The sequence below is a fragment of the Crotalus tigris genome, unplaced genomic scaffold (assembly GCF_016545835.1).
Source record: "Crotalus tigris isolate CLP2741 ecotype Arizona unplaced genomic scaffold, ASM1654583v1 scf7180000017576.4783729, whole genome shotgun sequence".
In the NCBI taxonomy this organism is placed as follows: domain Eukaryota; kingdom Metazoa; phylum Chordata; class Lepidosauria; order Squamata; family Viperidae; genus Crotalus; species Crotalus tigris.
The window spans coordinates 3274551-3335729 of NW_024096487.1; the positions used below are offsets into that span (position 1 = coordinate 3274551).

General features: G+C 37.7%; 1 protein-coding gene across 5 annotated transcripts; it reads right to left on the minus strand.

Annotated features, from left to right (window-relative positions):
- Window positions 1-2094: 2094 nt before the first annotated feature.
- On the minus strand, window positions 2095-60590 carry PRDM11 (PR/SET domain 11). 5 transcript variants are annotated; one of them, XM_039358921.1, is made up of 8 exons: window positions 58190-60450; window positions 45622-45719; window positions 44085-44188; window positions 40333-40595; window positions 39885-39952; window positions 23409-23596; window positions 13023-13673; window positions 2095-12333 (listed from the first exon to the last, which is right to left on the minus strand). In XM_039358921.1, exons 2-8 carry the CDS (start codon window positions 45714-45716, stop codon window positions 10172-10174), a joined length of 3531 nt encoding a protein of 1176 aa, XP_039214855.1. In that variant the 5' UTR covers window positions 45717-45719; window positions 58190-60450; the 3' UTR covers window positions 2095-10171. The 5 variants fall into 5 exon arrangements, with proteins under 5 accessions (XP_039214855.1, XP_039214865.1, XP_039214875.1 ...); XM_039358931.1 differs by lacking the exon at window positions 58190-60450 and adding an exon at window positions 57987-58170; XM_039358941.1 differs by lacking the exon at window positions 44085-44188 and having other exon boundaries at window positions 58190-60590.
- Window positions 60591-61179: the final 589 nt, after the last annotated feature.

The following is a 61179-nucleotide window of genomic DNA, read 5'->3' on the forward strand; positions in this document are numbered from 1 at the left end:
AGACTTTTCCTTTTATTTTCTTTAAGAAATATGTCTGCTAGAAATACACATGTAGTAGTGTATTTGTTTTTAAATCATAACTAAAACAATATCAAATTGGTTAAGTAAATCACACACTTTTGCACATGCATATAGGTATGAGCAGATAGACACACAAGGACAATGATTTTTCACAAGGACATAAGCATCTATTCCTTTTCTTCTGAAAAACAAAATCTTTGAAGAACATGTCTCCTATTCCTATATTTTGCAACAAAGACAGCCATGGTAATATGGCTGATGTTACCAACAGGAGGTTTTTCCTTAGGTCAAAAAAGGGAAAGGAGTCCTTGCAGATTTTACTTCGCTAGTCATTACTGATTATAGGGGGCAGTGGTCATTTCCATTTCAAGGCCATTGAGCCAGCACTGTCCAAAGACATTTCCATGGTCATCTGGCCAGCATGACATTATGGAGTGCTGTTACCGAGAGAGTGAGAGTTACCTATTTGATTAGATTCTAATTTTATTTTTGTGAATTGCTTGGCTATCTAGCCTTACTTACTTAATTAATTAACATTTGTAGTCAACCTAACTAATATAAATGGGGGGGCAACACATTATTAATGCTAAATGTTGTCATCCTCATGCCTGATTAATGTAATGTAATGTAATGACATTGAAAATTCATGCAAGTTTAGTATTTGTCAAGGTTAAACTGCTAGACTGCTAAAATCTGGTGAGGTTGAAATACTTCATCTGACTCTTGAGGAGAGGGAGTATATCTAGAAAAGCTCCATAGGCCAAAGCTTTCTCAGAAAATGGTCAATATAGTCTTAGTCACTTGTAACATTCTTAGTGAGTGGGTGGTCTCTAGCATTGTGGCACTCTTCTTCACTATCTGCAGATGGTCAAAGAGAACAGCTCTCTTCTTCACTGCCCGATACTCAGTCCACTATGGAAAGTTTGACCTAGTCTTCCAAATCTTAAATGATGTTTATGTTCAAAACAGGAGACAAAAATTACAAAGTGCAACAGCTTGAGAAAATATGTTTGACATTTGCCATGGCTATCAACTGACTAAAAATGGCTAGCTTGGAGAGCAGATGAGTAGAAGTGAGGTGCCTCTATTGCAAGGCTTTTCAACCAGTGGTATGGGTACCACCTGTGGTACATTGGCACCTGGCAGGTGGTACGCGACCATCCTAGAAAAGTGGTAGCAGGGGAGGGGAATGAGCTGAACCAGTGGCAGCACCGCACAAGCCTGAGCGAGAGATGGCTGGACTGCAGGGCTGTCAGGGCTCACCGGAAGCGCCAGGATCAGCGCTTCTTCGGGACTGTCAGGGCTCAGTGGAAACATCAGGATCAGCGCCAGGCTCCAGCTGGAGCTCAGCGCTGATCCTGGCACTTCTGCTGAGCCCAGAAGAAGCACCGATCAGCTGGAATGTTGCAGCATCTCCAGAGTCTTATGATTTACATTCAGATGCTTGGCAACTGATTCATATTTATGATGCTCACAGTGTCCGAGGGTCATGTGAAGTACCCAAAACCTGCTGCAACCACCCAGCAGATGGGGGGAATAAAAACCAAACAACCTCCACCCCAGCCCCACTGCCAATCCTCAACAGAAATGCTCACAACAATGAAAACGTCAGACAGGAGGAAGAGCGCCGCCGGGTGGGCAGGCAGGTGTCTTGCTCGGCTGTGGCTTGGGGGGCACTTTTTTCAGTGCCATTGTAACTTCGAACAGCCACTAAGCGAACTGTTGTAAGTCGAGGACTACCTGTACTTTATCATTTTTCCTTTTTTTGGGGGGGGTCATCAAGTTTTTGATACCTTGCTAGGTGACTGGTGGTACTTGGATGTTGCCATATCCTAAAAGTGGTACAATGGATGAAAAGGTTGAAAAGCCCTGCTCTATTGAAACCACAACTGAGAAGCAGTGATTTACAAGGGCAAATAACAGACAATCCCCATTGAAGCCATCTCTTTCCAATGCACGTTGTTTCCATTTTAATGGAGAGTTTATCAAACATGTTATAAAACAATGACTATTCTGACGCTTTAAAGACTAACAACAATTAATATGCAATAAGCTTCAGCCCATGTCTTCAGATAAAGATATACTGACTCACTTTAATAAACTGAAGTGTTTTTAATTAATCATATTACATTACAATTATAATGTATGACAAAACGAAAGTTCTCGTGTACATACTATTATATATCAACATAGCTCTAGTCGTATCCAGTGTCCTAGCCCCTCTCACACAGGTACTATAAAGCATAGTCTGCAAAGTAATGACATTTTTTAAAACATTGTCAGAAAAGGTGTGATATTAACATTTTTAATACATACGTAATAGATTTCTAGATTGTTTCTCCCCCTCCCATCATTTATACATGTGCATGATCAAGCAGTTTGGAATTGAGTCTGTGAGGGGAAGAGGGACAAAGGCAAATAGGAGGAGGTCTGAGGCACCCCCCCCCTTGTATCTGTAAAGTGAATTGTGTGAGAATGCCTGCAAGAGAGAGATCTGGCAGACCTCCTTGTTGCACTTCCATAACAGTCAATCGTTTGGGTGATGCACCTCTCTTGAGTCAGCTGGGAAGAGGTGCGGTGTAGAGAGATTTTGGTGTAGAGTGAGGGTGCTTTGTTGGCAGCACATGGGCTGGAAGAAAGTCCAGTAGCCATGAGAATATAACTATCCATGAGATTCAGTCCTGAGGAAAAGATTTTAGGTAGCCATTCCTGTAAGGGCTTACAGTTCTGAAACTTCAGGAGTTTCAGGTCAGCCAGGTTTGTAACTGAGGTGAGTTTCCAGAGTTGTGTGGCATAGTACAAGAAGGTAACAAAACTTTATCAGCAGATGTGTTCAGCACAAGCTCGCTCAACAACAAAGCTGCGTAACGCCAGTGCAAGCAGTCACATGGTGGAGAAAAAAACGATTCCCACATTCTCCCTTCCAGACCCTAGTAATAATAATACTAATAATGCTACTAATAAAACTTGCATAAGATAATATATAGTGCCAGTAACGATTGGAAGTCCAAATCTTAAATTCCCCCCATTCTTTCAATGTGGCAACTGAGTCTAGGAACATCACTAATGCTTAGGATACCTGCCTTATCAGCAGAAATGGATTTTCAGCTGCAAAAATCCAAATGGCTTTGTTCATGTTTGAGCAAAGAAAAGAGGATATGTAGCTCATAAAGCTCTGAGCATATATTTCACAAACATTAATGAAGAAAACTATGGCATACCTCTGCCAACATCCCCCCGCCCATATTTCCCATTCATACTAAAAAGAATATAGTCATATTAACATTATGTTACTGGAGTGGTTCAATCATAATGCCTTAAGCCAACATTACTAAATTAATACAGTGTTCAGGATACAGTATTCTCTGTCTGATGACCCATGCCTACTGACCATCCTGAAAACCATTTAAATGATCAACTGAGTTTGCTCAATAAACAGTGAGAAATTAGCTGCGCTTTGAAAAATAACCCAAAAGAATAGAAGTAGGTAGCTGAGGAACAGTAATGCAATCGCCTGTACTGGGAAGACCTTTAGCATGACTCCTCAGCTAAATATATTTGCTTATTTTATAGAGCCACGCAAAGCCCCAAAGAGGTACTTTGCTTCAAAGTTTAAATGAAACACTTTTACAAAGAGAAATGGTCCTCCACTTCTAAGTGCTACCATGCCACTTGGTTCAATGCGGAACACCTTCTGTGCCGGTGTACCCTATGTGCAGAAACTAATCTTTCTGAAGCAAAGTGGCTCTTCTTCAGTGCCTCATCAAGATAGTATGTGCCCATCTCACACACGCTCCCAATTCACCCTTCCATTCAAGAGCTTTATTTATCTATTTATTCCCTGCCTTTCTACTTAAGCTTTTGTTTCATGCTATATCCCTTCTCCATACAGTTCTTACCCTTCTCTTGTCCTTGGGTAACAAATGCTGTGTTCTTGTCCTAAGTTGCCTGAGCATGTACCACTGAAATCAATGTAATTTGGCTTGGCATGATAAATCCAAGGATCATATTTCAAATTTAATGAACAATCATGCTTTATCAACTAGGGAGCAATAACCTGCAGTTTGCACTCATTAAGTCAAGGTAAGCAGAGGGGAAAGTGCACAAATCAATCAAATATATATATTTGCCAAAGTGAGAACATAGGTACCGGTAAGTACACTCTATATAACAAGGAGAGGTAAGGTTCATTTTCATTCATTATAAGATGGTCCCAATACTGTTATATGAACTTTAGCATATTATCAACTATGCTAGTAAAAAAAAAAAAAAATCCCTTTCTTGGCCATAGCAATGTTTTCTAATCAATAGTTATCCCAAGAGAAACAGGCCCCCAAAATAAGACTATAAACAAATATAGATATGCTAAGACCGAGAACAGTGATAATCAGTGCTGTATTCCTCACATAAACTCAGGACCTCAGTTTATGATAGAGCAGTTGCTTCTCTCTCTTAAAATTTGTTTTTATGTACTTCCACAAACACACACAAACTCTTCTCATTGATATGCACGTGTGTGCATATGAATGAGAAAGAATATTTATATAGTGATATATAAGCATGTGAGTTTGTTTCTTACACTGATTGTTACAATGGATAAGCCTTATAGAGTATCGCCGTAATCTAGCTAAAGTTGAATTCTTTTATTTAATTGATTTCAGTGGGGGGGGGGAACCAAATAATTGTAAGACTTATTCTTAAAATTTCCACTGAGATCAATACAGTGTTAAAGTGCTTGACTATCCGGAGCATGGCCAATGAGTGCAATCTAGGAGGGAAAAGAGTGTGCTGAATTTCCACTCAGAAGAAGAGCATCTTCAAAGCTCAGGTCCCACCAATATAATATATTTAGATTGCACCTCACACAAATTGGAAGTGTAGACATATACCAAGTTTCATGCATATACATTTTACTTGCCTGCAAGGAGTGATAAGAATTGCATAGATTTTAGTGCAGTGAGATATGATGGCTATGGAACAGATTTCTAGTGCTTAAGAGGAATTTTATTAAATTGAGGAAGGATTCTAACTGAGCCTTTTCACTCTGCTATGCAAGTTTGGCAGTAACTTACTAGGAGAAACAGTAGTAGTAGAAATAGTAGTAGAAATACTGTATAACCTGAAATACTTTGTTATGGGCACATATGTGCTATGGTCTCAAGTGCAAGAAACAGGCACTTCAGTACAAAAGTCAGGATGGCAGAATCATCTCTCTTTAGAGTATAAGCTCACATCACCCATGCATGTATGTTCATTGTGCTTTTGCTAAAATTGGAAGAAAGTTTGTTGCCTGGATTCATTTTTATAATTAGTGCTGTGCCAGGCTTGATGGTTATAGAGATTTTATACGCTACCGGGTTGGATTTAGCGTCAAATCAATGTGTGTTTAATATGCTTGTGCCAAATGGAATCACACCTGTAAAAGCCTGAGTTGACTGATAATTGCAAAATCTGAAACCAGACCTTGTCAAGATAGTCACAGGCACTAAGTAGATTACAAATAGTTCATTACACACTGATCCTTTTCACCATGTAAAGATCACACCCTCACAAAAGTAGTTCCTTGCCTAAATGAAAGAGGTTATTAGTCTATTTAGATTTCAGAACTAGATCTTCTGAGCTTGACCCCTTTATCTCCTCATTACAGGGGAAAAAACTAAAAAAAAAAGTACTTTTAATAACACTAACTGTAGTTTTTGTAATCAATAGGTAAAGCAGTTGCAATAGACAAGGACCAATATATTAACTGTGGATGCCCTCTAGTGTCCTTTTTTCTCACTTCAATTTATTTCAGCTTGTATTTGAGAATATGACCATACACATTTTTATAATAGTATGGTTCACTTTTTAATGAAAAGATAATACTGAAAACCCCCTTGCTCCCACCTCCCCAATAATTCTAAATAGAGGGTTTTTTTATATCATCTAGGGTTAAAGATAAATTATTACTTCCTTATATCACGTTTCACCACACAAATCAATAATCCCTTATATTATCCTTCTCCACTAGAACATTTGCCAAATAATTATACTTTCAATTATAATATGACAAAAAAGGAATCCTTTATTTTGGTGCATCTACTAAATCTTATAGTAGATTTAGATAGAATTAATTGCAATTGAACCATTATTTTATTTTAGGAAATTTTTTATCAACTTAATTAGCCAAAATAATTAGCAATCATTCACCTGATATCAACAGGCGTATAGAAATTTAATAATGCTGTCATACTTATCGTTACATTTTGGAAGTAACACAACATCAGAAATGGAACACTGCATACAATTTCTCCAAACGCTAAGAACCTGGACTTTGAATATAAAAGAAACTGACAATTCCTGAGCCCAGCTATGGAAACCCTTTTTGTAACATAAAAAGTACCAGTATAACCCAAAAGAAAAATATAAGATAACCCCATTTTTGACCACGCATTATATTAACTAATTATATATGAACAGGAAGTAACTTTAAAATATTGCAATGTTAGAAAGCATCTGTAAGATGCAGCCAAAGTTAAGCATCATTTATTTTAATAAGTCTGAATTAAGTGCATGATAATCTTTTTACTAGAGCCGAGAAGAGATCATGTTAAAATGCTATTTGGATCATATTCTGATTTAGTTACAGCATAGCCTAAATTTTAAATTTAAATTTCTATGGTTTTTAGCAAGGAAGGTTTAAAAAAAAACCATGCACAAATGTTTTTTTTTTCTATTCTTAGCACTCTGATATAGTATTGCAAACTTTCATTTTACTGTCTATTTAGACACAGAACCATCTCTACATAGCCTAGAGATAATTGAATTTTGTGTCTCTTGCACAAAATCAGAACACAAGTATGAGTATCTTCACTTTCCTATTAATGAGGCAAGATAAGTAACAATTACTGTAAAGAAGGGAAATTATCCCAAAGAACACATGGGCATTACAAAAAGAGACTCGTGACTTTCATAGAGGAAATTTTAAAGGACCTTATTCTAAAAAAATGTTCTTGGTTCAGGATGACAGGAAGTTTAATCTTTAATGTTTAAAAAACTGTATTATACTTTCTGTGTTAAAAATTTCTGCATCTATGTAAATCATAGGTTGGATTCACTCTATTTAATATATTCATGCTATTATAACACAGGCACACAAAGGGAAGAAGTGCTGCAAAGCACAAATTCTCTTCTAAATCCTGGAAATTGTCAACATAGTTTCACTTGCTTGAAAGGTTCTCTTATATTAATTCTTTCCACAAATCAGCATCAAAAGATTTTTTTTAAACCAACTGCATGAGGTAAATGGGCCAGAGGTTAAAACTTTGACAACAGTAAAAGTAAAAATCATCCAACAAGAAGTATTTTGTTTCAATAAGTGGCAATAGTTCAATTGGAGTAAATATAACTGAAGATACCAGGGTGAATGTCTATGGAGATTCTCAATCATCCAGGTCATGGTTGTCCCAATACTTCTCATCCAAGAAGTGAAATGTTTTCAAGGAAAAAACTAAAAAAAGTCCAATTGGACTTTTGGAAAGCACCTTTCGGACAACCAGGGTGAATGGTTTTCTTAATGGTATGAACCATGGAATACAGGCTTTTCTCTTATTGCCTGTACATATAAGCACTTTTGGTCTTAGCAAAATGCTTTCTGAACCATGTGTTGTCCCAATGCTTAGAAAAATCATATATATATATATATATATATATATATATATATATATATATATATATATTATTGTAGCTCCATTGATATTACTAATGTTCATGAATACAATCAAGTGGTCAAAGCCCCGTGGCTTTGATATTTCATTATTTTATCAATTTCAGTATTTGTTATCACCCAATACATAACATTGGAGAAAGGGAACCACTGAAATCCAATATAAAATGTCACCTGCAAATTAACTAATGAACCAGGGACAAGTTTATGTTGCTTCACTGTTATGCAGAAAGAAAAGAGTGCATAGAATGAGAAGGCAGCGCATGAGCCTTTGGCAGGGGAAGTGACTAAAGGTGGATACCCATCTGTTGAACTCCATGGCCTTTCCTGTTTGTGACTGATTCAATTCGTCCTTCACTTCCTGTGTCTTTCTCCCAGACTGAGGTTGGTAACCATCTTAGCAAAGGGGTAACTTTTTTGAAGTTAGATTGGACAAAGGATTGTTCCATTCCAAATCCCAATTTCTACCTGCCATCCCCACTCCTTTATTTCCTTTTTTTTTTTTAAGTCTTATACTAATGTTGTGCATTTATTATAAAGACCTCAGATATTTTTCCCTCTTCTGCCTGGGGATGGCCTGGACAAGTTTTCCTGAAAACTACAGCTGATTTGCAAATCCTAGGAGGTATTATGCCCTCTTCTTTTATACCCTATGTCAACATTATTATTATTATTATTATTTAAAAAAAAACTTAAAGTCTGGCAAATAATGATAATGTACTTATAAAAATTAAGCCAGGATGATTACTGGAACAATGAATAACAAAAGACGAGTTAAAATTGAACAAACAAAAACGATACTGGAAAAGATGCGGGTGTAGATATGTCCTGAGAAAGACTGTTTTAACCACATGCTACATTATCACTGAAAACATACTGTTTAAAAATAATGCAATATACCATTAGATAAATGAAAAACTACCTACTAGCAGCAATGGTTCCAGAGAAATTTAGCACCAAGACTAACCGGAAGAAGATGGAGAAAATGGGAATGGAGGGAAGGAAAATGGATAGGTTCAGTGTAACTGACATTATTTTACTGTATTTAAAAAGAAAAAAAATGCAAACTGGCATGAGTTTAGTCCCTCTGGAAACATGCTACCCTAGTAAATTCTCCAGCCAAAATTATTTTTATTTATTCCTGTGAGCATCTAGTTCAGCCAAAACCTCCCAATACTGCTTTATGATACACCAGAAGGGTATGGCACAAACAAATGTGGAGGCTGGTTTAGGCTTGTTTAACCTAAACAATCCTTTTTTATTAAGCTAAAAAAAAATGTTCTTCAGAATGCACGGATCTCCCAATCTCATGGCCCACATATCTATTAGACTATGCACTCTTCGAAAGAAGTTCACAGATATATGCACAATATTCTGTTTTTCTTTTAGCCACTTATTGGAACTTTAAATGTTAATAAAAGAAGGATATGTGAACCAGGCAAAGGACCTTGAGATTTGTTAAGCCATAAAGATGGATTTTGCATTGATATATCCTGCCGCACAAAGACGGCAGGTATTTCTTTCACTTATTAAAAACAAACAAACAGAAAACACAATCAATTTCTGATTATAAAGACCAAGTATAAATAACATAAAATTAGCATATGTATATTTTTAAGCCCTGGAGTCTATATCCTCTTAAAGGATTTGACTCATTGGCTATCTAGCTTCCACAGCAGCCTGGGTTTTCAGTAAAGAATTGTAATTAATTTTCTTATCCCCACTATATAAAAATATAAATGCAAAAACATCCCCCATTTCCCTAATCTGAATTATGCTATTTTTCACAGGAACATGCTATCAATATTGTACGAAGATATATGAGCTTGTTAGTAGAGTTTTCACAGGACATTTTGCCTAACACCGGAACCGCCCATTGATGTGTCATGCTAAAAAAAAATTATTCTAGCTAATTGACAATAGCATGAAAATTAACCAGATTACCAGAAGGATCCAATCTAACCTAGATGACCTGGAGAAGCTAGAAACAAATTCCAAGATGTGTACGCAGGGCTCAGAAATCCCAATGATGATAAGCAAAGGGCTAAAATGGCTCAATAGCTGACTAACAAAAGGAAAATACCAGAGAGGTAAAAAAAAACCAGACATACACATAAAAGCATAAAGAGACGTAGATGACATTGGCTTGCCATGTCTAGCTTATAAATTGAGTCAGGTTGATAATGCAGACTATGGCCCAGTACATGTTTCTGAAAAATGAATGGTTGCCACCTACATTGCAGCTGCCACAGTTGAAGATGTCAGTACATATTAAATGTTGCTGTATTCCTCTTAGCTTCCATCAGATCCGCTTACATTTTCAGTGTGAGTTTACATCATACATGTGCATCTGTGTGTGCGTGGGTGTATGTGTAATATACCAAAGCTTAGAGTATCGATTTAAAAAAAAAAATCACCAGCTCTCTAAACAAGAGGCATTCCTTGCTAAATATCAGGATAAAATTCCGACCCATGGTCCATGCTTTGCAGCACAGGTTTCTGATCCAGGGTGGACATCCTGCTTAACATTTCTGCAGACAGTGCGTAACTATTGCTAGATTTCTCCTCAAACCAACTGTCTAGGGCCCGTTTGGCTTCAAAGTTGGAAATAGGTGGTCCATTTACAGCAATTGTCAAAAGATCGCTGAGTTGTTCCAGAGTAAGTCGGGAACGATTGTTTTTGCGCACTCTCTGAAGAGCATTTCTTCCCTTTTCGCAGCATGCTGTGGAAGTGGGAAGGACTTTGAGGATCTGGATTATTTTATTTAAAAGAGGAAATCTCTGTCTATATTTACAAATATGACTGATTAAATCTTTAAAGCCATTTTTGGTATAATAATCCACCTTGAGTTCTCGCCATTCCATGAGCAAACTCCCTCTGGTGTCTATGCCTTCTCTGCTGATTTCTGTGCAAAAAGATGGCACTGCCTCCAGATGTTCAAATATTTGCATCATATCTTCCCTGCCATAGGTCATAAGCTCTTCTGCACTTCTGGGCCAAGCTGCAAGATCAAAAACCTGGCAGGCTTTCACAAATGCCCGACTGCGAAGTTCAAACCTTTGAGCCAGAATCACTTGGGTCTTCTGGCATATTTTTTCTCGAATTGACTGGAATTTGGCTTCAGCCACCCGTAGGTTTTTCACAGCAACGCCATTAAAGCTTTCACGGAAGTTCTCCTCAAATTCCTGTAGATATTCCCCAGGAGAGTCTGCCAGTCTACTAATTTCTTGGATGGCCTCCTCTATTTTATCATCCACTTGGGAGATAAGGAGGTATTCACCTTGAAAAATGAAGGCAAGTCGTGAAAGGACCGCAATGACATCAAGCAAAAAATATATCAACTTAATGGATTGATAGTCCATAAGAAATTGCAAGAGAGCCAAGGCAATAGCAGAAGCATCTGCTCTTTGTGTTTGGCCACTGACATCTTTCAGATGGGCCACTACTTCCAGGTAGTCCTTGATGAGAGCATTGAGGACATTTTGTTCCCCAATGATCCATCTGATTGCTCGAATATCTCCCAAGAACTCAGTCTCTTCACAGAGAGTAGCAGCAGTGACCCTTAGCTCACACATCAGCCTGGGGGAATAACGGTAAAAGCTGAGTAACTGCTTCAGGTTGTTCTCTAGCTCCTCAAGGCAGGGTAGTTCTTTTCCACTAATTGCATCCAATATTTCCAAGTGTGGCTTGTATACCATTAGAGGTAAGCAGAGCAACCAAGGTAGAGTTTTCCTGATTGTCATGTATATGTTAGCTCTTAGACTGGCAGTGATGTTAGCACCATCTATTCCCAAACCAACGCTTGGTTTTTCATCTTGCAGCCTGATTCCCAGAGATGAAAAAGCTCGATCTAATGCTTGAACATAACTATCTGTTGTAGAAAATCCCAGTTCTTGGAGAGAAAGGAATTCCGTGGCAGGAGGTCCATCGCTGCTGACATACTGTACATAAACTGCAACAGTATCAGCAAGTAAATCATCACTCTGCCCATCTAAAATGATGCTGAGGAAAGGAGACTGCCTCACTCGTTCAATGAGGTCTTCTCTAAGAGCTCTAGCAATATGGTGGATTAAGATTTGACAGTCTCCCTCATTCATGTACTGATCCACCACTTTGAGTTCGCACTTTCTCAGTAGTTCTGAAAGAGGTCGAAAGTCACAATACGGCCGGCCTTCCATAGCTAAATGATAGGCTGTATTGAACAATAAAGTCATATTTCGACACATCTCTTCTGTCTTCTCTGGGTGCATCCTGAGCCGGTAGAGCTGCAGGCACTTCTTGTGGAGATTACTCTGGCTATGAAGTTTTATAGTGTGGATCTTGAATTGCTTTGAGCCAATGATGAAGGCTGAAGTTCGAGAAGACTGTACTGTGTACTGCCGACAGACATGACACCACATTTCATTCAATGTCGGAGAGTACCTTAGAAACCAAAATTTTTTTAGCCACTCTTGCTTGAAGCGCCGAATCCTTCTGGTGACAGCAGACATTTTGGAGGGCTCATCTGTGGCTGTTATTATGTCATTGGAAACAGATTCATCTGCTGAATCTACTTCCTGATCATCATCTTCCATTATGGTAGGAACAGACATGATGCTTTCTGAAGCTGCCAAAAAAAAAAAAAAAAAAAAGAATTACAGAAAATTCCAGACAAAGTTCTAGAAAACAATATAAAACGGTAATTCCACAACACTTCATCCATATCTACACATGTCCTCTGTTTTCAACGAAAATGAACATGATATTTGAAGTAAGATTGAATTATAAATGCTTTGAAACCAGTCCTTTTTTAAGTCCTAATTTCCTAAAGTCTAAGTAATTGTAAAAAGTAACCTCAGCAGTACTCTAGCTATTGTCATATTATAACAAGAATTATTAAGGGAAATGAACAAAAACAAACACAAGTCAACCAAGTTAAGAATAAGTTCCTGCACAAAATGTAAACTTTGTTTTATATATTTTGCATACATATGAACCAGTATAAGTCACATAGCACATAGAAAACCAAACATACTTCCTAAACTGGATTCAGAATGATAACCTACAATTCTTTCTCCTGCAATGTATGAAGAATATAGCAAACCAATTTGCTGCAATGTTTTTATTGAAAATGAACATATTACAGTAAAAAAGAAAGATGATTTATAATTACAAATTATAATTATGATTATAATACCCCAAACTGTTCGCTCAGAAGATTAAATCTGTGCTTCATAAAACCCAACCATGAGACCTCAGAAATGTAAGGTCTCCTAGTGTAATGTTTACGGAGCATTTTTATTTTGTGTAACTTACCAGTGGGATATGAAAATGCTTGATACTCAGGTACCTGAGGAGGTAGTAGAGATGGCTCAGCTAACTTGCCAGATCTTAGCAGATTTAGCTCAGCCTGCAATTCCCGAATCTTTTTTTTCAGCCGTATGCAGTTGGGACACAAGGAAGTTGTTGGGATTTCGAGAGCATCATCTTGACTTGACACCAGAGACAAATCAGTGAGACTGTTCACTTTAAATGACAAAGGTTCTTCACCTTCCTCTTCCAGCAAGCCAATTTCTTTGGACATGGTAAAGGAAGAACCGTGAGAGACCTTCCACTCACCCTCATTTCTGTGTCTACTGTGATTAGGAGAACTGTCTTGAACACTAGTCCCACAAGTTTCTGAGACATCTTGAACTTGGAATCTCAAGGATTTTCGAGTGGAAGGGCTAGAATTTTTGGTGAACTTACGATCTTCTACCTTAGTTGACTCCAGAGAAGCCTCTAGGACATCTTTGAAGATGAGGTCTATTTTCTTTTTCTTGGTTTGGGGTTGAGGTATCCCTTCTTCAAAGCTACGTTTGTAGGGACTCTTCCCTGGTTTTGATATAGTGAGCTCAAGGGGATAGATCACATCTTCTTGGCTTCCCATAGTTCTTTCTGCCTTTTCTCTTAGTAATCTTCTGTCCCCTAAAAAAAGAAATCAGAAGATGATTATTCATGGGAAGCTATAACATTCCTGACACAAAAGCTAAAGCAAAAAGGTAGGGGAAACTTTTCATATGTTGCATAACCAATAAATACATTTACTGGAATAAATGCTTAGGCACCCTAATGATGGGTAATATTGAAAATCAAACAATATCTAGGTAATATACAGAGGTTTGCTTCAATATACTTCAAAGAATAGGCAGTTGGCCTACAGGTAGCTAACCTGTAACTGAAATTAAGATAAAATATGGACGTTTCTGATTGCTCAAAATGTAGTGATAACTTTGACTTGGTAAAAGGCATCATATCAATACTATGAAGTTTCCATATTGAACCAGTAAACCTGATAGACCTTTCCACTGTATAATAGAGTGACACGAGACATGAGAATACGCAGGAATTACAATCTCATTTCCCATATCGCTATTTATCACAATCAATTAGAACCAGCTCAATGATACCCCAAACTGAGAACTATAGCTTGTTGCAATACATTGCTAAATGTGTGGACTTAAGCAACATTTACCAAAAAGCAGAGATGTTAGCAGATTAGCAGTTATTTAGAAAAAAATAGTCAAGTATCCTTACCTGGAAATTCAGAAGATGATGAATTTGATTCTATCTTTCTTCTGTCTTGTAAATAATTCCAAGCATCAATACTTGGTTGTTTTCCAAACAAGGTGCTGCTTAATGTCGTTATATTACATTTAAGAAACACACTTGTGCTTATGTAACAGCTTTAGTGTAGATGTGGTTCATCAAATCCTAGCACCATAGTCATCAGTTAACTGTGATAGTTTTATCTACTTGTGACACTAGGGAAAAACTGCTATGCAAGTATTGCAACTCCAGGTTTTGTGATGCTGCATTGGAACTTCTAACCAATATCAATCTATTGTAAGCATGTATCAATTTGCACAGGATTTATTTTGATTCATAAATTAAAAAATCATACAGAAAATATGCAAGACTTCAGTCAATTCTATATCCTACTTAGTTTTAGAGTATGACACTAACTGGTGGGTTGATTATGATGTGGCAGATATGACACCTTTCTGTCTGAATATTTCTTTGAGGCTTGACAGAGTAATTCACATTTTGTAAAAAAAAAAAATATTCCATCTTAACCATGACTTGTAATATTTGGAATTAAAAACCGTTGTGTCCATAACAAACCAGTGACTTTAATATTACACCTGGTGCAAGTATATAAGTGGCAATATTTACATGATGAAATCACCTCATATACACTGTCATTTTGTTCCACTTGTAGATATCTACCAGGCAAACACAGAGTTTTTAAAAATAGCATGCTTCCAACACTGTGGATGTAAAAATAGGCTTGAAAGCCCTGCTTCTAGGCATAGGGAACATGTTAAGATTCCTAGCAGCCACAATGGTGGTGATGATGGCATGTAGCCTGAGGAAGTTGACTAAATTATGTTAATAAGATCAGTTTGACTGAATCACCTGAGAGTTGCTTCAAAATCGCAAAGCTCATTAATGGATTGCTGTTTTCAAGAAGATGTTGAACAGAGTGAAGGATGTAGTATGGACTTAGAGGAGAAATAAGAAATATGAATATATTTGGAGATTTGGTATGTATGAGGCCTTGATGCAGAAAGATTCACCAAGTTTCTGGAAATAACTGTTTGATTTGTGGGTGGTTAGGAGCAGTGGTGAGATTCAGCCAGCTTGTACCCATTCGGCAGAACCGGTAGCTAATTTTTTGTTGCACAGGCCCAGAATGGACTTCCAGAAGCGGCATCCACGCAGAGAACCGGTTGTTCACATGTTTGAATCCCACCACTGGTTAGGAGTACTGGCAGATGAAAGGAGTAAGCAGATTTGAATTGGAGGCAAAAAACATCAGTGACATCCATCAGGAGCCTTTCTGGGCTTCTGGATCTGTCAGGATGGTGGTTGAGTCTCTCCCCCTTTCTAACAATGAGAGATTTATACCTCATATGGCAGAGGCTGGGAATTCATGATCTCCATGGTAACCATGGGTTTTCCTCAGGAAATCATGGAATTGACATGAATTTATTTCAGAATCTCTATAATGTTATAAAGACTGTTACCATCAGCGTTTTGTCATGGTTAGATCACTTCCTGGTCCAGATATGACTGACGGCTGTGTTATTGCCATAGGGCTCAACCCATTCAGATGGTGCACCCATGGATTTCTAATGGATGCTTGGAATTTCCTTGACAATCTGACAGGTGAGTCAGTCGAACGCCTAGTTTGCTGTTGGCAACATGCCTTCAAAAAAATCATGAATCATCCTGAGTAACCTCTCTCTCTGTCAACCAATTCTGGATGATCCCTTGGTCTTCTCAGAGCCCCCAGAAATGTGACAAATTAGCATAAAATTTTGTCAATAAAGTTTATCAGAGTTGTTCTATTCTGAGCAGAGCCTAGAGTTTTGACCAAAACATAATATTGCTATGTTTGGAGGGATTCTTTTGACTTATGGCTTCTGAGGAAGTAGTTTGGGTGCTCTCTAAGAAATCCTCTTCTGCCATGCAAGTTGGACTCTCTTGAGTCCTTGGACTGACACAGGCAGAGTAGTTACTTGGATCTGGGAGACACTGTTGAAGTCTCATTGCAGATAAGGACATTTCTAGTCATTTTAAAGGAAAATTACTGTTGGTAATTTTTTGGGATTCTCTGGTGGCTCCAGTGGTACTTCTGAGTTAGAAAGCACTGTTCCTGAAAAAAGCATATCCATATCTTGGAGGCCCTCTTGGATTTGTGGTCCTGCTAGAACAATAGGAAGCTGTAGCCAGGAGGCCCTTTATCAGCTTCAGTTGTATTACAGTAGTTGTATCCTATCTGGGGTAACGGTACCTTACTATAGTGATTTGTGCCTTCATCGCCACTCACTTGAATTACTGCAAAATGTTCTCTGTGGAGCTTTCTGTCAAAGCAAGAACATCTAACATTGAATGTTCTTGCTTTGACACTTCCTTTGAAGAAAAATAAATTGGAAACTTCAGTTGGCTGAAAATGCAGTGGTCTGTGTACTATCCAGCCCTTGCAGATGGAAACATAATAAACTTCTGCTGTGGGTCCTGCAATAGCTTCCCATGTACTTCTGGTTGCAAGTGAAAGGACTGTTGTAGGATTCACTATAAAGCATCTTATGCCCTGCATCAAATTACTTTCAGTAAGGTAGCTGCCTATTAGAATCAGCCCAATCAAAGCAATCTTGTCAAGAAGAGCATCTAGTGGTTTCCTACATTCTGGTGATGAAGGAACGAACAAAACTTGGAGCAGCAGTGGAGCTGTCTGCAATGGCTTCTCACTAAAGATAGTTAGCTCCCATTTAAATTACCTTCTGAAAGAACTAAAAAGGGAGCTCTTCCAATCCGGCGATGGGATTGTGAAGCCAAGATTTTAGCTTGTTTGTGCTGCTTTTTGTTTTCAATATGTATGTTTTAAATTTTTTGTACTTCTATAAACTGTTGAGAGTACTGTGAGATTATGATAAAGTATAGACAAAATAAATAAACAAACAAATAAATAAAATAATGGTTTTAGTCAGTGTATTGATTGATAAATGAATAAACCGACACTTGTGCAAAGTAAAAAAAGCATATTTATTTTCTTTTTGTCCTTTTCATAGTCTAACACCTCAGCTTTCTGCAATCCTATATTCTCTAGCTGAGTGGCCACCAACCTTTTGGGCACCAGGGACTAGTTCCAAGGAGAGAGGTTTTTCTGTGGACTGGAGGGGGCGTAGTTTGACATGCTGCCTGCATTCCGTGGATGGGGGTTTCCTTGTTTGCACAGACCAGTTTCTGGCATGCCATGGACCGATGCCGGGGACTCCTGCACTAGCTAATTAGAATTCTACTTCTGCTAATAGTTCGCTTATTTCTGATACTTGGTAGAAATGATGGAATTTGATCCATTTATTTGTTTTATTTATTCATAGGACTCTTTGTTAGATGATGCAATCACCTTTTGAGTAATTATTATCTTGTTTGGTACTTATAATTAGTAGAGAAAAAATATGCCTTTTCTATAGTCCCAAAGGTGCTTTTTCAAAAGGCAACTGGACTTCCTTTATTTTTCCTTGAAAACTCACTTCTCATCCGAGAAACTTCAGTTCATCAGTTCTTCTGAAGAAACCTCTTGGATAAGAAGTGAAATATCTTCAAAGAAAAGCAAAGAAAGTCCAATTGCCTTTGGAAAAAAAGCAAGTTTGGGACAACCATGACCTGGATGACTGAGAATCTCCACAGACATGCCTTTTCTATAGTAATCTCTGTCAGTCAAATTACTCTAAATTATTATATTAAAAATGTCTTTCTGGTATACCATGGGATGTGTGAGTGACACTCTGACACAGAGCCCTAGTGGTTAGAATGTAGTACTGCTGACTCCCAGCAGTTTGGCAGTTCGAGTTTCACCAGCTTAAGGTTCACTCAGCCTTCCATCCTTCCGTGGTCAGTAAAATGAGGACGCAGATTGTTGGGATAGGCTGACTCTGTAAACTGCTTAGAGAGGACACTGTGAAGTGGCATAGAAGTCTAAGTACTAATGCTATTGCTATTTTCAAATGTCTGTAAAGATCTGGATGTTACTGTATGCTACTGATGCCCACTATCACTGTTAAGTATGATGCAGCTGTTTTAGTTAAGCTTATTTTTAAAGAAGGCTTTCCTTTAAAATATTTTAAATTAATAGGTATAACACATAATTTTGTAATAGATTAAAAGGAATGTATCTGAGAGATCTCATATGAAACATTTTTCACGGATTTTGACTAAGATGGAGTCTTATTACTGAGAATAAATGAATGATTAGTTCAGAATCAGGGACAATATATACAAGAAGGCAAGATTACCAGACCTGGGCTGCAAAAATCTGGAGGACCAGGTTGGCAACAAAACTTTAAGATTTTACTAAAATGTGGTGTAATCCTGGTTGTGCAACCCAGAATTGCTGTGCCTCCAAGAAGATATGGAGCTTGCATAATGTGGGTCTTCTCCTAGTATATCTCAAGCAGTATCGGAACCTTTGTGTATAGGCTCCATCCAAATCTTCTCTTGGACATCTGGTTTCTTTATTTAAATTTAGCTGCTGGCCAATTCACAATGACTTTGCATAACTTTCACTAAAAAAAAGCAGAAACAATAAATGTACTCAGTTGCCAACTATAAATATTAAAGGTATTTTCCTTCACTACAAGAGTTTTCCCTGTTATGAATAGACTGCCATCAACTGTTTTAATTTATTTCCCTGCAGTAAAACAGGAACTTTCTCTTCCTTTTATGGTTTAATAAGGTTTAGTTTACATGATTTATATACCATACCTTACTATATATGATGCTCAGGGAGTCCTTCCCAAAAGTAACTGTGAGCAATTCAATTTAACATACAAGAGGGAAAGAAAAGAGTTTTAACGTCACAACTCATGACAATTTTAATTTGTTAAATATCAATAATATATATTTATCACACACAGTTATTCTTTAAATATACATACAAATAGTATGGATGATAGATTACTGGGTATGTATAAGTGTTTAGATCTCATTGATCATCTCTAAATTTTCAGTTTCTGGGTTCTCCAGGATAAGGCAAAATAGAAAATTCAAAATCCAAATTCCACATTCAAGATACACAAACTATTAAGCATTGTTAGCCATGTTCCCATCTCAAACTCTCCAGTTCTAGGTGAACAACATCCAGTGCTGCCAGATTGAGAGTATGCAAGGATAGTTTCTTCCCTGAGATTTCAGGAGCTGGTAGAACAGAGCTAGCTGCATCATTCTTAAGGCAGGGATAGTACTATTTTTTGCAGCTGGGGACTGCATGTTTATTATGATTTGTTTAGGCTCCAGGGGAGTCTTGAAGGGTGTGTATGGGTGTATGGGTGTTTATGTGTAGTGTGTGTTTTAAAAAGAAAAATTACAAAACCAAACATTAACAGTTTGTGACAAATCTCAGCAGTATGATCCTTGGTAATTCCATATAGAGGATATATAATAGATCTGCTTCATTCCTCAGACCATTACTCACTACTATCTTAATGTTAAGATATGTTTTTAACAATATATTCAATTGCCTAATTATTATTCTATATTATATAGAATTTGCTTCCACTGACCTGGTATGTTTTCATAATCCAAGAACAGCTAGCCATAACTTTAATTGTTTCACAATCTTAATCCTGAACTAGAGAAAGGCAAAAGAAGAAACTTTGCTTCCAGCAAATTTTCTGCATCTGGCCTTTTTCTGTTTAAGGATTTGCTTACAATACATGCGTGCATGCATACATATACATACACAGAAGTATGTGAATAAAACAGAGACTAAGTATGCATTTGAAATTATAATTTCTTTTACCAAGTCAAAGCATCAAGACAAAAGTACTATATATTGTTGGTATTGGTAAAGTTAAATAAACTGTCTCTCCTAAGTCATGTTCAATTGTGGTTTTGATGTAAATATAAACATTACAACTTTGCACAGATGATCCAAATGTTTGGATATTTTTTTAAAAATTAGTTTATCAGCAGTATGGGCCATGGGATGTGTTTAATTGACTGTTTTTTTTATCTAAAGAGATATATTTGGAATTCATTTGGTGAGCAATAGAAGACATTAAAAGTTCTGACTCTTGATATAACACCAGATTACAATTTGAAAGTAAAGTTCTTCCATTGCAAAATAATAAATTCATCCAAAGAGGTTCCACAGACCATTAGATATTTCATATGTGATAATAAAACACTGTGATAATAAAACACTTGATTCAAATATAGTACTTATTGCTAGCATTACCTCAAAGTAATGCCTGAACTGTGTTTATAAAGTATGGATCAAGCATTAAATAGGCAGAATTTCTCCAGAAATCAAATGTCTGATCTTTCCACTAATCTAATCCAAAGTGGCTGTAGAAGGCACTAATCAGTAATCAGAGGAGAGAAAACATGACCATAGTAGCTTCATAACTTGGTCAACAGGAACTTAGTAGATGCCAAACACTTACACTGGTTGGTTGGCCAGTACCTGTCTGTCTGTATAGATCTGAAAGTCCTACAGGATCTTAGCCCTGTTATTCTCCATAAGCTTCTGTGGATTCTTCCATCTTGGAAAGATCTAACCCATACACTGTGCAGGTATTCCTGTACACGATGCCAGCTATTTCAGTGAATGCATTTCTGCTTACATCTTATACCCTGCCATTATGTGTTGGATTGTCCGTGAGGCCTCTCTGGATAGTCTAGACCTTAGGTTCTGCCTAGTGTAGACACCTGCTTCATTGGATCTGGTGCTTAGTGCCTCTTATTGCTATAATTAGTGCCTCGGTGCTATCTTTTAATCCAACTGGTAGGATTTCCCAATGTCTGCCACCTCAGCTATCTGTCAATGGTACATCCTATGCAGAGTATTGTCTTGCCATGGCACTGCTTGATCTTTCTCCCATGTCTGCTGCTGCTTCAGACATTCTCTCAGCAACACATCTTTGAGTGCTATCTTACTGATATATTCCCGGATGTTCTGGGTTTCATCCAGGACAGTGGCTTTAACACTCACCAGATGCCACCTGCCCTCTTTTTGGCTGGTGCATAATCTCTGGGAACTTGGGGGTGGAAACCTCTGTACATTGTGAGGAGCTTCTGGGTCTTCACATCAGCAGCTTCCATGTCCTGCTTTGACCAGCTCATTGTACCGGCAGATCTCTTAAGAATACATGTTAATGACATGGATTTTGTTTTTCCCATTGAGCTGACTTACCTTTTGATGGTACTTGATGTTGCTGTCTTCCTTGCATCCCCCACTGTTGTTCCCATGTGATTGTGGGATACTGAGATACTTGTAACTAATTTGTATGTTTGATATGTGGCCCACTGGTAGTTGCACCTCATCGATCTTAACTCCTTTCTCACTTTTGACTATTATCTTGGCCACATTCTTCACTGTAGATTTGTCAGCAAGTTCATTCTTAACATAAAAGTTGATTTTATCCATTTAGAGGAGACAGCTGGGGTTAGTTCCATGCTTGAACTTGTATCCATATCCAGTTCTTAGTGAATATCTGGCTGAGGAGGCCAAAACCTTTGCAGAACAACAGAGAGAACAGTGCATCACCTTGGTATATACTGCACTTGATGGCCACTTGTGTGAGCTTCCTTGTGTTAACTTTCAGTGCTATCTTCCAATGTCCCATTGAATTCTTGAGGAAGGTCCTCAGTGTCCTGATCACTTTGTATAGTGTAGGCAGTCAGAGATCCATGTGAGTGGCACTGAGCCATAGGTTTTCCTGTAGTCAATCCAGGCTGTGCTCAGATTGGTCTGCCTAGACCTTGAGTCTTGGGTGATTGCTCTGTCTATGAGCAACTGGTGTTTTGAGCTTTTGATGTTGTTCCTAATGATCTTTTGAACTGAACTCATGTACTACTCCAGAAACACACACACACATACATATACACTCAGGTCAGGAAATAAGGAAACACAGTTTGGATAGCCACCACTTTGAATACTGAGTACCATGCTGATTTTTAAACTTGTCAGTTTTTTTTAACCTCTTATGATTTTTTATTCCAATTGATACCACATTTTTAAATCAAAATGCTTAGAAATGTAAGAGAACTACCTTTAACTTTAACTAAGATTGTGGCTACTCAAAAAATAAAACTAAAAACAATAACCTTTTCATAAATAAATATAGTCATTTCTACAGTTCTGTAATGAAGAAAGTGTGTATTTACATAAGCCTACTTGCACACATTGAGCACCAGCTAATTATGACTCAATTATCAGCATCTCTCTCAGCACTTGCAGAGAATAAGTTTTAAAGCATATAGAAGCTCCAATTAGTAGAAAGAAAATTGGGAGATACTACCTCTTCCATGTTTGCTTCAAGTTTAAGGACAACATACAGCTTCATGCAAAATACATTACATAAATAAATTGGGCATGATAGTGTTCAGAAAAATAACAGGAAAAATAATTTCATGTGGATCCTCTTCCTCCTTTCTTTCAACCATCAACTTTAATCAGCTATCTGCTATCAACTATGGGAAGCTCCTTTTTAAAGTACTTTTGAGAGTGGACCTCTACACTAAGAAGGAAGCAAAACCCATAATGGTGCATATCTAGAGATCAGGATATCTTTGTCCTAATTTCTGGATATATTTGGAAAGTTCCCAATTAATTCTGAATGTTTAAGTTTTGATCTCTGTCAGTGGAGGAATCATTCATTCTCCAGCACTCATCAGTATTTGGTATATAAAGATAATCTGGTATATTTGTTGAATACCTCATTGTCAGATTTAAATATCATGATAACCATTGTGTTTGCCAGAAAGATACAGGTATTTGCAAACTGAAAAGGACATTACAACTGTACCACAGCCACTGTATCTGCCCTATTTATCCCCTTCCCCTCCCCAAAATCAAGCCAAAAATATCTCCTTCAAGACAATGCTTCTTAGTTTTCAGTATATATTAAATGAAATTCTCCCCATATCCCTTATATATTTTATCTGATGGATCCATTTCAACTGTATTATCTGTATTATCAGTGTAAAATAGTTATTATTTTACACTATGTATTATTTTACATTGATGATTTTTTTATTTGTTGATTTCTTCACATACATGATTTTGTAAGAACTGCCTGGTAACTGGGTCAAAAACAAAGACATGAACAAATAGTGAAAGGAAAGAAAAGGGAAAAAAAAATATCTCACCTCTTGTGAGGTTTCGGTTGATTGTCTCCTGAGACATACTGTGCAGCCGCTTCATGTAATCTTCACTATACCAGACCCTCAGTTTCTCCCCTGGCCGGATGTCCCGACAAGTCCGAAAATAAATCCTCTCACTGTGCTGAAATGCCATTAGGTTCTGCTCTCTTTCCTCTCGAGATATGGCCACATACCTAAGGACAAGGATGAGGCAGGTTTTGACTTATAAACAGGTTGAATACCTTAAGTCACAATTGTAGCAGAAGTGACCTTCAAAGAGAGCCACGGAAACACAGCATTGGATGGCATGACATGTGAAGAAACAGAACTATAAGAAAATAATACGCACCCTTAAAGAATATTAAATAACTTCTTGAGGTAACTATAGGCCCTATTGTTCCTGTTCAGGAAAATATCTAATTGCTAAACATTACTAATTTCCAAATTTTTGTGTCTATTATTTTCATCAATTAAAGATTGTTAAAATAAGAGTTATGTTTTAGGATTTGTAAGACAGTCCTGGTTCAGATTTAACTAACTCTTGTTATGGTTGTTGCAGACTTAATTTTACATCTGTGTTGTAGAACCAGCAAGTTGGAATTAGAAGAACCACAGTTGTACAATATTCTATGAGAATAAGAATAGTCCATTTTAACAGCAAAAAGAGAATTAATCCATATCAGCAACATGATCTTTTACATCCCATATTGATTGGTTACATAAAGGCAAATATTCTCCTAATATGTGCATCAAACCCATAATATAATAGAATTTATTTTGTAATCCAATGCAGTGTTAGAAATGTGCAATTAAATGATGTTGATTCCCAATCAGAAAGACCATACACACTATAGAAATATTTGCACAACTAGGCTGTACTAAATCACCTAATATAAATCTATTGTCTACTTCTTCAGTATATGATTTATTATGTAACATATATATAGCTCACACATTTTAGTATATTTTCACCATATTTTTATTGATAAAAAACACAGACACCAAGTCAATAATAGTAGTGACCATTGAAACGCTAATAACTAAGTTCCATAGTTGGGTCTTAGAGAGATACATAGAGATACTGTAGTACAAAATAAGCTACAAAGAATAGACTCACTCCTAATTTAGTTTAATCATCATAGATTGCTAGGCAGGAGCAAAAACAGATGCCTGGAAGATGGCTTCACTCAAGCTAGCATTATGTCTCTTTTCAGATGGTCTGAGTTTTTGTGGCTTTTTACTATTAAAAAGAAAATCCTTATGTAAGTTGGCAGATACTCAGGAATGTCTTCGAGAAATCAAACCATTCCTTCACCCAAATATTTTGTGCTTCCTTTTACTTCACTACCATCTGACTGAAAATTTTCCAAAATTGTTAAGCAATAAAATCATGGTACATTATAGTTCATAGTCTGAATTAATGATTTTGTAATAGTTCTGTTTTTAAAAGCTTCATTGACCCTTCCTTTACCCCAGAATGGTACTGTGTTGGACATACCATGAGGTATCCTTCCAGTCACCAACAATGGACCCAGTAATAATGAGTTTACATCTCCACAAATCAGAAGGCAGGGTCCTTAAAGAACTTTCTTCCTCTGCTCTGGACAATCTCCTTCAATCACTGAAACTGACTTTACCTTTTACATTACTGGGGACATGCCAAAATATTCTTAGACAAAAAACCACTTTCTGTTCTGGCCAATATGCTTCTGGAGTTGCACTAATCAGACCCAGAATGTACAGATTTGGGTAGACAAAATGTTTCAGGAGAAAAGCAATATGTTTCATTGCTGAATGCCTCATTTTGGCCATTTCTATTTGTACTTGCAATCAATAAACTGAAACTAGTTGAATAGAAACAACAAAGTTACATTAAAATAAAGAGATGCATAAATAGCCTAAATATATCTGGTAGATAAGCTGTTTGCTTCTTCCCCAGTTCTATCATCCGCTTGACTGGGAAGATACCACATGGAGCATTCAAGTATTAGTCTCTTGGCCTTTGGAATGATGGAAGTCATACAAAAAGCATGCCCTACAGGGTGGGCTTGATAATCCTCAAACACTTTCTGCACAGTTGTATAAGCAAGAACAGGAACATCTATGTTGTAGTGCCAAATTAAAGTAGAAAGGTTGGTCCAAGCAACTGCATCAGAGGTGTATATCAGAGATAACTCTGCTTTCAAGGTTATCAGTACTGTTCCTCTCAAAACTGAACAGACCATGATTCTTTGGAAAATCTATTTGCCTTTTGTTGAGTATATTATAGTTGCATTTCCTAACTGAATGGTTAAGAGTGAAGAAGATCCTCTTTCTTTCATTCCCCACTTTACAGGATATACAGGGGTCTCTGACAAAATTCTAATTGAGTTTAAGTAAAATCTAAGTGTGTTGAATATGTCCAGCTGCACCTAGTATACTTCCTGCATGCGATGAGTATGGGTAAAAAAAGTATGGTCAAATGTTTTGTTGTGATCACTGAAAAGTTTATTTTTATTTTTTTACAAATAAAGCAGCAATCCATTTGTAAGACATCCTGCCTTAGTGGAAAATACACAAGTCCTCCCTGAATGGCACTTAATAAAGAAGCATTAATAAATAATTCTCCAGATCAAAATTGTAACTGGACCCTGTCTGTTAGTGCCTGGAGAATCAATTTTAAATGGAAAGTGCCACATAGAAAGAATGGGTCCTCTGGAATACTCTTAAGAGATGAGTACTATCACTAAGGTAGCTAAGATGGCTGAAAAGGTGGGGTATTCTCTAACGTCCTGGAGAAGCAATGTGATTGCCTGTCTTCATAATGTTAACTAGCAGCCACTTGTATGACTTAAAGGAAACCTTAAACCTGCCTTTTCACATGCCTTTGTAATACATCTAGAAGTCCTGCTGGTTTGTCTAGATTTCTTTTTCATTTTCTTTCTTCTTTTTTTTGTGGAAGCTGCATACCTAAACAATAAACAGCTAGTATTAACAGATATCCAGTCTTGAGCTGTTCCTCTTCAATTTCCATATGTAAAGTAGTCAAGGCCTGGTGTAAAAGTGGCCTCTAGGATAGGAGACCATGGGCACCCAGTGTTCAATCCTACTAGATTAAAAAAAAAACATAGACTCTAAGGACAGCATATGTAAGGTTAATTTTCCAGTCTTATTATTCTTAGGAATTATATAGACACACTTAAGACACACTTTTCTGAGGGCACGCTCTGTGTGGCAATGGTCTCTAAAAGATATTTATTTGTTTGAAGTACCCTGAAATGCTTTACCTTGTTCTTAAGTTATGAGGATGGATAGTTGCTTCTTGATTTTATTTTTCATGAAATTCCAAATCACATCCCAGATGGACTGTTTCTAACACTCACATGCCTAGTGGAGCTGAATTCCCACATGCACCATTTTTTTTATTTTTATTTTTTGCCATTTGGTTTTACTAAAGATCATTTAACTCTTTGGTGGAATGCCTTTAATTCTGTACTAGGGCTAGAGCATTCATACACATCAATATGCCAGGAACTTTGGCTCACAGGATCTTTGGTTCAAGCACTTGAAGGAGTTTGTTAATCCAAAACCAGTTTACTATCCAAACCTTTCCTGAAAGAAAAACAGTTTGATGAATCTCTTGTATCCATCCTGATTAATAGCAAGGAGAAAAACAAGTCTGGGCCCATGGCTTCTAAATGCACAAGATCAGAACAGGAAATACGTTTTGGCATCCATCTTATAGTTGAAATTTGACTTCTTTCTGCTTTCAGGAAAAGTGCAATTGATATCTCAGTGGCCCTTCTCCCACCAATCATTGAGGCATAGTCTCTCAGGTTAAATGATCTACACCTGCAACATTGTTCCTTTTATCAATTACATGCCCACCTCAGTTGCTGCTGGTTGTTGTGTTCTCCCTTCTAGTTTTTCTCTATGGCATCCTGGAGGTGATAGTCCACCATATTTCTCTTACCGCTATGGAGTTAGATGAAGATAATAGTAAAGAGAATTATGCTTTATTTGTAAAAGTGGAGAAGTTCTCACGCCCTTAATGGCAAGCAGTCTGCCATTTCTTGTAGGGAGGGTGTGCCACAAATAATCTTGCTTCCTAATTTATAGGTCAGGATTTGGCTTAGATGTGGCAAATCCCCTTACATACTGTATGACCATGATTCATGAAAGAAGGCCTGTAATGGTTTGTGGATCCTTCTTGCCTTGAACACAAAGAGCATGATTTAGGTCAGATGAGTCTTTTGACTCATATGCATGGCCTTTCTTTTCCTTCCCATGTTTGGGGTGATTCATTATTGCTGATGTAATTTCATGGAGGAAGAGAAAAATGTTCTAGAGGCCAAACTCCTAGTTCCAAGCTTGACAAAGGCTGAAAAATTATGTCTGGATCTTCTCAATGGCTGCTCATATTGTGACTGGAAAAGCATTACTAATTTTCTTCACACCTGTGTTTTCTGCATCCTGAAGGCACGTGTGACAGATGGCAATGGAAGCTTCTTGCAGTGGAAAAATACTATTCCTGGGGTCTTCTGATTCTTAGTAAATCAAAAGTCCTTCCTTCCTTCCTTCCTTCCTTCCTTCCTTCCTTCCTTCCTTCCTTCCTTCCTTCCTTCCTTCCTTCCTTCCTTCCTTCCTTCCTTCCTTCTAATGTCCTATTGCTATAGAAATAGAAATAATCAGAATGTTTCCCTGAAAAACAGAATAAAAGAATTGGCTTAATCCAAAAGGGTTTTCTAAAAGAAAAGTTTCATTTTCCAAATTTAGTTTGAAAATATGAAACAAATAAGTAGCTCTACAAATGTACAATATTTCACAAATAGTAAACCAAGCAATTCTACATATCTTAAAATGAATATCTACTCTTTTTCCAGATTTCTTAGTAAGGCAATGGTGGACAATATTCTGTTGGCTCTGAAGGAATTATAGTAATTTATTTGAAACTATTCACTCTGAATCATGTACATGTGTGTTCATGTGCACAAATGCATGGGCATTCATATTGCTCTGCAAAGCATTTCAAAAATTGGAAATAAATCCAAGAACCTATGGTATAAAACAAGAACTTTTCATTTGCATGATTATTTCAAAGATAAATTCATTATAGAATATAGTTAGTATTCCTATTAGACCACTCTTCTCTAATCTAGCATCTTTGCTGTATTATAATATCATGAATTCCAAGTTATAGGCTATCCTAAAATTTTGGGCATTGTAATTTATACAACTAGAAGGTGAGATTATATTTTACAGAATTAATTGCACTGATATCATAATATGGTTTGTAAGTATGCAACTTAGAACGTGGCTACTTTAAACCTTATTTAAAAATAACAATGAAATAGGTGCATCCATGTTTTTTGCACATAAAATATACTTTAGATATATGCAAAAACTTTCATATTTCAAACCAAACTCTTTGCTGAATTATTGATGGGCAAGCACTTCTAAATCTTATCAACAAATTCTAGCAAAAGAGACATGTTGCCAGACATGTATTAGTTGCAGGTATTGCAGGTAAAGAAAATAGGAAACCTGGAATATTATGTGCCTTATATGGAATTAAACATCAAAGACTTTGAAGTTGTCTTGAGCACAACTTCAGAAACACATAAACACGTAAGAGCATCTTAATCTGAATTTTAAATATTATATCTTTATTGTTAACAAAAATAATCACAAATTCCCATCAGAAATATTAGGGCAAGCACAGAAAGAAAGCATCCCTTATGGGATGATAAAAGAAAGCATTTCACATTCATTCTTCCTAATGTCTCAACAAAATAATATACCATAAGCGATATCATTAACATAGGTAAATTAGAATATCAAAATAGAAGAATCACATTTCTCATATCTGGTTTTTGGCTTCTTATCCTACTAAACACCAGGGACTGCATGTACCCACCTAAACTAACCTTATCTCATTGTGGGTATGCTACCCGGAAATTCTGAATGCTATAGTCCAGAGGAAATCAATTGGGAAAGATTATCCTAGAACTATAAGGAAAATCAGTTGTAGTTAGTAATGCTAACTGATCTGTGTGTAGCTTGCTTCTCAGGAGCACTTCTCCAAGACAGGCATTTCTGAAAACTAATTCTTTAGCTCAGGGGTTCTCAACCTTGGCAACTTTAAGACTTGTGGACTTCAACTCCCAGAATTCCTCAGCCAGCTTTGCTGGCTGAGGAATTCTGGGAATTGAAGTCCACAAGTCTTAAAGTTGCCAAGGTTGAGAACCCCTGCTTTAGCTGCATGAGAATAATTTCATTAAAAAAAAATTGAGATAGTAAAGCCAAACAAATTGAGTCATTCAGATGGATTGCACATGATTTAATCCATTTACTTAATTTATATTGTACCATTAATGTACATGACACTTTATAATGTTAAAATACCCAAATATAGGGGACTCTGCTACAAGAAACTAATAATCTAATGACTTTCCAGGAAACAACACTCAGCAATAGAATTTTCTGAGCATTAAACTTCTACACTCTGTTTATTATTTCCTTCACATTGTAATTATCTGGTTTTATAGTCTTTCAAACATTTCAAATGCTTGATTCTGTTAATTCATGAAAAAGCCTCGCCTTGGCTCTTATAGATTTTTCTTGCCTATAGTTGTGTGCTGTCAAGATAGAAAAACAATTTCTTTTGGGGAAAAAAAGGCAAAGTGAAGAATAATTCACTGCAGCTGTATCTTGAGAGGAATATTCCTTGTATCGCTATAACTGGAGTTAGAAAGACTGTATATAAGCAAGGGATGAGAAGCAAACATACATAAGATATAGTACACATGCATTTTTAGCATACATAGAATAAGCTGATTTATTGCTGGATTCAAACATCTGCTTCCAAAACAAACCTGAAACTTATCAGACTTGGCCCCAGCTACATTTTCTTTCTTACTAAAGAATTAGCTTGTATCTTTTGAGTAATATATAATACTCTATGCTTCAATTTGTCTTCCATCATGTTAAGTCAGAAACTGATATGAGGAAATACAAACTAGCAAATCTATGCTAAAACAAGGTTACACTAGTGCATTGTTTCTGCTATGAGTCGGTATTAGCCATCAAACCTCAAATGTACATTTTTCCCAAAAGGTTTCCACAAGTTTGGCCACTACTGTACCTACAAAGAAATCATCGGACTGGCCAACACTAACTCATTTGTTTCTTACAAATGTTAATCATTTCATTTCAGTGCAACTTCTTTATACTTATCAATCTATTTTTATATTGTGCAATATCGTAAAATGCTTGCAATCTTATACAGTTTAATCATTATTAGTATTAATTGCTTTTGCCATGAAATTAGTGATAAAAAACAATATATAATTATTCACAGGCTATATTGCTGCAGGTTCCTCCTTTTGTTGGTGTTTATTTTGATTTAATACCCCATTCCCAAACATCAGTAGTTAATAACTAAGCCAAAAAAAATTAGGCATGGGACTGTTACATGAGACCCAAGTGGTATTTAATCTAACAGTCTGTTTCTTCACAGTGGTAAAAAAAAATAACAATACACAGTTACCTTCAGTTCTACAACTTTTTCAGTCTGGGAACTGCCCCATGACTTTTTATCCCTCCTTGGGATCAAGGTTTATCATACAAATCACTAGAATAGGCAAGACCAATTCTTTCAGGTCTTTCAGGGAAGAAGATGGAAAAATAGGCAAGCTTAAAATTAGTGCTTTGAAACTTGCACCAATAAAATACTTATTTCACCCACCCCAAACAGAAAATTATTTGGGGGGGGTAGACTTAAGGATGCCTTATACATATGCAAGATTTAAAACTCCTAATTTGTAAACCCCTTCTTTCAAATGCTCCAAAACAGAAAAAATTCAGACCCAAGTGTGAAGGCTACAAACCAGTTTCCCTTTCCAAACCTAGATCCTTGTTGATGTCTACATAGTGCCACGTGCAATAGTAAAATAAAGACAAAGAAGGCATTTCCATTTACCATAATAATATATTTACCTAAAACTAAATATCTAGTAACATTACCAGAATGTTTCCTGAGCTTAAAAGATTGTCAAGATCAAATCTATATGAACCTTGGATTTGTAGATCATTAAGTTCTTTATGACTCTTATATTATATATTTTTATTCAAGAGGACAACATACCCCTCTATTGCATTGTTTTACAATACAAGTACTGTTTCCAAGTACATCAAGCAAAGCTTATTTCCAGCTAAGAAGTTCCAAAGTTTATAGCGTAAGTTGCTATAATTATAATATTCTTAAGAGAAAATTTTCATTAACTTTACTCAATGTTTATGCTAAGAAGCACTCCTTAAACCAACATCAACTGCACTTTTTAATATAATATTATGGAAATCTAGAAATAGTGTTTTCTCTTCCGTGACATAGTAATCCGACTAACAGGAGTCGCCTTGGGCTGATTTTGGTTAATATCTGTTTTTGTTTCAGTGGAGCTCTTTGATCCAATTCTCTGCAGGTCTATTTTTTGGCTAGCATTAGAGATATGATTCTTGTTCAAAGTTTGAAGCTCATCTTTCATTTTAATTAAAGATTGGCACACTTGGGTGATTTTTCCACTCAGGTGAGACATCTTCTGGCTAATTGCATACACGTTGCTTGCCACATCTCTATGGATTATCACCAACTCTTGACAGAATTGTCTGAATACTTCTGTCTGTTGAATGGGGGAATCAAAGAGCTTATGGTCAAAGCGGATTTTGGACAAGAGGTTGAGGGGGCCTCAGGACATGAATTTAGGTGCATTATTTCTTCCCGTTGGCTTGGAATATATGAATGATCTGACAAACATGATGAATGAAGGAAAGATGCATGGAGAGAACATTGGCTTTTTCAGAACGCCTTTGTGATGAAAAGTGATGCTGCTGTGAGGGGCCTGCCACTTCTTCTCCTTCATCAGCTTGAAATAGAAGCAGGAAAAAAAAAAGAGAAGAGACCAGATTATTTGCATGAAGGCTTTGCATTGTCAAACTCTATTTCAAGAAGTTCAGAAGAAGCCAAAACTTAAAATTGGGATTCAGTGAAATCTAAGAGTTTTTCTATACTATTGAGAAAAGTATTTAAATAATTTCTTTTGTAAAGCAGTATCTGCTTTAAAAACACATGAAAAGCCAATCTGGTTGAACAGACGACATATTAGACCAGAACATCTGATTTCACAAAGCCAGATTGCAAAAGCTAAAAACAAAAATTGCTCTGTTATATTCTGCCTTCCTGATATAGTTTAATAACGTGTCCACTTGCAGATCACTATATTAGATTGAAATGATTTTGCACAAAAATATTTTGTTGTCACTAAATTAGCTGGTTTGGTGTAATGGTTAAGGCATCAGACCAGAGAACGCGGGAGACTGTGAGTTCCAGTCCTGACTTGGCTATGAAGCCAATTGGATGACCTTGGGCCAATCATTCTCTCTCAACTCTAGGAAGCAAGTAATGGCAAATCACTTCTTAAATCTTGTCAAGAAAATTGCAGAGACCTGTCCAGGCAGTTGCCAGGCATCAAGACTCACACATACACATACACACACAAAACACTGATGAATGAAACATGACCTATAGTGACCTTCTACAGCAGTGGTTCTCAACCTTTTTAATACCGTGACCCCCAACCGGTCGTAAGTCGAGGACTACTCAACCGGTCGTAAGTCGAGGACTACTCAACTGGTGCAGCACCGTTTGCAGAATGGGACTTTTGGCGGGCTCAGCAGGGCAGAGACAGCCTGGACAATTCCTATTGGCTTTTGAAAGCCAATAGAATTAGACTCTATTCAAGAGAGTCTATTCTATTGGCTTTCAAAAGCCAATAGAATAAAAGGGAGTAGCACAGCTAAGGAAAAGGGGGAAAAAAAGGCGGACTGTGTTGTTTGGCAACCCCCGTGAAATTCGACCCCAAATTGGGTCCCGACCCACAGGTTGAGAACCACTGTTCTACTGTCTTCATAATATACATAGAAATGAAGCAGTATTAATTTACTGTTCTTATGAACTACTGATAATTATATACCAGAAACTCTGAGGTCAGTAAAAATAGCACTAACTGCATGGAAACATTTCTTGTCTTTATGCCTTTTGTAATAGAGAGATTTGCATCACTGACCAATCTTGGACAGTAATTTTAAGAGTTCCCAAACCAAGCCACAGCTCATCAGTAGAGCTAGGATTTTCCAGTTAGGAAGTCCCAGATATTGCAGTAGTAAGGCAAAAAGGGACCACTGGCTGAGATCTTAGGGAATCACTAGCTGCTGCAGTCTGAACCTATATATGAATCAATAATAAGGCAATTCCTTAGTGTGCCATAAGCCACTGAAGGCATGAAAGAAAAAGTAACTCAGGTATGGCTATACCACTTACATACATACTCCTATTCTTCCTTGTTTAATAAAGAGGCTGTATCACTATAAAATGAATGGAGTATTTTGTGATCTTCTGTTTTCTTCAAATAAGAAAGTTCAACAAGTTCAACACCAGCACATAGCTTTTAAAAAGTCTTCAAAGAGGAACTTAATAAACTTCGTTGGATTGTTCATAGAAATAATTTTAATAAACTATTACATTATACAGTATATATAATTTTACCTACAGAATTGTATCTAAAATTGTAGCTGAGATCCAAATACAAGCTGGTGGGACATATTTTTTTTTCTTTCCTTTGTCTTATTGCAATGCTATCCTCCTTGTGTGTAACTTAAGTTTTCAAATCACAAATCTCAGTGTATCCTCTAAATCAGCAAGAACTATGAAAAAAATACTGATAGTACAGCAATTGTTTCTGGAATTTTCATTATGTTTGGTCCACTATATCATCTGTATCTACAAGAGCGATGAAAATAATTATTTATTTATATACTTATCCTGAATACAGGCAGTTCCCAGGTTAAGCACGTTCAACTTAAAGGCAATCCTAGATACAAACAGGCTGTCTATAAGAAAAAAGGACAAAAATATTGCCCTTCTCAGAACTGATAAAACACTGAAGCTGGGCAATTCTTTCAGAAACTATTGAAATTATGTGTTTTTATTTTACAACATGTTTTCAGCAGTTTTTATTGGTTCCTAAAAGCATTGTGCAGCTTCAGGGCTTTATTGGTTCATGGCAGCCCATTGGTAAGTAGATGTTCCAATTTAAATATAAATTTGGATTGAAGACAGAATTGGGGAATGGAACTTGTTCTTAACCTAGGGCAGGGGTAGGCAACCTTGGCTCTTTTATGACTCGTGGACTTCAACTCCCAGAATTCCTGAGCCAGTATGGCTCAGCTTAGAAACCTCTCCCTTTCTCCTCAGCATGGCTGGCTCAGGAATTCTGGGAGTTGAAGTCCACAAGTCATAAAAGAGCCAAGGTTGCCTACCCCTGACCTAGGGACTGCTTGAATCACAGCCAGCTAAGATATACTGAGTAGCAAAATCCCATTTTGAATATGTACAATGTATAGTATAAATCAGGAAATATCCGCATATGAATAAATGCTGACATTCTTGCTGGTAGGGGAAAATAGTAGATACAGGGATAATAGATATCTGCAAGTCAAGTACATTAACCTGTACAGTATTGGCTCAATATCAGAAAATATTATGGAAGTAATGATAACACCAATATGGATTATATACAAATAATCAACTGCATCACCAGCCTTTTTTAGACTATTTCTGTATCTATGGAGGGGATACAGAGGCAATTCTTGTTATCTGCAGTTGTTACAACTGCCACAAATGCCAAATCAGCAAATGCTAAAAGTATGGTTGGGAACGTGCACATTGGGTCGTACTAATGTTTTGCCACTCTGCATGACTGTGAATAAATGCCACTAGTATTGATTTTGCAGTTACAAATACATTTTTTGAGTAAGCAAATATGCAGTCTATGAATAATAAAAATAACTGGTATTGATATAGGATTTGTTAATGATGATATGATTCACAATTTTATTACTTCTGTCCTTGTTGCATACATGCATATGTTATACATCACACATATCATTCTATAGATAGGGCAGTAACATACTGTCTATCCTTTATGCTAACCTGAATAATAAGGTACACAGACTGTATCAGTTTATTCAAGATACAGCTTCATGAGTCAATAATGAGGAAAGTATCCAGAAGAGTAAGTATTAAATGCTTCAGGAAACATGAACTAGAAGGTGTGCTTCACCTAAAAGGGAAGCATTATCTTTTGTATAATACATTTCTTTGTCAGAACCAAGCTGTACAGCAGGGAACAGACAAGAGATAATACTTACAACTGGTTGATGGGCTGTCAACCATGTCCAGATCCACTCTCCGGGAAGCCGTGCATCTGGCATGACGAATGCAGTGTCAACTTGATGGCTCTCTCGTGGGTGGTCAGGATAATGGCCGAGGGCCTCCTCGGGCTTCTGGGACTGGAGATGGACCTCTGCATGAATGCCAGTTTGTCTTTGGTCCTTCTTTTCATGTCGTCCCATCCATGCTTAATATCTTTTACAGATCTGGGAACATGGCTCACTGATGTGATTTTTCTGGCTATAACTTCCCAGATCTTGTCCCTGTCTGCATGAGATAGGCGTATTGTCTCCCTTCCAAACAGCCTGGCTTTGTTCCGAGTCACTTCAGTGACCAGAATGTCCAGTTCTTCCCTGGAGAACTTGGGCTTCCTCTTTCGTTCAGTCATGTTCCTTGGGTTCAATATCCCACAAAGGATAAATGGTAAAAGGAAATCAATGCGATATACTCACACTACTATAAATAAGAAACATGTCCCATTGTACATTAATATTCAGCTTGATGAGCTTCCTCTCAAGATAATGCCTTTCATTCTTACACAAGCATAGAAAGTCAGAAGATATTTTGTTTGTAAAACAGCAGTCCTCTTAAGTTGGCGGGGAAAAAGATCACATGCAACTTGTACCATGTTTTGGGTAATCTTTGCATGTAAATGAACAGGTATTTTGAGGCTTTGTTTGTTCTTCGAGAAATTTAATTATCTTGGCAAGAAATGAAACAACTACTAAATATTCTAATACAAAAAAACACCAATTCTAGGAATTAAAAATTACATTTACTGATTCATGTAAAAATGGATCCTGAAGATATTTACCACAGGGCAATGACTCAAGAGACCAAATCGATTAAACACATAACACCAAAATAAATAAATAAGACCAGTAAGGGTATTCTGAATTTTCCACACTGAGAATTTTCCAAGATTAACAACTGTTTCTCCTCCTTGATTAAATGATGTTTGCTCCTTTCATGGAAAACAATGAATAGTCTTTCTGTTAAATAGATTAATCAATGTTCACCTGATATTGCAGGAAATTTCTAACAGACAAAAGAAAATTGAGATGCTAAGAAGAACCATGGCTACTTTCAAAATTTACAACTCTGTTCGGGAAAATCTGAGAACTTATGATGTTATCTGCAAAAAATATTCACACAGCAAAGTACATAGTGTTTTGTAATCTGATATAAATTTCATTCAAATTTTCTATCTTTTATTGGGCTTTGACTGACATTTCATACTAGACAAATTTAGCAAATATCCTATAACTCACAAATACAGTAGTTTCTAAAAAGTCTTCCTGATCCAACCATGTTTATCACATGTCTTTGACAAATATTTAACCAGAAAAGACTCTTTCCATATTTATGAAATATAATGTTGTATTGTTCAAAAATGTGACATTTTAATAACATATAACCATTCCCCACAAATAAGCAGATGAACTAGCACAGAATACACTTATCCCATGATAAATGCCAAGCAGCTTAAATGTGCTCTAGGAGCCCAAGAATAATTCAGAATGTACCATATTTTGTCAAAATACTGCATTTTTGTTGAATTTTACATCCATTATAACCATTTTTTTCCATTACACCAGCCCTTCATTCAAACCTAAGTTAATTTACTCAGAAATAAATTACATTTTAGTAATGACTTCTTCAGGAACTTATTTTAGAAGGCTTGGGCAGTTCTAATTTGACCATAATTGCCAAGGTAGGACTCATCAATTTTACTGTCATTATCTGCGGTATCCAAAGAGACCATGAAGCTCAAAATGTACATCCTAATATTTCAATTTTTAATTTAGCAAAATAAAATGTAAGAAAGGAAGGAAATCCACGCTTTTGAATACTTTGACCATCCTGAGGTAGCATAAGCCATAAAAAAAGCTGTTCTAGCATTACAGTTTCAAATCCAGGCAATATTTTTTTTTAAAAAAATAGTACCCTTCTAGGTTTATGTTCCTGTCAACATCATCAGTAACCATACATTCGTTATCATATTCCAATAAGAGAAGGTGATCCATACTTCTCTTTACTAGTAGCATATTTTCCTAGCTAATATTGCAGTTTAAAAAACCAGTATCTTCCTTTCCCTATCATGTTATCTATTTTTAATAATGCGACACAAGCATTATTGCAGACACAATGTTCTGCAAGCCTATTACAACTTGAAGATATTTGAAATAAACTAGAAAGGCAGCAAACTAAGAAGCTAGAATAAAACTGTTTCCCATTCAACTGCAAATTTCAATCAACATTATACCAACAAGTTGTTAGCGCCAACAAGTGTTACAGAACTCAACAAACTTGAAAGGGTAACCTATAAACGGCTCCACTATTTCCACTATGTTCTGTTGGAGCCAGGCTATTCAATTGGATATTTTTTTAACACTGTGGAAAGATATTTAAAAATGGCCTCTAAGTTAATGAAGATTAATTGTTATTAGTAGTAGCCTCAGAACACTGATTTTATGTGAAAAGAAAAAAAAAAGGAGGGAGAAGAGAAAACTGGCATGAAAAATGCTAGATTACAGTATAGTACAGTGGTGACGAACCTATGGCATGGGTGCCAGAGGCAGCACTCGGAGCCCTCTTTGTGGACACACGTGCCATTGCCCCAGCCTTGCCTCCCCTCGCAACCCTCTCCTCTCCAGCAGCCCCCCTGAAGGAGACTTGCCCTCTAGCGTGGCCCACACGGAGCAGGGCAGCCAAGGACATGGCAGCCAGGCAGCGTAGACAAGACTCTGCCCTCACATCCCATCATGCAGTTGATGCTGCAGGGCGCAGACAGAGGGTGTGACCGCCATAGCGCTTCTGGCTGCCTGGGCAATCTGCGGCGGGCCCTGGAGGTGGTGAGTGGTCCTGTGGGCAGGCGGGGCGGGGGATGAGGGGCAGAGTGGGGGTGGGCAGGGAGTGGAGTGGGGGCGGGGCCAGTTTTGGGGCACTCAGTCTCTAAAAGGTTCGCCATCACTGGTATAGTATATGTCCAAGTGGTTGGAATACACAATAACACTTACAAGTCTCACAAGTAAACTCTAATATCAATATAGATATATAGACATTTGCCTTAATTTCTTATTTTTTAAAATTTGATAAATACTTTTGATTGGCTACTTAGTTTTTCTGTATTCCACCTTTACTATTATTATATTTGCACTCCAATTATATGCAGACATGCTTACTCACAAATCACACTAAGTTTGATATGATTTCTATCGAAGCAAATCAAAATAATATTGTATATTTCTATATAGAAGGAAATGTGTTGGTTGGTTTAAAAATAACCAGTGTTAATCTGATATTAGTGTGCCATTTCATCTATTACAATACATCTTCAAGAAATACATCAATACATTTCTGATATATGTCTTCCTCCTAGGGACAGCTGGAAATTATAAATCAAATTTCCCCAATGCTTACAATATAGATACAATAATTTTTTATCCATATCCATATCATTGTTAAATTAATTAAAACATGATTAGTTTAAATACAGCATTTTCGAAGTGTTTTGTATTTTGCCATGTGCCATCTACCATTTGAAACAATCTGCAGCACAATTGTATACACCAATCCAACCACAACAACTAGGTATATATTGAGACTGATTTAGGGAATAAAATAATGACAGCACATTCCTGACCAATTTGTTCTGTTCATGAGCAGAGTTGTGAAATACTTTACTTAAAGTAGGAATAGCTAGATGTTTTTGTAAAAATCAATTGAGAGATAATAGGAGAGTTATCAAACTGAAATTTGTGGATGTGTTTTAAGTTGCAGAAATGATACATCTGCTCTACTTGTCCCACTGTGTCATTAAAAACAAAGATAAAATAGCCAATAATCCTAATAAAAAGGACCAAGCAAGTTTCCTATGACAGAATTTTTTCCATTCTGATCTACTTCATTTCTCTTCTGATCTATTAGCAAATGCTTTCAAATTATTTTAATACACATAAAAGGTAATATAACCAAAATACAGAAATCACTTCTAAATCACTGTAATGACCAGGTTCTCTCTTTGTCCCCTATAAAACTCTGCTTTTTTGTACAAAAGATAAACAGAATATTTGAAAGAAAATTTATCAATGAAATTAAAAATCAAGTCGTACGTAATCATTTTCAAAAACTGAAAAAGGGGAAGTGTATTCTTTCTTTTTACAGATGCAAATTAAAAACACACAGGGGAAATTATATATAGGAAACAGACTCACCTCATCCAGTTTGAGGTAGTCTCATCTGTTCCATCTATGGATTTATAGTGGTTGTTCTTATCAACAATCTGAAAAAAACGCATACATTTATAACAAAGTTAGGATTATACAGAATAAGGTAATTAAACAAATAAGTGTAATCTTTTAATTTTTCATTCTTAGTACAATATTACCTATTTATTTCTTGGAGCTGACCAAAAAAATTCATCTGGAAGACAGCTGGGCTTTGCAGCCTGCAGAACTATGTTTTCTTGTATAAAAACCTTACTCCTGACTTCCAAGTTTTACTTTGTTCTTTACACTTTAATCTTTGCCTGAAGATTAATTGTGTGAGGAGCTTCTTAATTACACATGTTCTTCTTATAGCTAAACTACATTTTTAAGCAAATGTGTTCCAGATGTTAATCTCACTGATTCCTTAAAGAATCACCCCGCTAAGAGTACTCACCAGCCAAGAGAAAAATCCTGCTGACTTGTCCTGACTAGACAGCTTCCCTTCATATGGTCCAAAGATGCGACCTTTGGGAATAACGTCACTTACGCAGCGGACATCTCGTTCCCCATTTGGCTCTTTGATCACTTCCATGCCAGGAGGGATTGTGAGCACAGCTCGTTCAGGGATGCCAATGGGTACTGGAGCATCAGACACAAACATTGGTGGGCCATGATTTGGACATTCATCTACAAAGTACTCCTGGCACGACTCACAAACTATAGAAAGGGGAAATGACAAGAATGAGTCAAGTCCTCCTAATCTTGCTAAGGATGCCAGTAAAGTATTTTGAATTTAATTTTAATTTTCAAATTAAACATGCTCATGAATTACAAGTTCCATCAAAATTGCAAACAAATTACCAAAAATATCTAGGGGATTTTTTTTTCTATTAAAAAGTAATTCCCAGCCACCAAGCTACATCTTTCTGAGTCATAGGTTATGGATTCAGCAAGGATTTCAACTCATTGCAATAGGAAATCAAATGTTTGCTTCCTGAATGAAGGTATAATTCACAAAAACTTGCCTAAAAGAATCAGATATCTTTGAATCCAACCATTCCTAGAAGCAGAAGCAAACAACTATAGTTTACCACAACTACTATGTTTGTATCACCCTTATTCCACAGCCAAAACTAAGGAAATAGTATGAGTTAAGGCAGGAAAATGTGTATTGTGGTTGCCGTGGAGGCTTTTTGAACCAGAGATTATTCCTGGCCCAATGAATATTTAATTTTTTTTTTTAAAGATGGAAACACATGAGAATTAATCCCAATAGTTCACATTTATATCATAACATGTACATGAATTTTCTTGTGTATGAATTATCTTTTTCACAATTAAGTATCAGACCAAGGTTTACAATTAATCCATTAGAGCCGAGGTGGCACAGCAGTTAGAGTGCAGTACTGCAGGCCACTTTAGCTGACTGTGTTCAGCAGGTCAGCGGTTCAAATCTCACCGGCTCAAGGTTGACTCAGCCTTCCATCCTTCCGGGGTAGGTAAAATGAGGACCCAGATTGTTGGGGGCAATGTAAATATATATATACATTGCTTACTGGTGTACATCGCTTAGAGAGTGCTTGCACTTAAAGCGGTATATAAGTCTCATAAATAAATAAATTAGTACTGCATTCCTTTCATAATTTCCTGAACTTTTTCAATAGCTCCAAGGCTTGATTTTTAAAAATTTCTTTTATGGAAATGCAAAAAGCAGCTTTGTCAAACTGCAATTGAAGAAATTTACTGGTGGCTCTGAAGTACTTCTTATCTCTTATTTTATTGCAACCTCATACCATTGTCAATACAAAATTGGTGATAACACATATATGTAAATAAAGAGGTAGCTATTCTGGCATGATCAGCACTGTGGGAATCATATAAGAACAGTGACATTGATTATAACTTTTTGAATCAAAACAAGAGTTCAAAGCAATACTATGGAGGAATCAATGTAATTTTTATTGCATATTGTCTCAGAACAATGCCAAGTTTTGTTTAAATGTAAATTTGAACATAAACGTGAAGAGATATATTTAATGCTTTCTAAATTGGAACCCCAATTATCACCCAAGTGAAATAAAGATTCTCTACTTCTTTCTGTTTCAGTAGAAGAATCACATGAACATTTGCTTTAAAATCCTAAGTATGCTAATTCTCATTACAAAATAACTACTAAAAGTGTTAATATGATCCTGCTCGGAACTGAAAGGCAAGAAAAGAGAACAAGCGGCACACATTTAAAGTTTCTCATGTGGGAAATTTTATAGATGTTGCCAAAACCAGAACAGAATGTCAGAATGGAGATCATAAAGCAAAAATATTTTTCTTTCAAGAAAAATTCTTTACTGTATGCTTTAGGCTTACACAAAATGGGGAAAATGTTTTGTTTCAAACACTGGACAAACCCACTCCATTCTGGAGATTCTGCTCAATCATTTCAGGACAAACAGAAGTAAATCTAGACTATGTTAGGCTGCAGAGTAAATAAAATCTGGAGAACCAGGAAGAAAATTTTGATCTGTTATCATCCTCTCTGCTCCTTCCTACCCTCAGTATTCCCGGCATAGGACATTCCACAAGCTTGCTGTGCTTCTAGCACAGTGGTTCTCAACCTTTTTAATGCCGTGACCCCCAACCGGTCGTAAGTCAAGGACTACTCAACTGGTCGTAAGTCGAGGACTAATCAACTGGTGCAGCACCGTTTGCAGAATGGGACTTTTGGCGGGCTCAGCAGGGCAGAGACAGCCTGGACAAATCCTATTGGCTTTTGAAAGCCAATAGAATTAGACTCTGTTCAAGAGAGTCTATTTTATTGGCTTTCAAAAGCCAATAGAATAAAAGGGAGTAGCACAGCCAAGGAAAAGGGGGAAAAATGGCGGACTGCGTTGTTTGGTGACCCCCGTGAAATGGTCGTTCGACCCCAAATGGGGTCCTGACCCACAGGTTGAGAACCACTGTTCTAGCGCCTTCTCTCCTTCCCTCAGTTGCTGCTAAACTTTCAGGGCAAGAGGTTGCTTACCTCCAATTTTTTATGCCCTTGGCTTTTTCCCAGTTCTATACATGGATGTAAATATCCCAAATATATATGTTTCATTTTAAGCATGGACAAGCCTAAAACAGCTGTAACAAACATTTTGCACATCTCTATTGGACTTCATATACTGTATAGGGTCATACTGACAAACAACCTTAGAACTGGTGAGGATTTTTTTTTTCTGGTTGACTTTTCTCATACTAAATCTATTAAATTGAAATAACTGCTTGGTCACAAAAGTTTTTTTCTTTTCTTTTTTTTAGTAAATTTAATATTTTAACATAGGACTCTTGTGATTTTTTTTTTAAAAAAACTAATATGAAGAATTAGGATGTAAATTTGAATAAAACCAAGCCACATTACTTATGTCTTTTTTGATAAAAAAAAATAAAATTATCTCTTTTCTGATCTGTCTCTTCTACTCTGGAAAGAAACATTTGCAACCAAACATAGAGAGCACTAAGGATTTTGCAGATTAAACATAAAAATGTCATGTCAGTCAGCATTATAGGTAGCAGAAAATACTTTTCCATTGGACAATATCAATTTGAAAATTAAAATCAAATCTTTCTGAGAAAATTTGCCATGTTTCCTCTGATATCTACATGTATGACAGACAAAGACTGTTGAGAAATAGTCTTGCTGAGTCTTTTGAAAACTCTGTCCTTCCAATTTTCTTATAAGTTAATTTCATGGATTTAAGGCATGCTGCTGAATATATTCAAAATTGCCTCTTGGATATAAGCTTATTTAATAGAAACTTTTTAGCTGTAGGGTTAGAAACCTTTTCAGATGCTGTTGCCATCATATAATTAATTACAGTATTGTGACACCAAATAAATATTTTAAAAATTAATTTTAAAATAGCCTGAATCTTTCAAAGTTTCCAATATCATGAGCATTATGAATATTTGCTTGAATTATTTATGAGTTTTCATGTGAGACAGTCAACATCTTATGAAGTTTGGCAAATCTGGCAAAAAAATAGCTTTTTAAAAATTAATTGTGGAAAAAACTAACCGTAGAATCCTAAGAAGAGAAATATGGACAAAATGCCACTACTTTAGTTTTACTATTGTTGTTTAGATAGCAACTGTGACCTTTCTATTGGCTGTATTTTCTATTCTAAAAGTTTAATACTAGAATGGTTAGATCACCAATAAGATACTTACACCAGAAATCTACCTGCTGAAAACTTTTGGACATGACCAACTCCTGCTTTCCTTTTAGCTTTTTAGGCTCCACATCCACAGAGTGAGAGTCAAGCTTTTGAGAGCTGACAAAACAAGAGAACACATGTGATATTCTACTATAGAAAATGAAGAAATAGAAAATAGAACAAGTATATGTTGGTGTTTTAGAGTGGCTGGTTGGTCTAGAAGTGGAGTTCTCCTCTCACAATCTGGAGGCTATGCAATGATCCTAGGTAGCGGCAGATATTTCTCTCTCTGGGCGCAAAGACAAAATATCTACTATGAGCTCCGTGTAGGAATCAGGAATGGCATCAGACCAGTAAACGTTCAGCTCCATTCAGTTGCCCTGATGCAAAGGATTACAGAGTCGTTAAAAGAAAAAAAAATGTTGTTTTAACCCTGAGACTAAAATTAATTTCCTGCTTGTGTGTCAATTTAGTCTCTACCTACTTCAAAATATTTTTTAATTCTCACTTCTTGGAACTTTTCTTGAGCAAACTATCAAATCAATTAGATGTACTGGAGCCCTGGCACCAGGTCTACACATTTCCCCAAATTTCTGAAGGAAATTTGTAGACTTGGTGCCAAAACTCCAGTACATTCAACTATTTTCAAATGGCTCTGCTTCTCTTTGGCTCCTTAAGTGGCAAAAATACCTCAACACCAGCAAACATGTTTGCCTAGTGTCCTGCAAATATTATTCTGACATGCTATTTTAATTCCTTACAGCATGGGTGGGCAATTTCTCATAGTGTGGGATATATAGAGACAATAAAGGAAAGGGAAGAAGACTATCTCAGAAGAAGGCTTTGATGCCATATTAATTATAATCATTTAACAATAGACAGACTTCACCAAACACCATGATTTAGTACTGAACTATGAACCAAGCCATTAGCCATTCAACATCAGGCCTTCTTCTCAACTCTGCCCTATGCTGAATCCCTCTCCTTCAGAAATATAAAGAGGTATTTATCCCAGTCACATTTTCCACACAGTCTGCTATGAACAGGTGTTCTATTCTTTCTCTGTACAAGAAGATATATTGTTCCCCTTAACCCAAGTTGCTATATCAGATTGGAAAGAAATAAATAGCTTTAGTACCAGATGTTGACCAAGCCACAGGGATATAGGAAAAGAAAAAGATGTTTTCAAATCACTGACAATCTTATAATAAATATTAATAAAGAGCTTGAACATAATTTCCAAAATGCTTTTACAGGGACAGGGTTCCTATTTTGGTGGAAAGTAAAAGGCAGAATCATAATGTATATTTTGCCTTGATTAGACGAAAAATAAAGGTGGTATGTAAAAATCCAACAAATAAATGCCATGATGTGACTTACACTCTTGTGTCCAGTGTTGGGAACTACTTATGACTGAAGCTGGGACACAAATATGAAAGGTTAATATTTACACTGTAACATTACAATGCACTTATCATCCTTATTTGTCTCTGCAGTTTGCACGGGATTCTTATATTGATAGTGCAAATCAGAAACCCAAAGGTTCTTACCCAAACTGTCCATATTCTTCTTCCTGGCACGGAGAACATGGTTCTGTCTTGATTGTTACCATTTCTCCCAAGCAATCCTTTAGTTTTTCAGTCATGTTCTATTAAAAAAAGTAAAGGTAAAAATATAAATTTGCATTTCAAAGCAATGTTTTTCCTAAACAGATCCTGAAAGAAATTGATTCTCCAGCTGATATGGCATTAGATATTAGCATTCATAAAATCTGTTCCTTTGTCTTTTAAAAACATTTCTCTCCCAATAATGGTACCTGCATCAAAAAAAATCAAGAATGAACACAAATTCCCTGCTCAGTTTTGCTATTTTATTCAGGTTTCATATCGAATTTTTGGTAAATTTTTTTATATTATCTTTAGCAGCATAGGAGCCACTACAGCTCCTGATGTCTGATTTCTTATAAGCTTTTAACACTTCCATTATACAACTGACAGTTTTCAGGATTTGCAAATATGTCTACATGGTTGGGACACTTTTAACTTATCTTCTCTAGTCTAAATATTTCCATAGTATTCAATCTGCAAAAAAATAAAACATAAATGAAAAATAAAATCAGAATTATCCATTGGATTCCTATTTATTTTTAGGGCTGCTTCTCTTCCATATACAGCAAGAGAAGATTGGGTTTGAATTCCTTAGGAACATAACACTGAACGCAGTACAATTTTAAAAAACTGCACTACAGCAGAAAGGAAGATCACCCTGAATTATGATGAGTCCTCATCTTTAATTTGGGGGGAGGGGGATGTCTTGTTTCCATTACGGACTTTTTTGTGAAGCAACATCAAGCTTCTTAAAGACTTAATTTTACTTTCAGGTCAATATATTTATTGCACCCTTTAAAAAGCACCCTAAACAAACATTTTAGTAACTCTTTTAAGTCAAAGACATTTGCAGAGGCTCTTAGAATACAACAACCCAACTTAGCCTTGAAGCTCCTTAGCCTTAATCTCAAGGCTGCCTTTTTCTCTTTTCCCAAAATCTTTATGCCTTTTTTGTTTATTCATGCTCAGGGATAGTCAACACCCCATTTTTGTTCCCCAGAAATCATATCTGACCAGCTAGTTCAAACTGTCTGATATGTTACTTCTATCTGAGAAGGGATTAAGAGAAAGACATGTAATGTAAACTCCCAAACGTACTGTCCTACCTCTCCCCAAAAAATCAAGGGAAGAAAATTCTGGTTTCATCCACCTTGATCATCATTCCCACCCAATGATGGGATCACAGGTACCACAGTGATTCTACTTTGTAGGTTTGCCATAATAAAGAGTCTGCGTCACCGCAGTCACATGATCAAAAATTGGGCACTTGGCAATTGGCTTATAGTTACAATGGTTGCAGCATCCAGGGGTCATGTGATCTCCATTTACAACCTTCCCTTGGCAGCTTCCCAGAACAAAGTCAATGAAGGAACTGGATTTGCTTAACAACCCTTTGATTCAAGTAATACTTGCAGTGATTTGCTTAATGACCATGTCAAAAATGTTGTAAAATTGGGTGTAACTCATTTAGCGACCCCAACGCTTAGCAACAGAAGTTACAGTCCCAATTGTGGTTGTATATTGAGGACTACAAGTATTACATTAGCTGTTAAGCCTGGGGTTGAGTTATGAATCACTAATTTATATATCAACAGCTATGTTCCTTCCCGGTTCATATTTAAAACGTTAATTTCATAATGCTGTAAATGTCAGTCGCAAAGAACCAAGAACAACAGGTAGGTTACTTCTGAATAGTTCTTTATTGTTGTTCACCTACAAATAGAAATCTTGCCAGGCTAAGGCAATTATCTGCCTATACTCTATCAACTGCTAGGGAGGAGCTCTTTTAACTCTCTTTCCGCTGACCAACCTTCAAAGATCCACCGTTTCATTTACTCTCTGGGAAAGAGCCCCTCCCTCCAGCAACTCTGAACTACATTCCATCAAAGTAAAAAACCATATTATGTGAACTATTCTTTTTTTTTTTACTTTGATCCAATTTTGTTTTAATTGCCATTGTTGCATGTATTAGTTTATGCTTTAATAGTAAAAATAAATATTCAATAAAATTGTTTTGAATGTCTACTGAGAGTATCATGTCTATTAATAATAATGAAGAGCCTTTTGATAATTAAAACAAACAGTGCAAGCTTTCACAATTCAGAGTTTACTTCATCAGACTTCATCATGTGCCTGCATGAGAGACAGACAGAGAGAAGGGGGGGAGGAAGACAATGAGAGACACAGAGAGAGAGAGAGAGAGTTGTAGAGAGGAAGAGGGGAAGAAATACTTTAAAAAGAAGTGAAAGATAATGTGGATTATCTATAAAGAAAACAGCAGCTGTGTTTGATAGAGACATTCTCCTGCTTTGTAATTAACACATACAGTTCGATAAGAAATTGTAGTCCTTCCACAATCTCAGAAAAATATTTTATCTTCATGAATTCTAATCCTATTGCTTTGCACTGAAATCAGTCTTTGTAATTCCTGGCCTGTTCACTAATCTTTTGCTAATTCCACCAGGCATGCTAAATGTCAACATTCATCATTCTAAATTTCCCCAAAGAGTACACAAAGCTAGATATATTATGCACATTTCAATATAGAAAAAGCTGGTAAAAACAAAGGATTTGATGATTGGAATATTGCTACTATAAGCTCCTTCTCTCATTTACTCACTCATGGCCCTAAAGTTCTAAATGATTAAAAAAAAAAGGTTTTCTGTTAAGTTTTCATAGTACTGTAACTTTGGTAACTATCAGAAACTGAGAAAAAAAGAGGTTAGAAAGTAAGAAATGTTATGACTGGATTTGAAAAGAGTATTTTATCTTGGTAGAGTAATTCATTAATTAAAGTGTTTTAATTCTGCTTTTTGACTAAAACACATACAGAATTAATAACTGAAACCAGAATTTAGAATGCTATCTATATTTATAGTATATAATTAAAAATATACTACATACAGCCAAAATATCAATCAGAAGGTTAGTGAATCAATTAATTGCACAACTAAATAAAACAAAAGCCAAAGGAGAAAAAAGTTCAACTTTCCAGTTTACACCTGAAAGAGAGCAAGAAGAACAAACTTCAGATTGAGCTGAACTCTATTAAAATGTAACTGGCCCGTGAAAAAGAGCCCATTCTGTGTGGACAGTAGACCAGCTTCATTAATGATAGGGAACACAACTTGAAGAAAAAACTTTCTAGCTGCCTTACAAACTGGGCATATAATATTCACATAAATTAGAGTTTTTCATGTACTTTGGTCCTAACCCATTTAGGCATTTAACATATAAAACTAGGCCCTGGAAAATACAAAATTAAATCTGGAAACCAACTAATAACCAGTGCAATTAAAAAATATGCTGTCCTTTAGAGTCAGTCAAGATCCAAATGCAATATTTTAGACCAAATTGTAACTTCAAAATTACCTATAAAGCAGTTCCATATAGAGACTATTACCGTGTTTTCCCCAAAATAAAATCCAGTCTTATTTATTTTTTTGCCTTTTCCATGGTTACACCTCGCTGCGGTGGCACCGACAGCCCCGTCCAGCCAGCCCACTTCTTCTGCAACCAAAAGAAATGCCTCTTCAGCTGAGAATGGAGCTCCTGCATTTTGACATCAGAGGCCTTCTGGAAAGGCCTCTGCAGCCGAGAACCGAGCTACAGATTCAATCCGTAGCTTGGTTCTCAGCTGCAAAGGCCTTTCCAGAAGGTCTCTGATGGCAAAATGCAGACCAGGAGGCGTCGCAGAAGAAGTGGGCTGGCGAGGTGAGGAAAGTGTTGATTGATGGGAGGCCTAGTTACAACAATAAGCAGGTGCAGAGTGCTTATTTATTTATTTATTTATTTTCAAATATTTATATGCCGCCCAATCCCAAAGGACTCAGGGCGGCATACAAAGTTAAAACAATGATAAAACAATAAAATAAAACAGTAAAACCGCGAGTCCGATCATATCCCGGCCCCCCGGGGACATCAGCCCCAGGCCTGCCGGAACAGGAGAGTTTTAACGGCCTTCTTAAAGGCCGGCAGGGTGGGAGTCGTTCGAACCTCAGGGGGAAGTTGATTCCACCAGGTCGGAGCCACCACAGAAAAGGCCCTTCCCCGAGGGCCCGCCAGCCGACATTGTCTGGCCGACAGGACCTGAAGGAGGCCCAATCTATGGGACCTCACCGGTCTCTGGGAGCTGTCCGGCAGAATGCGGTCCTGTAAGTAACCTGGCCTATGCCATGAAGGGCTTTAAAGGTGATAACCAACACCTTGAATTGCGTCCGGAGACCCACAGGAAGCCAGTGCAGCTCGCGGAGGATAGGGACACGTGGGCGTACCTTGGCGTGCCCACAATAGCTCTCGCGGCTTGTTCTGAACCAACTGCAGCCTCCGAACGCTCTTCAAGGGTAGCCCCATGTAGAGCGCGTTACACTAATCCAGTCTTGAGGTGACAAGGGCATGAGTGACTGTGAGTAAAGCCTCCCGGTCCAAATAAGGCTGCAACTGGTGCACTAGGCGAACCTGTGCAAAGGTCCCCCTGGCCACAGCCGATAGATGTTGTTCCAGATTTACCTGTGAGTCCAGGAGGACACCCAAGTTGCATGCCTGCACTGAGGGAGGTAAATTTGCCCCCCCTAGGACTAAAGATGGACCATCCAGTTGGCCTTTGGGAGGCAAGACCCAGAGCCACTCAGTCTTGTCAGGGTTGAGTCTAAGCCTGTTCACCCCCATCCAGACCCTCACATCTTCCAGGCACCGGCCCATCACGTCGACTGCTTCACTGAAAGGACACGGGGTGGAGATATATAATTGGGTATCATCCGCGTACTGATGATACCTCACCCCGTGTCGCCGAATGATCTCACCCAGCGGTTTCATGTAGATGTTAAAAAGGAGGGGGGACAGGACCGAGCCCTGAGGCACCCCATGATCGAGGCGCCTAGGGGTCGATCTCTGTCCGCCCGCCAACACCGACTGCGAGGTAGGAGGAGAACCACCGCAATACGGTGCCGCCCACCCCCACCTCTCCGAGACAACGCAGAAGGATACCATGGTCGATGGTATCGAAAGCCGCTGAGAGGTCAAGAAGCACCAGGATAGAGAAATAACCCCTATCCCAGGCTCGCCAGAGGTCATCGGTCAGTGCGACCAAAGCAGTCTCAGTGCTGTAGCCGGGCCTGAAACCAGATTGAAAAGGGTCCAGATAATTGGTTTCATCCAAGGATCGCAAGAGTTGAGATGCCACCATCTTCTCTACAACCTTCCCCACAAAGGGGAGGTTGGAGACGGGACGAAAGTTCTTCAAAACAGCTGGGTCCAGGGAAGGTTTCTTGAGGAGGGGCCTCACCACCGCTTCCTTTAAAGGTTGCGGGAAAGACCTCTCCATCAAGGAAGCATTGATTATTGCCTGGAGCCAGCCTCGTGTCACCTCCCTACTGGCAGAAACCAGCCAGGAGGGGCACGGGTCCAATAAACAGGTGGCGGCATTCATTGCCCTCACGGCCTTGTCCACTTCATCAGGGGTCACAGGCTCAAACTCGCTCCAGATAACATGACTAAGACCAGCCCCTGGCAACTCGGCTGGCACTGCCCAGTCGGAGTCCAGGTCTCTCTGAATCTGAGCGATTTTGTCCGAAAGAAACTGAACAAACTCCTCAGCTCTCCCCTGCAAGGGTTCCTCCACCTCCTCCACTTTAAGAAGGGAGCGGGTCACCCTAAACAAGGCGGCCGGGCGAGATTCTGCGGATGCAATAAGTGCGGAAAAGTGAACATGCTTTGCCGCCCTTATCGCCACTAAATAAGTCCTAAGATAGGCTCTTAATAGTGATCGGTCAGATTCAGAGTTACTGGCCCTCCAACTGCTTGGGGCAGTTCCACCCCCCCATCCCCACCCTACCTTGATTTTTAGGCATGCGCCAAAACTAGGGCTTATTTTTGAGGTAGGGCTTACTTTTGGAGAAACACGGTACCATAATTTATAATAACAAGAAAATGGATCACTCTGGGAACATCATTAGGCTATTCAGAAATGGTTACAATCAGTCAAAGTTGAAAGAATGTTTTTGGTGCCAAACTCATATCTATGCATCAAATAGCAAAGCCTTGTTGAGGACCATTCTTAAATCTAAATAAATACTGAGGTCTGGATCAGCCTTACTATTTTTCAAGAGTAGTTCTTTCACAATCCCATTTCATTTTGGCTTATTAAATCTCATTCAAATCAGATAACACAACTATAGACATATTAGCTGTAGCTGGATTGAGATTTACAGCTGTGCATCATCTGCATACAGACGACACTCCATATTATATTCCATGATAACATCTTTAAATTCTTTATATAAATATTAAACAGGATAGGATTAGTTACACCAAATGATACCGATCAGGGCTGCTAACAGATAACTATTTGAACCTCTTAAAGTGATGCTTCTCCTGACCTATCTGATCAATCATATTGGAAGTTTCAGTAAAACTAACATGGGTGCATTCACATCTAATATCTAATTCTTTGTACACATCTATCAAACAAAGTGGCCATGGCCATTTTGGTACTGACCCAAGGTTTGAATCCTGATTGAAGTAAATCCAGATAATCTTTTTCTCGGGAATTATGATACCACCATGCACTTTATGGTTTTACCCAGGAAAAAGCAGATTAGATACAAGAATAATGATCCAACCTGTCAGGATCCAAAGAGGTCTTTTTCAGTTCTCAAGCAGAGTGGAATATCTCTTGTTATTAAAGATTGGTTAACTAATTTTTGCAGTCTGTCAATTCCCTCTCTCACCTTTAGAGGTCCAAAGGTTGTGGCTAAATAGTTAAGACACATGGCAATCCTTGATAAAACAATACATCCATCTGAGAGTTTAGTGCTCTCCAACCTTAGATAACAGTGCTTACTCATGAGAGTAAGCATGAGAGACAGTAGTTTTAAATGTAGGGGCAAATTCTCTTCTAAGCTTCTTGCTCACTTAACTGGGCAACCCAGTTAAGAATTTGTAAGAAATTATTTCAAGATGTTAATAGAAGATGCTGGTTTTACACTTTCAAAAATCCTATTTCTTTAGGTTTGGTGCATCCGAGAATTACAAATTGTAACTTGAATAATTATTAAAGATAATAGAATAAAAAGTCTATTATAATACTGCATTAATTTTGGTCATATCTTTATTTGTGGTTATTTTTACTTGTTGCAAAACTTTAAAGTAAATTTTCCAACTTTGCTACAGTATTTAGTACAGAGTATACATGCATGTTTATTATTTTATTTTATTTTTAGTTTCCCATCTATTTATAAAAAAAATAATAGTGTAAATATTTTGTAGACAAATGCCCAGCATGCTGAACACTCTATAAAGGAAAAATAAAATCAGAGTATCAAAAGATATGCTGTAATTTATCTAGTGAAGATAATATCCAATAATTGGATTACATTTCCAGGGAGATAGTGACTGACACTATCTCCTAAGAAGGTATGCAAAGGATTCATAGCACAGAGCATATCAGGGATAAAAAGCAAAGTTGACTGCAAATAAGCACTATGTACAGTGCCAAGATCCTTTCTCGTGTTTTGTGATCATATTTATAGAAGCTTCATCATATCCCAGAAAATATTAGCAAAACAGCCACTTGTGGGTATACTGTACTTTCCTAATATTAATCACAGTTAAAGAGCCTGAAATAAGGTAAGAAAAAAGACAAGGATTCAAATACTACACTTGCCAGTTGCTTTGGAAACATTGTACTTCCCATATGTATTTACTGTCCATGGAATTAGAAGACAATGCTTGTTAAAATTCCTGACAATTTCCAGTCCTGCCACTTCTACACAAAGAAGTGCTGCTGCATCCTGGCTGCCAGCAGTTTGGCAGTTCGAGTCTCACCGACTCAAGGTTGACTCAGCCTTCCATCTTTCCAAGGTCAGTAAAATGAGGACCCAGATTGTTGCGGGCAATATGCTGACTCTGTAAACCACTTAGAGGGCTGTAAAGCACTGTGAAGCAGGATATAAGTCTTAAATGCTATTACTATCCCTCTCTTCAATATTCTTACTGTATAGACTACTTTGGGGACTCTTAAACATTCTTTTGAAGAACTATTAACAGACAAGAGTCTTCTCTAGTTTTTACTTTGCCAAATTTTGTCATACATTTTTATACAAGAGAGGCATGGAAACCTTTCTCTATCAAGGACTGCACCAAGCCTTATGTAGGAATCCATAATACATGGGATCAGAACCCAAATATCAAAGTTAGTCAAAATTTTAAAAAATGTGTTTTACTGACACAATAATTACAATTTGACAATTACTTGGGCATTGCAAGGACAGCTCTTGGAAACCACAGATTATGCAGTCTGTATAATCTTCCCCAAACTTTTAAGATGTCTTTATATATTAAAGATGTCACTGATAAGATGTGGGGAAGAAGAATAGAAAATTAACTACATCCAATACTAGAAAAATGACTATATTTTTCATTATATTGGAAGACAAAAGCAAAAATAGAATATAGTTTTATTTTTCTTATATTAAAATAGTGCCTGCTAGTAGTGCATTACGTAATAATGTCTTAAACCTAAAATACATCTTCTAGGATTCTGTTGCTTTAATGAACTGCAGTGAAGGGACTAGTTCATGCATTTCAAAACACCCTTTTAGCCTTTGAATCTAAAATGCTGCATTAAGCCTGTTTTACATCATTTCATTCTAGTGTGTCCCAACCTGATGCTCTCTAGCTGAATACATTCATTCAGCACGTCAGTGAAATAATCTTAACACTGACTAGGGTTATTCTGTTTGACCTGTAGTGTTGTGAAAGATATCTTAAAAAGTGAATTAATTCACTAACATGTTATGAGGGTTGCATGAACACAGTAACTGTTTTCAGTTACAACTTGGAGTATCATTTTATGAATCTGGAAAATGAAGTCCAATATAGCGGAAGATATCCAGGATGGGAAAGGCCATATACCAAAGAACTTTACCATTCTGTAAAAAACCACAATGTCCTGCCCTTGCTAATGCCCCATGATCAAGTATCCAAGGAACAAAAAGACTAAACGAAATGAGAGTTGGTGCAACTCTTTATTACAGTGGTTCTCAACCTTTTTAATGCCGCGACCCCCATCCGGTCGTAAGTCGAGGACTACTCAACCGGTCGTAAGTCGAAGACTACTCAACTGGTGCAGCACCGTTTGCAGAATGGGACTTTTGGCGGGCTCAGCAGAGCAGAGACAGCCTGGACAATTCCTATTGGCTTTTGAAAGCCAATAGAATTAGAGTCTATTCAAGAGAGTCTTTTCTATTGGCTTTCAAAAGCCAATAGAATAAAAGGGAGTAGCACAGCTAAGGAAAAGGGGAAAAAATGGCGGACTGCGTTTGGCGACCCCCGTGAAATGATCGTTCGACCCCAAATGGGGTCCCGACCCACAGGTTGAGAACCACTGCTTTATTAAATCCCTAATCTGAAAACTCTGATAGCTCTGAGAGGCAGTCTCAATTCTAAATTTAGTTTATAAACCAGATTGATGAAAATTAAAATAACTGTAATGTTTGCCTAAAGATCATTAACTCATCAGTGTGACTTTCTTATCTGCCCTCCACAAGAAGTTAACAAGAGAGCAGGGGCTATAATATGAAATCCTGTTAGATGTTATGTTTATCCCTCCATGCATTGGCATTGCCCCCACACAAATACCCCAAGATATTCAAATATTTCCTATTAGAACTAGCAGCTGTCCTCTGAATTCCAGGATGTACCTTAAACATTCTGAGAAAGAAACCCAAGATTTACTTAGTGCTAAATGGTGTTCAGAAATATGGTATCAGTATAGGACAGTAGTTCTCAACCTTTCTAATGCCGCGACCCCATAATACAATTCCCCATGTTGTGGTGACCCCCAATCACTTATACATCACCGGGTACCAGGGGCATGGCCAAAGAAAAGAGGGAAAAAATGGCGGACAGCCTTGTTTGGCGACCCCTGTGAAATGGTCATTCGACCCCAAATGGGGTCCCGACCCACAGGTTGAGAACCACTGGTATAGGAGAAGAAAAAAATATAAGAAAAAATAGTTTATGGAGACTTGGACTACACATACAATGCATGCAGAATATTTTAATAAAGTCTCTTTCAATTACATATTCTAATACTCCCAGGCTTGAAAAGCTTCTTAAAGTAATAAAAATGCTACTATTTTTTTAGAGGACCTCCCTGATCTAAATTGCTGTGAAATGTACTCAACAACACTTAGGAGACATAGGACACTGTGGGGTTTATGGAAAAATAATATATTTGGTACATGGCTTTTCTCTACCTGGGAATCTCTAGATACATTAGCCTTCATTTTCCTGAATTCATAAAATTATAGGAGTTGCAAAATCTAGGCATGACCCTTCTCTTAATGACTAATAAAAATAAGGTAGTAGTGGTTCATGAGGTTTAGAGTACATTAGTCAGGTTTCACTTCTTTGATTGAAGGCAACTTAAAAATAAACTTTAAAAAAAATAACTTAAGGATTTTTAAAAGTACTGCTGTCACCTAATTCCACTAGCTTGAAATGCTTCAAAATGTTCCCATCGATAGTAAATTCCAAAATTGAATGTTCTGGCAACAAGAGCAACTATGTTAACTTCATGCTGGTACTGGAATTTCCTCTTACTGATTTAAATAGGAGGGAATATTTAAAAAAAAAATCAGGGGAAAAATATTCTGGCTCTCAATGCAGTTACTGAAACTGTAAGACAGCCTCTTTATGTCTACCTAGGGCAGTGTTTCTCAACCTTGACAATTTTAAGGCATGTGGACTTCAACTCCCAGAATTCCACAGCCAGCATTGCTGGCTGTGGAATTCTGGGAGTTGAAGTCCACATGCCTTAAAATTGTCAAGGTTGAGAAACACTGACCTAGGGATAGCTCTCTTCTTGATGAAACTACCTGCATCAGTTTCAGTACTATGCAGACTTGATCTTAATTAATATGGCTTTTATTTAATAGCCCATTCATATATAATTTTAATACACAATTCATAACATGCAATATACAGGACTGACTGAACCTTGAAATAAAAACATAAATATTGTAGCATCAGGGTAGTCTACTCCTTCAAGGTTATATTTATAATGAATAAAATGGATCGTCTAAATAATATAGTAATTTATTTACTAATAAGGAGTTCATTAATAATAATGTTCAGGCCATAGAAATGGCTGATTGGCTTTTAAAAAGACAGCAAGAAAAAATAACATAAACAGATCTACATTAGATCAGACAAGAGATCCATCTGGTCCATAGTCATTCCCAAAGTGGTTAACATAAGTCTGTAAGCAAAAAAGAAGATATTATTCACTCTCTAGTTTGTCTTTCTGGAAAAAAAAGGCTAATTCACCATCATAACCAGGAGGCATAGGTAGCTTTATCTTCCATTGATTAATTGAATCCTCCTTTTTAAAACCCATTTGTAGCTCTTACTGTATCTAAATGACCAAGTTTAACCTCAAGCTCTTCTTTTAACAGTCATTACTCTCTGGCCATTTAACTTTTCTGGATGCAAGGTTTTAATGTAAGTGGAGAACGTATGGTTTCTACATAATGCATAGCTTTGTACAATCACACTTCCCTCAAACTAAACCAAGCCCCAAGTTATCGTTTTTTCTGAGTATGGTATCCTTTCTGTCTTTGTTCATTTTGTTGATTTCGATCGCTTTGTCATCACACATCTTCTCCAGCGGTGACCTGAACGATGCACAATATTTCTGATACTGGCAGTTTTATTTTCCATTCCTGAAATTCGCCAACACGGCATTTGCCCGTCTCGTGGATTATACGACATTCCGAAACGGTAGCAGAGATTTTTGCCCACGCAAATCATATTTTTTTTTAGTCCAAACCACATCTGCCTCATCGCCGAGCCAACGGCCTATAGGAATGACTACTGCACAGTCCTTGACCCTTTTTGCATGGAAGCCGAAATCCACTTTTTTGCTTGGAGTCTAAAATCACTTTAGGCAGCAGCTAACTTCTCTGAGTGGGACATTTACTCCAAAGGAAGTAGAGCAAATGAGCCCAACCTTCGACTTCGGCCACCTCCTCCTCCTCCCGCGGCGCTGCCAAAGTCACCCAGTTGCTTCGGGACCCCGCCCACACGTTCCCTCTGGGAGCGCTCTCTGGCTTCCTCGGCCTCCTATTGGAGCGCGTTCGCGTCACTCACCGGATGTAGTGTAACAGGGAAAGAGGGGAGAGGAGAGGCAGGAGAGGAGCAGAGGAGACGGTGGCAGCAACGGCAGGAGGGGAGGAAGGGGCTGGGCTGCGCCGAGCTGAGCGCTCGCCCCACAAGGAAAGAGCGAAATCGAGGCGGCTACTTACCTGCCTGGCCGCGCCCTCCGCCGCCGCTGCTGGGCGAGGACTGCAGAGCAAGCCCTTCCGTAGCAAACGGTCCCTCCGCCCGCAGCGGCCCCCAGACCCCGAGCCAGCGCTTCCCCAGCTGCCTTCAACTCCGCCCCCCCCCACCCCGTCTGCGCTCCGCAGCCATTTTCGTCGCCACCTTGGCTACCGAAGGGCTGACTCACCTCGGCACTGCGGGGCCCTGGCTCGTCGTCCGGGGGCAGCCCAGCTTTCCTGGCGACCACCCGCTCTGCCACCCCCGTCGTCGCCTTCCTCCTCTTCCTCCCCCTCCTCCCCCTGCGGCGCCGGCCCGGGCAGTCCAGCCTGGCTCGCTAGTCCCAGGCGAGGACGGGTCCCGGGGCCGGGCCGGGCGCGGTGGCAGAGGAGGAGGCGGCAGCTGAGGCGGCTCCCTCCCTCCCGGCCGTGACCACCATCTTATTAGCACAGGAAATGACATGGCGAACGGAAGAGAGGGGCGTTCGGGGGCTGAGCCCGGGGACCCCCCGAACCCGGAGGAGGAGGGGAAGCGGCGGGGCTGGCGGGCGGGCGGCTTCCAGGCCCAGCCTCGGCGGCGAGGGAGTCCCCCTCCCCAAATGCTCCGCCTTGGCCCCTCTGTTTTTCCACTGGCTCCTTCGCCAGGAAGCCCCACGCCCCCGTTTTTCTCCCCGCCATTCTCGGGTTTCTCCCGCGGCAGCAGAGAAAGGATCTGACCCAGAAATAGCGCGGCGTCCGCAGCAAATGGGAGCGCACCGGCAACCTGTCCCTATTTAATATATATATTAATATATATATTATTAATATATATCGAAATCCAATATTTTGATTTTTCTGCTATATCCCCCAAACTTAAGCCTTGGTGACAGCTTGGCGCGTCCAGGCTTTCTCGGAAAGGGGTGCAGCTTTGTTCCGTGCGCCTTTACTTGGAAGTAAGTCTAACGGCGCTCACTTTCCAGAAAGGCGATCCCTGTTTGTTTTCGGCCTTTACCTGCCGGCTTTGGGAATCGGGAATTCCGGTTTATTTGCCTTTTCTACCTCCCGTTTTGATTTTGAACTTGCGCTGACGTGCACGGCGTGAAGGATCAAACGACTGGCATTTCAGCAAAAAAGATAACTCCTAGAAGTAATTCCCCGTTCATCTAGTTCACGGTGACTCTCAAGGAAAGCTGCAGTTACTCATGTTTGCGTGGGAGTGCTAATAAGGCTATATATATAAATAAATATAGACGAGGTCTGATACAATGCTGGGTTCAGGCTATGCGATAGCCCGCGGGGAGGAATAGTAGTTCTCAGGATTTGGCATACCGAACAAAGCAAATTTTGTCCTAGTATTTCCTGACAAGGCATCTGCCAGAATTGCCAGAAAACTCTTGTATGCAATACAATGGATTGTCCTGCTAAGTTCATGCAGCATAACAGGGATATATATAAATTAGCCTCTAGTGGTTACCATTATGATGTGTGGCAATGAATACATATTTGCATCATGGTCAATTTGTTAATTCAGATATCTTAAGAAATTCAATCTTTAAGACAGAAGCCTCCTAAGTTACACATCAGATTGGACCCCTTAACTGCCAAGTTTAGGAATGTTTTAAATAGTATATTGGGGAGAGGGTTATAATCCTATGTGTGTTATGAACTAATTTACAAGAAAAGTTTGTCCATGTTGACAAGCAGGCATTATTCAGTCTAAAATACATTCCAGAATCCTGTTATCTCTTACTGTATTATTCTGCATACATTACAGTATTTACTTGTAATGTAATTTAAAAACTGTTCCATCTCTTACTGTACTGTTCTGCATATCTGATGGATATACTGTTGTGTTTGTGTCATGATGCTATATTGGATATAAGAAGAGGAAATAAAGCTTTGTTCACATCTACACACCTCGTAATTTACAGTTGTGTTGAACATTCTTTGATTTTCAAATCAACATATTGATTTTTAAAAAATATTTATTGTTTTATCATAAAAAGTAATACAAAACAAAAACAAAATGAAACAATACAGAAGCATACTTTCAACCCTAACAACAACAAAAAAGAAAAAATCTGTACAAAAAAAAGGACATTGCAAAGGACGCATTGAATCTTCTGTGTGTTTTCATTGGAACTTACTCTAAATTGAATGTGCAGGGGTCACTATTGCACAGAGAAATTCTAAAATATATGAAGGGATTCTTGATAAAAGAGGTGTTCTGACCAGGGATAAAGTTAGAAGGGTGAATTTTTCACCTCTAAAAACATCCCTCAACAATTTACACACCTTTTCCTGGATTAGAATTTTTTCTTGCTTGGTCTCCTAAGAGGAAGGAATCTTTAGATATTGTACAACAGAATCATTGCTTTCCTTCCTAAGGCTCAACCAAGTGCTTTATATCCCTATTGCAATTGAAATACAGTAGATGAAAGACCATCAGAAAGGCAAGTGCAAACGTACAAATGAAAAAGATGTCTTTAAAAAAAAATCCTACAAATACTTATGTGGTTTATTTCACAAATTATAGATTTTCTTATTTACAAATTATAGGAATCGACTAGATTTTTTTTCCTTTTCAGATCTCCAGTTCAAACAAGGTAACCAGAACAGTAAACAATTATAGATGAAGTGACTGGTTGTAGAATATTTGTCTTCTTTTTGAACATTTTGCTTATAATTTCCCATACTAATGTCCTTTTCATATGTGCAGCACATTGTTTGCATTTACAGTGTACACTTCCTTTTTTATTGTGCTCCCAAAATTTCTGATCTAGCTCCAGTTAGATTTAAAAAAACAACTTTCCATAAGCAAAACAACACAATCCAGAATCAAATCCACAACACAATAAATAGAATAAAACCACTAATGATTATATATCATTTCAGCTGAAGTCCAGATCAAAATTCTCAAATTTTTAATTTGTACGAACATTAGAATAACAAATATATCCTTTGGGTTCATCAGTAGCATTTCGGCATATTAATCTTGTTACAATTTTCTGTATCTTTTGCTCTTTATGATAACCCTTTGATAGTTTGGTAACTGAATGTTGGGGTTTTTTTCTAAAGAACCCAGAAGAAATAAATGCTGTTTTTATCCCTTGATGTTTCATTCTTCCCATCACTATTCACTCTGAACAGAGAGACTCCTCTAGCCCAGTGCCTTAACCGCTATACCAATTCAACTGGCTCC

Excerpts from the sequence above, each read along its gene's own strand:
- PRDM11 (XM_039358921.1), bottom strand. The coding sequence starts at position 45,716 with ATGACTGAAAAACTAAAGGATTGCTTGGGAGAAATGGTAACAATCAAG. Across the intron at positions 23,597-39,884 it reads ACTACCTCAAACTGGATGAG|GTATGTGGCCATATCTCGAG; the intron begins GTGAGTCTGTTT and ends CCTTGTCCTTAG. Across the intron at positions 13,674-23,408 it reads CAACCGAAACCTCACAAGAG|GGGACAGAAGATTACTAAGA; the intron begins GTGAGATATTTT and ends TTCTTTTTTTAG.